This window comes from Triturus cristatus, chromosome 7 (assembly GCF_964204655.1).
Source record: "Triturus cristatus chromosome 7, aTriCri1.1, whole genome shotgun sequence".
Classification (NCBI taxonomy): domain Eukaryota; kingdom Metazoa; phylum Chordata; class Amphibia; order Caudata; family Salamandridae; genus Triturus; species Triturus cristatus.
Window position 1 is genome coordinate 1248970157 of NC_140590.1, and position 72089 is coordinate 1249042245.

The 72089-nt window shown below is 43.8% G+C and overlaps 1 pseudogene; it reads left to right on the forward strand.

Annotated features, from left to right (window-relative positions):
- The first annotated feature begins 11563 nt into the window (after positions 1 to 11563).
- On the forward strand, positions 11564 to 25578 carry LOC146811725 (uncharacterized; annotated as a pseudogene).
- The last annotated feature ends 46511 nt before the right edge of the window (positions 25579 to 72089 follow it).

The window sequence follows — 72089 nt, forward strand, 5'->3', positions numbered from 1 at the left end:
GATAGTGTTAAATTTTGGGCAGTTATAAATCACCCATATTTTGTGGGATTAGATAATCAGAGAGCTGACTGCATTATCCCAGATGAACAGTGGGTGACACATTTTAGCAATATCTATAGTCATACTTATACCACTACAGAATGCGAAACACCTCTTCTAAAACCGTTAACTCACATCTCTCCCTTTACTCAGGAAGAGGTGAAACAAGCAATTAAAGACACACTCTGTAAAAAGGCACCGGGGCCAGATGGGGTCCCTGCAGACTTTTTTAAGAGCGCTCCTGAACTTAGCTCAAAAATTTTAACTAATATTTTTAATGCTACAAGGGAATTTATTTTCCCTTCTAGCTGGGCAAATTCGACCATTGTGCCAATCTTCAAGAAAGGACAGAGGACAGACCCGGCCTGTTATAGGCCAATCTCTCTTATTGACTCGAGTGTTAAAATTTTGGGGAGAGTCCTCTTAGGTAGATTGACCCTGATTTTAGAAAGCAAGGGTATTTTATCTAATGCACAATATGGCTTTAGAGCCAATAGAGGAACCTTAGATCAGTGCCTAAACCTAGAATTAATTTTAAATAAATATGTAATCGCCAAGGGGGGCTCATTGTACATGGCCTTTATGGACCTCTCCTCAGCTTTTGACCTGGTCAACAGGTCAAGGCTGTGGGGGATCCTTTTGGCCATGGGCCTTGACCCCCCTTTGGTCGAATACTTAGCTGAGCTACATAAGGATCTTATGACTTCAGTTAGAGTCACTAGGGAAGGAAGATGTACTTGTCATTTTAGGTCAGAGAGGGGGGTTAGGCAAGGGTGTATACTTGCCCCCTCCTCTTCACCCTATACATTAATGACCTTGAGGCAGTAATGTCAACATCCCATAGTGACATCCCGCGTGCAGGTGAGACAAAGATACCTGTCCTCCTGTACGCGGATGATGCCGTTCTTCTAGCACGCTCTGGAGTTGCGTTGAACAAACTTCTTTTATCTTTTGGAGTTTTTATGTCATCACTGGACTTGAAAATTAATACAGAAAAATCACATGTAATGATTGCTGGACCCGCAGGCAGGAAAAGAAAGTCGCTAACATTTTACTGTGCGGGGAAGGAGGTTAAGAGAGTCCCTTCTTTTCCATACCTAGGTGTGACTTTTGATGAAAGGGGCACTTGGGGCCCTCAGCTTTTGGTCAAAAGCAGCGCTGTTGCTAGAGCGGCCGCAGGGCTGCTAGGTTTTGCTAAAAAACTGGGCGCCCGCCCCATGGAAAGCATCATCAAAGTTTATAAAGCAAAATGTTTGTCAGTCGCCCAGTATGGCTCTGTTATCTGGGGATATACTAGCTCTGCCAAAATACAGAATGTAGAAAATAAATTTTTGAGATCTCTGCTTTCTGTTCCCCAATCAACCCCGACCTTTGCATTGCATACAGAGTTAGGCTTGGGCTATATATCTGACACTTTAAAACTAGCCCCAGTGATTGGTTGGATAAAAACCTGGCTTAACCAGGAGCTTACTCTAAATCATATTATTTTAAAAGATTGTTTAGCCCTGGATAGAGCTCTTAACATCCCATGGGTAAGATATGTGAAAACTCAGCTTATTTTAGCAGGCCGCCCGGAGCTCTTTTCATCTCCAGATGGAATAACTCATGAAGATCTAAAATCAGTCAAAAATATTCTGACAAATTTATATGCCCTGGAGAGGGAAGCAATAGAGCTAAAAAAAACCATGGTAAGGAAACACTGAATGCTTTCCTCTGTTCCAGGAATGGAATCATACCTCCTTTTGGTAACAAATTCTTATCATCGCTTTCTCTTAACGAGATTTCGCTTTGATTTAATTTATTTTATACTGGGCAATTTTAGAACCTGGACTAGACCTGATGATGCTGAACCATGTGACTGTGATCATTTTTCAACACAGGACACGATGCATTTTATTATGTTTTGTGGTCATTATATTGAGATCAGAAAAAGATATTTGTTCCCTATTTTATGTAATCAGGGCTTTATTCAGGTAAAACCAGCCCTGTTGTTTTTGCAACTTCTTCCTAATATGAAAGTAGCTTTTTCTGTCGCTAGTTTTCTAGTTGCAGGAGCACGCTCAAATAAGCATCGCACAAGGTACAGGCACTTTATCTCTGAAAAATGAATTTCCTCTTCTCTCATTTATTTGAATGAGTTGTGTTTTAATAAACCCTTCTTTTTATCTCTTTTTTAAATATTTATGTATGTTTCACTGTAAAATTTAGTGTCTTCTATAATGATTGTTTGTAATATTTTGTGATCTGACGAAATGGTGATATGTATTTTTGCTCGTTCTTTTATGATTTTTAATAATCGAATAAAGATAATTGACTGACTGACTGACTAATTATAACAGCAGGCCCAACCTGTCGGTCACAGAAAGGTTAGCGCTCCAAAAACTCCAAAACACCTGTAATCTAACTACAAAACCCTGTGATAAAGGAGGGGGCATAGTCCTAATGGACACAGAGAAATATGAGGACAAAGTGAATCAAATGCTGGCAGTGGTGGAACATTACAGACCCACGGTCTAGGGGCTATTACTAAATTGAAGGAGCAAATTGACAATACAACAAGCAAGGCGTATGAAGAGGACACCATTTGTGAGAAGGAACACCAGTTTTTGAATAAAACCAATACAGTAATTCCAACACTATATGGTGTGCCCAAAATGCACAAAAACATCAAAGATCCACCTTTACGCCCAATAGTATCTTCCATAAATTCTTCTGCAGAACCTTTGTCAAAGTGCGTTGATGCGTTCCTATGTCCGTTAACCACTAAGTATAAATCATATATTAGAGACACAGGTGATATTATCAATAAATTGGAACATGTACCATATGACCCCAATTGTGAATTCCTGATAACACTGGACATCTAAGCTTTATATACAAACATACCACAACAACAGGCAATAGAAGCAGTAAAGACCCTCTTAGAGAGAACACCGGGAGAGAGGCCTGATGCATTCATGGTGGAATGTTTAGAAATTGTATTGAAAAATAACGACTTTGATTTCAAAGGGAACCTCTACCACCAGGTTAAAGGGACCAGCATGGGGGCATCTTGTGCCCCCAGTGTAGCCAAAATATACACGGGGGAGTACGAATTGAAACACATTTTTAACGAAATGGCACCGTTTATGAAAATGTCCTTAGATGGCACAGATTCATTGATGACATCTTTTTTATCTGGCGAGGAGATGAGAACACATTGATAACATTCATTGACTGGCTTAATGCCAGTGATGAGAATTTGAAATTTACCTGTCACAAAAGTACCATATCAGTGGAATTCTTGAACATAATTATTAAGGGAGAAATGGGTGTAATCACTGTGAATTTTTTCAGAAAACCAACATCCAAGAATACCATTCTGTCGCATGCCAGTTATCATTCCAATTGTTAAAAAGACTCCATCCCCTTTGGAGAGTTTTTGCGAATCAGACGAAATTGCTCAAGCCTTAGGGACTATGACACATATGGGGAAGATTTAAAACAAAGATTATTACAATGTGGATACCCTAAATGACTGATTAAGACAGCTTACAAAAGGGCACGGTATTGCAATCGGGATGTCTTATTAGCAGGTAGCACACATTCCAAAAATGACAGAATGGTTTGTGTTATAAACCATTAAACATTGAACTTCAAAGTTAAAAAGATCTTGGATAAGAATTGGCATATTCTGAATATGAACGAAGAGCAGATCATCCAGAAACCAATTCTTGCATATCGCAGAAATAGGAATCTCAAAGATAACCTAGTTCACATGAGGCATAGACAAAACATATCAAGTAAACAAACTACCATCACAGGACCTCCCATTCTGGGGAACCACAAATGTGCCACATGCATTGCATGTGACAGTGCCATTGTTGCCCAAAATTGGGAATACCATGGTAAGAAAGGGAAACTACGAGATTTTACCAATTGTAGGAGCCACAACCTCATCTATTTTATTCTTTGTCCATGTTCTCTGGGATATGTAGGAGAAACAGGTCACAAGTTTAGAACTCGCTACAGTGAACACAGATCAGCCATTAAGACACGAAAAACATCATGCCCAATGGTCCAACATTGCATTGATCATAAACACAACGAAAGGGAACTTAGGTGGCTAATCCTTGAGGAGGTAAGAGACATACCAGGGAAAAATATAAATGATGTTCGGAAATGCCGAGAAACTTTTTGGATTTATACTCTGGATACGGTAAAGAATGGCCTTAATGAAGAAATCATTTGGTATACAAGATGAGGCTTAGGATCCACAGCACATGAGGAATACAGAATATTATGATCACGAAACAGTGATTACCACACATCATTAATACTATATAAAATCTTGTACTGTACAGAAAGTATCCCAACAGAGAGGGGCCTATTCCTCTTCTTCTTTTTTGCCCTCCTCTAGAGTCACCATATTACCAGTATGTGGAGTCCTTTGTTCTGCCATTTTCAGAATAATCAGCTGTACCAGAAAAGTATGACAGAGGTAGGACTCTGTGATGAGAATTTTCACATTTTTCAATAAGCATCTTAACAGTTCTCATTGGGAACATTTTCATCACAAATTAGTTTGACATTTTTCGATAAATATATCGGTTGTATTTTGGAAACAGTGATACTTATTGTAATACATGATGGGATAATACAAACATTACTCCACGATAGTATCGTTTCATGTGGATACATATCTCTAACTACAACACATCATATATGATGTGAAGGTATCCACAAGGCGCATATAGTATGACATGGTTCAAGGACTTTATCATTACTTAGACACAAATTAATAAGCATGGCCTCTTATTTCATGATGGAGATAGAAATACACACTGCATCCCATTATTGAATACATGTTCTAAGATGGCGCCGGTATTTGCAGATTCTTTACGATAAACAAAAAAGTTTTTTTCGTTATATGATGTGAAAGTATTTGAAAAATACATAAACATATTAAATTGACCATAGGATCTCATCAATTTTGCAAAATACCTTATGGGTATGAGCTTTTTTCCCATGGAGGTGGGATATGCCTAAGGCACACTATTATCAAATACTTGTCTCAAGATGGCGCGTAGATTCGTAGACTCGTTTAAAGGAAAATATATCTAGTGCCGTCGCATGGAGGATGACGACATGGCATCTTGCAGCTGTTTTCAATCACGGAAGACCAGAGAGTTTCGGGTGGCAGGCAGATAAATACGGTGTGAAAATAAACGCATACCTGTACAGATGTGACAACGTGGGGTCATGCCGGATATGTGAATTTCCCGCAAATTAAAGGTAAGATATGCTCGACCTGCACTTGTGTATTGCATTTGCCATTTTACACGTTACACGTGCTAAACTGCATATTGACCTCGATTCCATGTGATGCTCTGGTCTTCCATTTTGTTGTATTGCATTTCCATTTTGTGCTGCTTTGACCTGTAGTTACACTTCAGCAGTAACAAACATGTTTTTCACGTAAACCAGTACGAGCTGGTGCAAGACATACCTCGTGAGGTTATTTTGTGCCTTGAGCTTGTTTTTGTGCATTCTATGCTTATCTCTAGGACATAGGGAGGATGCGCTGTGCAAGGCTCTCCAAGGCCAGAGATAAGGAAAGGAATGTCTTTTGCCTCGGCGCACCCAAGCAGAATCTGGCCAGGTCTGTATGGGTGGGTCTGACGCAGAGATGCGGCCAGCACCTATGATGGATAGATGGGCGGGAACGCCTGCTAGAGGGTTCTCGAACGTGTTGATTTAACTATAAAAAGCGGTGTCCGTGAGGTGGAGCTCAGGAACTCAGTCTTGGAGTGGACGCACTCGCGGGACGACTTTGGTGCCCGGAGAGATTACTTCCTGTGCCCCAGTCTCTACAGGGTTCCCGACTTGGTGTTTTCGGTGCTTGGCCAGGGATGTTGAAGACTCCGGTGCAGACGCATCTGGTGAGGTGTTTTGTACATTAACTGTTTATATATCTATATTCCAGATCTCATATTTGTATATATATGGTGTGGTGTATTCATTATTTCACTTGGTGCCTAAGAACTTACTAGCTTTAGTGACTTATTGCCTTTGTCTACGATACTAATAAAGCTCATTTTACCTCCAGAGGAGTGTCGGAGTTTCTGTGTAAGTAAGTGGTGTGCGTAAGTTTGGATTACGCAAGTGGGCAAGGCAATACATTTTGGCGTAGTCGGTGGCAGGATTCGTAAATTACGCGGGGAGGAACATGTTTAAAAAGACGAAAGGTGGTTTTGGTTCCTTGGCACCAAGTGAAATTCCTTTTGCCCCCATGCAGATTCCTGGATGGGAGGCGACGCCATACTCCGCGCTGGCGCGTGAGTATTCTAAAAGCACAGGATTAAGTGAGAGCTGGTTTGACTGTCTGGGCGAAGCAACGCCAGAAGATGTTTTAAATTGTTTACGGAAAGTTCCTATAGAAAAAGGTAAAGAATTATATACAGTGAGCCGCCGAGGTTGGGCTCTGTTGCATGCCTACCGTCAAGTTTTTGACAAATGCTTATCTCTGCAGCAGGAACAGTTAAGCTTAGAAAAACAACTCGTTGAAGCTAAGAATATGTCTACGATGCTTTCCTGTCAGAATAAGCTATTACAAGACAAATTAGAAACATATCAGACTATAGCAGAACGGGCTGCGGTCCGTGTCGCTGAATACAGATACAAGAAAAGGAGGGGTAGAGTGAGTAAGGGAAAAGTCCATTTAGCGATTGCCAAAGCAGGCTTAGACTTTGATCCATCCACCTGGGACTCTAACATCTGGGAATCATCAGAATTCTCCTCAGAAGGAGAGCAGCCTTTACAGAGAGAAAGGGAGGAGGAGGTCAATAATAGTAAGAGAGTGGAAGTGCAGCCCATCCTAAAACGGAAACTTCAATCAGGTCCACATAACCCGCAGGGAATTATGTTAAATAGTCTGGAGGATTTTACCCAGCAGGAGATTAGTGATGTTTTAGAGAGATTTAGACAGAAGCCTGGCGAGGCACTATTAACTTGGATGGTGCGCCTCTATGATCAAGGCGCTTCTGGGGTCATGTTAGACAGTGGAGATGCTGCCCAATTTTGCACTCTCAGTACTGATCCTACTGTGCAGGGACATTTTCGGAATTACAATAGTGATGACCAAATTACCCTGTTGCAGCTAGCCGCACAGGGATGTACTCATAAGTACCCCACAGATTCAGATTGGCCTGGGAATGAAAATCCATGGTTTACCCTACGAGATGCCTCACAGAGAATTAAGGAGGAGGGAATGAAGCTGGCAATCCTTATAGGTGAGGCGCATGATTTGATGGGTCAGAGAATGACTGTGTCCGTCCGGAACAAAATCATTCGTTTGGCACCCCCTGCATACAAAGCGGTAATAATGACTCTGTTAATCAGTCAAACTGGTAATACCGTAGGAGAAGTGGTCGAGGCAGTCCGTGAGCTGGGGGAGCTTGGGGAATGGAACAAGCCAGACAGGGCTTCGCGCCCAGAGTTCCGCACTGATAACAACCGAGTAACCCGACGTGATATGTTTTTGGCGCTGTTAAAGGATGGGGTGTCGAGGAGTGAAATTGATGGTATCGAGACCAAAAGCATGTGGGAGATGTACCGTAAGCGAGGACTGGATAAAAAGGAGGGGAGTAGGCATGTGAATAGAAAAGATAACAAGAAAGTAAGTCGTAGGGAAGCAGAGCTTGAGGAAAAGCATGACAAGGCAGGTGTGGAGAGAGAGAGGGAATCTCATGTGAGGGTGACAAAAGAGAAAGGTTGGGACCGAGATTGCACAGATTCAGATGGGGACCGGGAAGAGGAGGAGTTGTTACCTAAGGATTACCCGACATTGTATTCAGATCTGCGCCGGGACCTGCGCCGGGCAGATGCAGAGCTGCGCAGGCGAAAGTTAGATTAGGAAATGGGCCAAGCTCCGGTGCAGGGATGGGCTCGCAAGGATAATAGACCACATGTGAGGGTTGAGATCTATTGGAAAAATAGAAACGTTCAGGAGGTGCGAGCTTTAGTAGACACCGAAGCAGAGGCCACATTGATATATGGCAATCCACGAATATTTAAGGGACAGTACTTCACTATCACGGGTTTGGGTGGACAGGAGACACCAGCAGTGCAAACGGTAATTCAGATGAAAATAGGCAGACTTCCCAAGAGAGCATACACTGTCTTGATCGTGCCCATTCCAGAGTACATTATTGGTATTGACATTTTGAAAGGTATGACCCTATATTTAGATGATGGATGCTATCAGTTTGGGTCAAAGCAGTACCTCTCTGTGGCTGCTGTGAGGGTGGGGCGCTTGAAGATTCCCCCAGTGAAGGTGCCCCAAGCAACAAAAGTGGTTCACATGAAGCAGTACAGGATCCCAGGGGGACATGATGAGATTACCGCAACCATACGGGACTTGGTGGAGGCGGGGGTGGTGAGACCGGTGACCACGGCATGGAATAACCCTGTGTGGCCCGTACGCAAACCGGACGGAAGCTGGCGTATGACTGTTGATTACCGCGAGCTGAATAAGCATACGCCCCCATTGACAGCCGCGGTCCCCGACACCATCACTTTGATTGAGAAAATTCAGAAACATAATGGGACATGGTATGCGGCACTTGATATTGCCAATGCTTTTTTCACGATTCCAATTGCCCCCGAGTCCCAGGAGCAATTCTCCTTCTCGTGGTCTGGTAGACAATTCACATTTCAATCTTTGCCTCAAGGGTACTTACATAGCCCTACAATCTGTCACCGGTTGGTGGCAGAGCGTTTGGATGAGGTGTCAGTCATTCCTGGAGTACAACTTTGTCATTATATTGATGACTTGTTGATTCAAGGAGAGTCCCAAGAACAGGTGCAGGCTCAGCTAGACAGAATTGTAGAGCATTTGCAGAGCAAAGGGTGGGTGATTAACCCAGAGAAGGTGCAGGGACCCTCCCAAAGTGTGAAGTTTTGGGGTATTCAGTGGCATCAGGGGCATAGAGAGGTGCTGCCACAAGTAAGGCAAAAGATCAAGGAGTTTGCAGTGCCACGAAACAGGAAGGAGGCGCAGCGCTTCATTGGATTGTTTGGTTTTTGGAGACAGCACATTCCCCATTTGAGTCAGATCTTGGCCCCTCTGTACAAGGTTACACGGAAGAAGCATGAGTTTGAGTGGGGGGAGGCCCAGCAACAGGCATTTGAGTCAGCGAAGGAGGCTATACAGCGTGCCCTGGATCTATGGCCCATACGAGAGGGAAGCATTGATTTGAATGTAACAGTCCAGGATCAGTATGCGACCTGGAGCCTATGGCAAAAACAGGGGAGACAGAAGGTGCCCCTAGGGTTTTGGACAAAGAAACTACCTGATGCTGGAGAGCGGTACACTCCTTTCGAAAAGCAGTTGTTGGCATGTTATTGGGCTCTGGTGGATACCGAGCAATTGACCTTGGGACACAATGTGTTTTTGAGACCTGAAATTCCTATCATGCAATGGGTGATGAGCTCACCCAAGACACACAGGATTGGGCATGCACAGGAGGCTAGCGTCATAAAGTGGAAATGGTACATACAAGACAGGGCACGAGTGGGTCCTAAAGGTACCGCAGTGCTGCATGAGCAAGTGGCGCAAACTCCAGTAGCAGATGCAGAAATGTTGCAAGATGTACTCAAGGTGCGAGAGTCCCCAGTGAAATGGGGCGGGCCATTCTCAGAGTTGTCCGCGGAGGACAAAAAGCATGTGTGGTTTACAAATGGCTCAGCCAGATATGTGGGGACCAAGAGACATTGGAAGGCGGTGTCATACAATCCTGTGACCAAAAAGTTGCTGTCGACTACTGGAGAGGGAAGAAGTAGTCAGTTTGCAGAATTGTACGCAGTTTACCAGGCTTTAAAGCAAGAGCTCCCTGGTACATGTCACATTTATACTGATTCATGGTCCACGGCCAATGGGTTAGCCACTTGGCTTCCCACATGGCATGCTCATTATTGGATGATTCACAATAGGGAGGTTTGGGGAAAGGAGTTGTGGCAGGAGATTTGGGAATTGTTGTCCCAGAGTACAATCACAGTTTCTCATGTTGATGCTCATTGCCCGACTGACTCACTAGAGCGTTGGTGCAATTCCTTTGCAGACCAAGAAGCGAAGATTCATGAAGCTGAGGTGGCGACGCAGGATTCTGACTTGGTGGGCATGGCTAAATGGGTGCATCAGAAAAGCGGACATTTGGGCGAGCGAGCCACTAGCAGGTGGGCAGAAAGTAGATGGATGCATATTCCCCTAGATTTGATTAAAACTGCGATCATTCACTGTCCCGTTTGTCAGCATACCCAACACAGACTGGTTCCACAGGTAGTGAGAGGCCAGCTAGGCAGAGGGAAGTTGCCAGGGCAAATATGGCAAATTGATTTCATCGGGCCAATGCCAATGAGTCGAGGATGTCAGTATGCCTGCACGGTGGTGGATACCTATTCTGGCTATCTCATCGCCTTTCCATGTAAGAGAGCAACCCAGTCTAACACTCTGAAAACTTTGAATTTGTTGATTTTGTATTACGGAATTCCTTTGCAGGTCCAGAGTGACAATGGGTCACACTTTAAAGGAAAGATGGTGCAAGATTTTTGTGTGCAGCATAACATTGAGTGGATCTATCACATACCCTACTACCCACAGGCAGCGGGTTTGATTGAGAGAATGAATGGTTTGTTGAAAGAGCAGTTGAAAAAGTTGTCTGATGGGTCATTGAAGGGGTGGAGGGATCACTTGTCTGATGCATTGCAAATTTTGAATAACCGACCCCTTGCTAATGCAGAAACTCCTTTGATGCGCATGCTGACCCCAGCTTTGCAGATCAAGCCTCATGTGGCCACAAACACGATTCTGTACTGGGAGACAGCTCCCGGAGCTTTAGCTCCATATCGTGCCACGCCAGAAGCTGCTGGTCTTGATTTACATGCCCTGAAAGTCTATCGACTGCAACCACGAGACATTACCTTGATTGAGACAGGAATTGGAGTTCAAATTCCCCCAGAGCATTTCGGACTGATCGCTCCTCGATCTGGGCTTGCCCTTAAAGGCATCCAGGTTTTGGGAGGGGTGGTCGATGCCGATTACCAGGGGGAGATCAAAGTTATTCTGTTGAACAGTGGAGACACTGATCTGATTGTGCAACCCGGTGACCGAGTTGCCCAAATGGTCATCATGCCGGTTTATGGAGGAAATGTCATGAAGGTGACGGCCCCAGCCCTTCTAACTGTGCGAGGAAAGGGCGGGTTCGGATCTACTGACAAGAACCCAGGGGCGAAAGTATGGGTTGAGTCCCCAAACAAACCTCCTGAACCTGCAGAATTAATCGCTAAAGGAAAGGATAATATCCTTGTCATCATGAGACCCGGACAGGAAAAGTGGGAAAATGTACCTGCTGAAAAATGTTATTTACGAGAGTGATTATACCAGTTTGTTTTCTGTTTCTAGATCACAGTATGGCTTGCCGCTGCGATGCTTGCGCTGTGTGGTCTGTGTTTGGGCGTGTCCGGAGGGGTCCGGGAGGGCCCGGGGATGCCGAAGGCGATCAACCGCCCGAGTCGGATGACAGCATTGTTGCAGCAACCAGATAACATCTGGACCTACTTGGCCGAGAATGTGCTGAACACTTCCCACTTCTGTATGAGAAGTACAGCTGATATGATATCCACGTGTCTCGTTGCCGTACCTACCCCTGCACGTGTGCTTCTGCACATCTTCAACCAAACTAACTTTGATGGGGTAGTGGAGGAAACTGATGTTCAAACACATCTGAGTCTTTATGAGTACTGTCGTTTTTGCCCGGAGGTTACAGATAATCTCTGGAGGAACATGGCCAGTATTGTTACCCAAACATCACTACTGGAGACGTTTGCTATCAACTAACTGGTGACCCTGCCAAAATTGGCAAGTGTGCCCAATTGAAACTAGAGAAAAGCACACAATTGACCACTGATCAACAAACATTATGTCAGTCACGACATGATAGCTTTTGCAGTAATGTTACCAATCATATGGTCTGTAATCATACAGTATTAGCCACTAGCCATGTTAACCATGTGAAATTATCTAAGGGATGGCTTTTTTCGTGTGGCAATATTTCATACACTTACATACCAGCTAATATAACTGGAGTACCTTGTGCCTTATCACGATTAAGTCTTATGCTTTTTCCTATGCAGTCTATCACACATATTCGCTCCCCGAGAGCTGCTGTTCAATTACCTGAGGATTGTGATTCTAACATTGACTTGCTTTCCAGGGCAGAGTATACTAGTTTGGCTATTTCCATTGTAGGAGTGCCAGGACTGTCCGTTTATAATGCAAGAACTATTGCTAAGCTTGCCTGTTTAATTGCGAAGAATCTCAATCATACTTCTGCCGCTTTAGCTGATTTGCTATTAGATGTTCAAGGAACGAGAAAAGCTGTTTTGCAGAATAGGGCAGCTGTGGATTATTTGTTGTTGAAACACAACCACGGTTGCGAGGACTTTGATGGACTCTGTTGTTTCAATTTATCTGATCATTCTACATCTATCCATGCACATATTAATGCTTTAAAAGATTTAGTGAAAGGGGTTACCCAAAATGTTGATCAAGGATGGTGGGATTGGTTGTTTGGGTGGCTACCTAATTTTGGACAGCTTCGTTATATCCTGGGTGTTATTGTAGTGATTATTGGTGTTTTTATTTCATTATGCTGTTGTATTCAATGTATTCCTAATCTTCTCTCCCTTCTTCGTCCCGGATCCATAGTATTTAGACCAATGGGATATGATGGGTGAATCGAGGGTCAAGGGGTGGAATGTATTGCATTTGCCATTTTACACGTTACACGTGCTAAACTGCATATTGACCTCGATTCCATGTGATGCTCTGGTCTTCCATTTTGTTGTATTGCATTTCCATTTTGTGCTGCTTTGACCTGTAGTTACACTTCAGCAGTAACAAACATGTTTTTCACGTAAACCAGTACGAGCTGATGCAAGACATACCTCGTGAGGTTATTTTGTGCCTTGAGCTTGTTTTTGTGCATTCTATGCTTATCTCTAGGACATAGGGAGGATGCGCTGTGCAAGGCTCTCCAAGGCCGGAGATAGGGAAAGGAATGTCTATTGCCTCGGCGCACCCAAGCAGAATCTGGCCAGGTCTGTATGGGTGGGTCTGACACAGAGATGCGGCCAGCACCTATGATGGATAGATGGGCGAGAACGCCTGCTAGAGGGTTCTCGAACGTGTTGATTTAACTATAAAAAGCGGTGTCCGTGAGGTGGAGCTCAGGAACTCAGTCTTGGAGTGGACGCACTCGCGGGATGACTTTGGTGCCCGGAGAGATTACTTCCTGTGCCCCAGTCTCTACAGGGTTCCCGACTTGGTGTTTTCGGTGCTTGGCCAGGGATGTTGAAGACTCCGGTGCAGACGCATCTGGTGAGGTGTTTTGTACATTAACTGTTTATATATCTATATTCCAGATCTCATATTTGTATATATATGGTGTGGTGTATTCATTATTTCACTTGGTGCCTAAGAACTTACTAGCTTCAGTGACTTATTGCCTTTGTCTACGATACTAATAAAGCTCATTTTACCTCCAGAGGAGTGTCGGAGTTTCTGTGTAAGTAAGTGGTGTGCGTAAGTTTAGATTACGCAAGTGGGCAAGGCAATACAACTTGTAAAGGGGTTGGTGACTTTGTGTGCTATAAATATATATGCGTTAAGGCCCTTAGACAACTTCGTTGGCCGGACGTAGTACGCCTCACATTAGTCTCGATATGGGGATATGCGGGATGGTTAAAACTGGGTGTGCATGTTATACTTAGGTATAACAGATGAGGTGGCCATTACGTAGTAAGTACATCGGATGTCATAAATAGTATATTTTTCACTGAAAAACACCCCGACCCGCATATGTCAGAACTTTCAGCATTAGTGGCTGGCTGAATATCGAGAAGTCAGGGACGCTGTACATGTCCGGTCATGTGCCGTGTTACGCTCAACACCAACATAGATCCCCTCGGCTAACACAGAGAAACCATTTTGTTCTATTGTCTAAAAGGGTTCTGATACAACAATTATGAATGATGGATAATTGAGAGTATATCGTTTTCTTAAGAACAGAGTGGTCTCGAACACTTTCTCACCCACATAGGGGCATATCTAATGATTAGGTTCACCTCCGTTAATCGATGCCTAGACAAACAACAGATTGTAACCACACTAAAATGGAGTCTTATTGAGTCAGCCCCTTATGGTGCCAGTAACTTAAGACACTTTATATTTTTTATTTTGTATTATATGCAGGGACAGCCGAAGAAGAGCGATTTGAATATTCACACAGCAGTTTTTACGTGTTATGGCCACATTAAAGAGGAAAAGGAAGGTGGAGCCTGAAGGCATTGATGTGGCAAAGTATGTCTACCATATAAGTGCTGTCTGTTTTATGATAAACACAACACCAAATAGTGACTAGTAGTGATAATAATTCTGATGTTGTGTTTATCTTTTTGATCATACAGAGACTGAGTGTTATGGTATTAACTATAGGAGTAATGCTGAAGTGAAGTTCGCTCTTGAAAAGATATTCCCATTAAACCATAGAACAACAGAACAGAACGACAGGTAAATAGGCTGATATGTAGGACTTGAATACTTCATTTTATTAACTCACATGAATATCTGTGAGGGTCTAATTGTTAGATATGTGTCTTCCCTATATCCATATATAGAACAAGAAAGCAGTACTGGATAAATAAAAATAACCACTTACAGACAAATGTGCTAGAAATATCCTCGGATACCCATACAGTACAAGGTAACGGGTAGAAATAGGGCTATGAAGTTTTGGAAACAATGAGGCAAATCTGTCTGGAGTTGAGACACTGGGGCACACTTATCCCTTTTAAGACACTGTATCTCTACCTATACTATCTTTGGTAAATCAAGTAAGACTCTCTTTGATTGTGTTCCACAATCGCCCTATTAAGAATAAGACCTTCTTTAATATGAGGGCATTAAATCCTACCTTAATATAAAGTATAGGTGAGCACATGTGCCCCCTGGCTTTATTTCTTCACTTATCTTTTCATGTTCTTCACGGGTGTGAGTCTATTCCCTTTTTGAAGAGAACCCTTTAGAGTGGCACATTTGCATCTTAAATGTATATATATATAGATATTTTGCTTTGGAGAAAATGTAAGATATCTCCTGTGGGGCCCAATTTAAACAGTAAAATAACACTCTGTATTGTCATTACAGAAAATGTGTTTCTTCCCTTCATCTTGCCCGTTACAAAGTCTCAAAGTGACAGGTCCTGAAGAAGGTGGCATACAAAGCAACATAAGCCATCGAAACGCGCGTCGACCAGCCTGAGTGACACGCCTTAGCTCTCAGCACAGCACTAGAGGGTTGAGTCCTTCACCCCTTATGGTTTCATCTGTGCATGTTGTCTGGCTCTGGCGGTTAGTATGTATGTATAGTGTGATAGTGACATGGATGCGAAGTGTGAAGAGGTATATATGAGTATGGGGGTCTGTGATTTTGGATATTGTAATTAACTGTTAATATCCTTATGTCGGTTCTAATTGATACATATTTCATACCGTGTTTTGAATGATTCTTGTTTCTTTATAAAAAAAGCATATCTGTAAAGTTTGTCACATTTTTGTATGGTTTTGTATACAACAATATATTTAGATAAAAGAGATGAAAAAATATATATTTTTTAAAAATGATGAAAAAGAAATAAAAAATGAAAGAAAGAAACATCATTTTTTTTTTTTTTTTTTTTTTTTTTTAAACCGTTTATTACAATCTCAAATATATACAAGTATGGGCCTACAACCTTCCGGCCGGCCGCTAAAGTGACAGAAATAAATGACATATATACAATAAAGCACTTGGCGTTACAGAGACGCTAAAGCAGGAGGTATCAACAACGTGGGCCACATGACTCTGAGCCCACAATACGGTTTCGTTTTATACAACACAACAACATAAAACCACACCCGCAAGGCAACCCGAGAGCGAAAGTGACAACATATGCTCCTCAAATGGGGGGACCCCAACCATACACTAAAATCGAAGGAGGGGAAGGGGAATAGGTCCGGGACTGGGAAAACACTGTGCCCGGGATTGAGGGAGGGGGTCATCTAGGGGGACGGAGCTGGTGAAGCGGGAGGCAACAATGGCGGCTCGCAAATACCCCCGCGGTAGGCGTTCCAGGGGCCCCACACCTTCAGCCACGCCCCAGGCTTACCCCGCGCCACATACACCACCTTCTCTCGGAACATGCACCAATCCATGTGTTCTTTCCAGGCCGACACTGCCGGGGGCCTCTGGGATCCCCACAGTTGAGCGATGTCACGTTTAGCAATCATATAACCCAGCGTCACCCATCGCGTCTGCGGAACCGAGTAGTCGGTCGGTTCCCACACATTCAGCAGGCATCTCCTCGCTTCAGGCACCAGCACGACATGCGTAACCGCTCGCAGGACCTCATGCACACCACGCCAGAATCGCTCCACCCTCGGACATTCCCACAGAATATGTAAAAAAGTCGCCAATGCACCGCACCCACGCTTACACAGTCCATCCTCGGCATAGCCCATACGCAGAAGCCCTGGCCCCGTCATGTACACCCGGTGAAGTATCTTAAGCTGGACGAAGCGAAGGCGAGCCGGGATGGCCACCTCCTTCGGGGAGGCCACCGCGGAAATCCAGTCCTCGTCGTCCAGCTCCAACCCATCGGCAACCCAAGCCTCGCGGAGCCCAGTCAGTAAGCCCGAGCGGTCATTAATCAACTTCTTGTAGATGAGGGAGATCGTGCTGTCTGGAACGTGGCCATCTAGCACTCTATCCTCCAGTGGGGAGGACTCCGGGATGGCGGCCACGTCTGGGAAGACAGAACCCAGTGCGTGACGGACCTGCAGGTATCGAAAGTATTCACTGCCCTGCAGCTGAAACTCCGCCTGCAGTGTCTCGAATGTTTTGAATCCTCCCCTCGTCCAGAGGTCCCCCACTGTACTAATGCCTATCGTGTCCCACCTATCGAAGCCCTTCGAGGTCCATAGGGAGCCCAACCTCTCAGACGCATACAACGGTGACGCCCGGGTCAAACGGTCCTTCCATCCCATAGCCTCATTGGCCGCGTGCCATACTCGCACCATGACACGCGTGGGTCCCGTCAGGCGGGAATCGGGCACGCTAGTGTAGAGCGCTCGATTGTAATCGCCACCGGGCAGGAGCATCTTGTCCATTTCAAATGCCGGGTTTAGGGCGGGCCCGTAAAGGCCGTGATTAATTGCAGCTAATTGGGAGGCCCAGTAATACCGCTTAATATCCGGGAGGGCAATCCCTCCGTCATACCACGGGAGCGTCAACTTTGCCAGGGCTATACGCGGCCTCCCGTCCCAGAACAGGAGGCGCTGCAAACTCTCCACCTCACGGAAGTAACGCGCCGGGACCAGGTCCATCGAGTTCTGGAGAGCGTACAGAAAGCGCGGTAATGACATCATCTTGAACAATGCCGCCCGGCCGAGCGGCGAAAGCGGCAAGCGCCGCCAGCGCGCGACGTCCTCCTTCAAGCGCTGGAGGGGGGGAAGCAAATTCCGCTCGTAGCGGGCCACCGGGTCCAGCGTAATATAGACGCCCAGGTAACGAAACCCCTGCGAGGCAATCTGGATCGAGCAGCCCCGCGGGAGAACAGGAGCCTCCCCGGAAAGCACATAGACACAGGATTTAGCCCAGTTGATGACAAGACCTGAGTTACGTCCGAAGGAGCGCAGAACATCGACCAGGACAATCAGTGATTTACGCGGGGAGGCTAAGTACAACAGGATGTCGTCGGCGTAGAGGGACACGCGGTCCTCATACTCAGGGGTCCAACGGAGACCACGGATAGAAGGGTGCCACCGCAGCCACTCCGCCAGGGGTTCCAAGGCCAGTGCAAACAGGAGCGGCGACAGGGGGCAACCCTGTCGCGTGCCCCGTCCCTGCACGAATGGGGCCGAGACTCGACCATTCACCACCACCTGCGCCAATGGGTCAGAGTACAACAATTTGACCCAGCTGATGAATCCCGGGCCAAATCCAAATTTCGCCAACATCGCCCAGATGTACGGCCACTCGAGCGTGTCAAACGCCATGGTGGCGTCCAAGGACGCCAAGATGGCCGGCTCCCGCACGAACGGAACACGCGCGAGCACCCCGTGCAAGCGCCGCAGGTTAAGGTCCGTGTTGCGATGGGGAATAAAGCCGGACTGGTCTTGGTGGACCAGATCGCCCACCACGCCGACCAGCCGGTTGGCAAGCACCTTGGCGAGGATTTTAGGCTCCGCATTTAAGAGCGAGATCGGCCGATAGGATGTAACCCGGTCTCGCGGTCTCCCCTCCTTGTGGATAACCACGATGGTAGCTAGACGCTGGTCCGGCGGGAGGGAGCCCCGCGAGTGGGCCGCAAGGAACATCGCGCGGAGGTGAGGTGCCAGTACATCCGGTCGCAGCTTATACAATTCGATAGGAAGGCCATTCGGGCCCATGGCCTTGCCCGAGGCGACCGAGCGTATGGCGAGGGCGATTTCATCCGAGGTGGGAGCGGCATCCAACGAATCCCTGTCCTCCACTGAAAGCGAGGGCAGCGCGATGTCCCGCAGCAGGGCATGGGAATCCTCCTCCGAGCAGGGAGAGACCGGAGAATATACCTCGCGGAAATAATCCGCGAAGCAAGAAACAATGCCGTCCGGCTCAGTAATTCGTACACCATCCATCCTCTCAATCAGCGGGACCACACGACTAGCTCTCTCCTTCTTATCCAACCACGCAATCAGTTTGCCAGCCTTATCACCCACATCGTACAGTCGCCCCTGTTGCTCTCTGCTAAGGCCCCTGGCCGCCTCCGTGACGAGGGCCCTATAGGCCGCCTGTTTAAGGTGTAGAACATGCAGTGCCGCGTCAGTCACCCCACTCCCCAGACCACCCTCCAATTCAGTAATTTCGGCCTCCACCCGGGTCACCTCCTCCTGTGCGCGTCTGCGGGCATGGGAGATAAAGGAGAGGGCCTCCCCTCTGAGAACTGTTTTGAAGGCCTCCCACAGGGAGATAGCCGACGGAACGGACCCCACATTCTCCTCAAAATACCGTTGCAATGATTTAATCAGGTCAGCACGAATAGTGGGGTCACGCAGGTACCAAGCATTGATTGGGGCTACCCTGCCCTCTCCCCTCGGGAAGACACCCAAGTGCAACAGGAGCGGGGAATGATCTGAAATACCCCGCGCCAGATGGCGCACCTCTCCCACCCTCCCAGCATAGGCCGCAGGGACAAGGACATAATCAAGCCGCGAGAGGCTACCATGGGCACTCGAATGGAAGGTGTACTGCAGCTGGGTGGGATGCTTTAAACGCCAGCAGTCCACCAATCCCAGTGTGTCCAAAAGGCCCGCTAACCACGCCTGTGCCCGGGGGAGGTCCCTAGGGGGATGACGATCCATAGTCCCAGAAGCCACCGCATTGAAATCCCCCCCAACCACCAGAAGCCCCCCCGGGAGGTCAAGGAGGAGGCGTCCCAGATCTGCAAAGGTGGTGGACTGTAGCCCCGGTGGGACGTACACAGAGACAAAGACAACTACCTTGCCCTCCATCCTCCCCACCAAGACAGTGTAGCGTCCCCTCTCATCATGGCGCACCTCGTCTATTTCTAGCGGGAGCGAGGTCTTGACCATGATGCCCACCCCCCGCGAGCCTGATGTGAAGCCCGAGTGGGCCACCAAGCGAAAGCCACGGCGATTCATGGCACAAAAGGAGTTACCAATAAGGTGTGTCTCCTGCAGAAAGACCACATCAGGCGAAATCCGTTTCAGATACTGCAGGACCACACCCCGCTTGATCCTATCACCCAGTCCGTTAACATTCCAGGACAACAAAGTCAAATCCCTACCCCCCATCACATAACGAAGCCATCATTTGTCCCCCCCAGAGCATCTCAAAAACAACAATACAATAACGGGTTTGCCTTGCGGTAGAAACGAACCACACCCCACCCCAACCCACCCAACCCAACAGAACTCCCCCCACCCTGCACCCCTGCATGAGCCCAAACAGCCCCCCCAAAGTGCAGTGTGCCTGTCGCCCCATAGATAAGAAAACTAACTAGTCCCCCAGAGGAGGAGGGAGATCCCCCAAGAGACCCCACACGACCTCCACAGGAGGGGAACTTACCCTAACAGTCAATAGTGACAACAACGCAGTCCAGAGCAAGGCCTACCATTAGTCCCTCAGTCCTGATCCGGCGGGCCCTCCCCACCAACCGCACCCCCCCCCACCCCCCCGGCCCCGATCTCCGGGCAAAGTGTCTAGCCAGTCCCCGGCCACCTCGGGTCGATCAAAAAAGTGCGTGTGGCCATCTACCTCCACTCTCAGCTTAGCTGGAAAAAGCATCGCATATTTGAGATTCAGGTCCCTTAGGCGACGTTTAACACCAAGAAAGCTCAGTCTCTGCTTTTGGACTGCCGGAGTGAAGTCAGGATAGAAATTGAGGTCCATATTGTCAAGTTTGACCGGCCCTTGTCGCCTGGAAGTCTGTAGGATAGCGTCTCTGTCCCGAAAATTGAAAATCCGGGCGATGAGAGGCCTCGGAGGGGCTCCAACCTTAGGCCTACCCCCGGGGACCCTGTGGGCACGCTCCACCGCAAAGAATTTACTCAGCCCCCGAGGCTGGAGATGGGTGAGAACCAGGTCCTCAACAAATAGATCCGCCGCCTCCGCCTCGCGTCCCTCCGGGACCCCGATAATGCGGACGTTGTTCCTCCGGGCCCGACCCTCGGAATCCTCCAGCCGACGATTCATCAGGGCGCTCGCCTGGCCAAGCCTGCGCACCTCCTGTTGGAGGGCCGCCACGTCCGATGTGAGGCCCGTGGTAGAGTGGGCCAAAGAGTCGACCCGGTCGTTGGTTTTAGACAAATCAGCCCTCACGAGGCCCACGTCCACGAGGACCGAGTCAATCTTCTGCGCCAGAGTGTCGAAGCGCTGGTCCACCGAGGCCTTCATCTCGGCGATGGCGCCCATGACGTCTCGGAGGGTCAGGTCCGTGGGCAGAGCGGAAGCATCAGTCGGGCCCGTAGGGGACCTACGCGGCGCCTCTGGGGATCCCTTCTGGAGGGTGTAGCGGTCCATACTGTTGGATTGCTGGGCCGCGCCACGGCGGGTCGATTTTATCTTAGCCCGATCGCCATCTTGTTTTGTGGACATGGTTTCAATCCCCAAGACGAGTCAGTCTCCTCAAGAAAGGGGGGGGCCGACAATCCAGTTCAAGGGGTCCAGGGGGGAGCGACCACCGCTCCGCAGGACGGACCGCAGCTGGCGGACCGGCAGGGCACCCCAGCGAGACCACACCACCGCACACCGCCCCGCAACCCAACCTCGCCTGGCAGCAAGGAGGGCGCAAAAGCGAAAGTGAAAGTGTGGAGTACGCGAGTCACCCAGCCTTGCCCGCCGCTGTTGTTCACTTTGTGTCCGGATCGCCCCACAACTCCAGTACGGGGGGCCGGTGTGGAGAAGGCCGCAAACCTCAATCGATGCTCCTGCCGGTGTCCGAGGTCCGATTTAAAAACGGAAAACGGGCGTCACCTCTGCTCGGGCACACAAATACAGTCCCCTCATCTGGGACAGGATTCTGTCAGGATTTATGCAGGAGGTCGCGGAGGTCCTCGGGAGCCTCGCACCTACGCGGCCATCTTGGTTGCGCGCTAGGCTCCTCCCTCGAAAGAAACATCATTAATGTGTACAATAGGAGTGTTTTTTGTGTCCTATATATGAGCTTATAAAAGCCTTATGTAAAGAAATATAGGTCTAGAGGGATACTATTCATTTATAATTTTTGCACTCACTAGTGTGTTCTTACTTCTAAGTTTGTGGGCATCTAGGTTCCAAATGCATTAATGAACTGTATGTACAATATTTACAGGTGCAACAACTTAATGCCCTGACACCTCACGCTTTATTCAAATATTAGTATTTTACTGGATACGTAGCAAATGTCTGTACTGCTAATTATAAACTAAGTAGTGCTCCATAAATCAAGTCGTCCTATGTGAAACGTAGTTCTCCTCGTAGGCCTGTTTCCTTTTATTTCTTTAAAATAATTAATCTGGGTACTCAAGAAGGCAATAGATTTTTTTTCTGACGTAGAAGTGAGAGCACAATAGAATCCAAATAGACAATACAAAAATAAATAATAATAAAGTGATAATTTGCCATCTCTTCTAAAGGGTAGGAAATATGAAAGGGCAGTTGTCATCCCAGAGCCTTTCCAGAAGTGTCTTTACAGCAGTAAACCTCCTAGAAGCAGCTCCTACAGCAACTCAAGAAACTAAACCATGTCTACTGAGTTACTTCTGAATGGACATTAGAAAGATCAAGGAACGGGCTCATTCTGAGTCCTGCGGTAGGTGCCTAACCGATTCCACTACTGTTATATGCCAAAGAAGCGGTGCTTAATGCGAAGTCAGCTAATGGGCTAAAAAATCTTTGGAATAGGTTTGTTTAATTTATGGATAATTAAGATCTAAAAACTAATCTTTCTAAAACATCTTTTAAGACTTATAGACTAATGGTTACAAAACACACAGAAACTACTCTATTAATGAGGAAAAAAGCAATACGGTTAAAACATTTTCTTATCCAGGTTCACCTTTAGGCTAAGATTTTAACTGGAAGATTTGGCTTATTTTGAGGAAAACGCGATTTTGAAGTGTGACAGAAGCAGTATTTAAATTTTCTCTAAGTTAGGTATGACACTGGTGAAGGAGATCATGAACATTTACAAGAATAACTGTTTATCTCTGGCCACTTTTAGTGACGGTATCTGGGGGTATACAGATCTATCAGCCTTACAAAGGAGGAAATGGCTTTTTAAAAATAGGTTGTTGTCTGTGCCTACCCGCTGCTCCGCATACTTATGTCACATACAGAGATTGGCTTCACTTATTTAGAGGGCTATTTAAAACTCTGCACTCTTTTGTTGTGGCTGACTATATGTTCAAAGCCCAAGGCAAATTTCAATCAATTGTTGATTTCTGATTGTTTTCGATTAGATAATGCCCCAGGATACCTCTGATAAATGATATTAAAATATTATGCACAAACTTGAACAAACCAGAGTAATTTTATGACCCAGGTGTAATCGTCCATTCTACTACAGCTATGGTCAAGTTGTAGGTTTCGCAGTGATACTAGGCAGTTCAATGAGTTTATTAGGCCAACTGTTGGAGCATACACTATCATATCTACCTCAGAGCATAGGGAGCCTTAGTTCTCTTTCATTGAGAAAAAACAGAATAGAGGGCCTGATGTACTAACACTAGGAATATTGATTTCCTAATTGTGATTAACTTGGAATCGCAATTATGAAAACGGCATTCCTAATTTATGAAATGCTTTATTCCTAGTATGTCGCAAATCAGCCTACCTCATGAATATAAATGAGGTAGGTCGCAATTTGGGAGCTATTAGGAATCACAGCCATCTCAGGGGTTGTGGCCTGCTGAGGTCAGCAGACTACCATGTCTGTGATTGCTTTTTAATGAAGCAATCGTTTTTCTTTTTTTTTAAATGTAACCTTTTTTCCTTAAAGGAAAATGGGATGTGTTTAAATGGAAAAAAATGAAACTTTGAAGTTTAATTTTCTAAGAGTAGGCAGTGGTCTGTGGGTGCCACTGCCTGAACTTAAAAATATTTTTCCAACATTCTGAAAGGGGTCAAAGGGGGACCACTTCCCATTCGTGTATGGGATACCACCACTTTTAAAATGGTGGTAAAGTACCACTGTTTTGCGTCAGGAATTCAGTCGCAAAACAGTAATATATGCTATACTGATTCGGTATTCGGAAGGGATGCCCAAAGCACGCTCCTTCCAAATACTGAATTGCAAATTGAGATTCGGTAACAAGTTACCGAATTGCATTTTGTACATTAGAAAAAGCATTTTTCCGGTCAGAAACGGTTGTGACTGGAAAAATCCTTTGTATATCTGGCCCACAGATTTTTGCTGGCTCGCTTTACTTTGCCCTGCCCTTGTGATCAACGGTTCTTTCAGTCTGCTTTCTACTTTATTATTTACTGTAACCTGTATTGGGAGCCTAAAAAATGCCATTTAATCCCTCTGCTTGAAAAGCATAAACATTTAAACAGTGTCTGTGTGTCGCTCGTCCCATTTATATTTACAAATGCTTCAATCAGAGTATTTTTGCACAGTCATGACTGATTTTATTCAACGTTGATGATGCAAAAAAGGTTAATGCCATTTTAGTATGTTTATTCCATTTATATTGCATTGCTGTAGATTCTATTAACCCCTTGCGTGCGCATGACGGAACCACGCCGTCCTGAGCCACGGGCGGCGTGTGTTCATGACGGCGTGGTTCCGTCATGCTGCGGCCGCTCTGCCCACGCGTCGCTGATTCCCCGCCTGTGCGGGCGAAATAAAGAGTGGGCGGAGTCGTGACGGAACCACGCCGTCATGAGCACAGCTCGCCCGTGACTCATGACGGCGTGGTTCCGTCATGAGCATGGCGGCGCCGCGCTCACCCCGCACCCCCCCAGCGCCGCGGCGGAATTTGCACCGCGGCGAAGGGGTTAACAATCTGTTTTGTTGCTTTTTAAAGAAAATGGTATGTTTTTAGTGGACTTGAGAGCCATTATGCTGGATAAATAATGATGTTTTTCTCTTTTTGAATCGCATATGAGTATTCAAAAAAATAATGTGATTCTTTTATACCTAAGTATACGTATACCTAATGTAATGTTTTGCAATGTGTGATGTGAAGTTTTTGCTGAAGTTTTGTTTTATGTTGCATATTTTATGGTTGCGATTTTATCAGCTGAATAAAGATTATTGGATTTGATTTGATCTGAGTCCTGCAGTATTTCTGACGATCATTTTACCCGGTTTCAGAATACGTTTTCAGTGAAATTTCCACAAAAATTCAGTGTTTTCCCCACGCAATATCGTCCACTGCGTCCAGCACACTTGCCAACATTTGGAACAGATCAGCAGCAGATTTATGAGAACCGATCAGGGGAATTAAATGTCCCGATTAACTTGCTTTGTAGTGGAGGATGTTTGAAGAAGAAAACAAGATAAAAAAACAAAAAACATTTTGACTAAAAAACAGGAGTGTTATCAGTCTCAGAAAGATGGAAAGCTGTGTTTGCCCTTCTAGGATTCTAACCTTTGACCTGTAGTTCACACAGATCTCTTAATCTGCTGAACATATGGCCTGCTTGATAATAATTTAAATTTCCGGGTGCAATTTTCCATTCTATTAATAATTGACACTGGCATGAGAAGTACATGCATTGAGCAACAAGTCGAATAATCTTGACTTTTGATTTTGTGACAGTTTTTTCTTGTACATCTTGCAGCGGCCATTGGGAAAAAGCCAACAAGAAAAGTAGGTGAGCCTTTGCATTCAACAGAGGTTCCTATGCATCTACGGAAGGAAAACTCAGCTTTGGAAACTGGAAATATTTATCACCGTGTGACTATGATCTTCTAAATGAAGGTGGAGATTGTGAATAGCGATTCCGTAAGTAAAATATGATAGGACAATCTGGACTCATTAATATTATAAACCATTGCAAGAAAATCCTGTTTGAGAATAACTTGCTTTCTCCAATCCCAGAAGAGGCACCATCAGAAAATAACACCACGCAGATTTTACAGTGGATTATTCTTAAAGTAGAAAATAAACGAGCTATTTAATTATCAAATTAAAAAATATGTAGCTCTACCACCTTTGCAAAAAGCACTGAAGCAGGGGGCCTCATTTACTACAAATTGACGCAGCGCAGCGCTGCAAGCCAATTTGCTGCACGCTGCGCCATTTTAAAAGCACACGGATGCGTCGTATTAACAACAATATGCTTCATCTCTGTGCTTTCCCCTGTGCTGGTGCACAATTGGCTGCCATGCGCAAGCGCAGGCGCCGTTGCTTCATGTTGCAAGGGTGCCTGCGTGGCGGGGATGATTGTTTTTGTGCAGGAAGGGACACCTTCCTGAACAAAAACAATCATTGATGGCAATAGAAAGAGGATAAAACGGGGAGAAATAAAAAAAAATCTCCTTGTTGCGCCACTCCTACGCCTCCCCTGGAGAGGCGTAGGATTCTGATGCATTCCTACCTTTACAAAACGTGGTAAATCTGGGAATGTGTCCGTTTCCTTTGATGTTGTGTGGGAACACCCACAGCAACACACATGGAATGCCCCTTTCATACAGAGTAATGCATGAAAGGGGCCCATATTTACAAGGCCATGAAAAGACATGCAGGGTGACTTTACGTCATCTTGTAAAGATAAGGAAGCCAATTGAGCTGCCAGTGCGTCAAAAAAAGTGACGTACAGGTGGCGCAATTGGCTTGTAACTGAAGCCCAACGGGTCTCATTTAGTGTCTGACCAATGCAATACTCCATCACAAATATGAAGGATATCCCTTCTGCCATGTGTCAGGTGCCATAGGATATAATGCACTTATAATAAGATGCTCGGTATATCAGTAACAGAGTATCACATCCACCAAACTCTAAATCACGGCCAAAGCTTTTCAAACAAACTAAGGGCCAGATGTAGGTAAGTTCGAAATACCGAGTCCGTAATAGCGATTTTTACCGAATCGCTATTAAGGACTTGGTATTTCCGATGTAGGTAAAAAAAAATCGGTAATAATCGCTAAAAATTAGCGGTTCCTACAAATCGGTAAAATAATTGCTGATTCCATATTACCGAATTGGTAAAACAGAATCTGTAATACCGATTAGGTAATTAGCGAATTGGTAATCCCAAAAATCCGTAAATTTTGATTCGGCCAAACCCGTGCAACCACATGACCTCACAACCAGGAAGTGGCCACACCCATGCAGGTGCACTGAATCTGTAGCTGTTGGAGAGACAGGGAGCAGGAGCAAGTGCAGAGGAGCTGCACCACCACCACCCAGCTAACACAGAGGAACTGCACCATGGCCTCACAGGAGAAGGGGAAAGATGCTGCCGGAAGGAAAAGGAAGCACAAGTTCAGTGAGGAGGAGTTGGAGGTCCTCATAGAGGAAGTAGTCAAAGACCACGACCAGCTCTTTGGCAAGAGATCACTGAACGTCCCTGAGTCCCAGAAAAGGAGCATTTGGCTGGCAATCCAGGAGAAGATCAACGCTATTGGCGTCACACATCGCACAATTGAGGACTTGAAAAAGCGATGGTACGACCTGAGGGCACGTGCGAAGGAGATGGTGGCTGACCGGCAGAAACAAGCGGGGAAGACAGGCGGGGGAAGCTCCACAGCGCCTGCACCAACTGCCCTAGACCAACTGGTAGAGTCCACCCTCCTGCCAGAGAGCATCAGTGGCATCGGGGATGTGGATAGCTCAGCAACAGCATCCAAGAGACAAGGTAAGATGCATGCACAGCATGCTGTCTTCCCTCCCTAACCCTAAGCCCCCTGCAAAAATCCCACTCCAGAACATGTTTTGTGTAAGATCAGCAATGCATCATGGGAAATGTAGTCCCTAACCACTGGTAGCAAATCAGCCAGCCCCCAATAAGCATAGGCATGTCACACACAACAATAGATGAGATAGCCGAGGACAGACAGCTAGAATGTCAGATGTGAAATTTATTTGCAGACAGATGCTGGCAGAAAAGTGAGTAATAGTACATTCTGTATCCACGGGCGGAACAACGCCCTGGGCTGCAGAAGGGGAGAGTGGCGAGGCCTCCAGGGAGGAACACACAATTGAGGAGGAAGTCATGTCACCTGCAGACAGTCCAGCAACATCCCCACCACCACAACGATCAAAGAGGCACACAGTGGCCACACTCCAGGAGGTAGATGCCACAGAGGAGGACAGGCAGGAAGCCCAACAGACCACATCGGGCGATGACACACAGACATCTGGGGCAAAGTCCCCCATAGAGGCAACCACCACAGGTGCCCATAGACGGCGACAGAGGGAACAGAGTCCTGACGCTGATGGATCCAGTGTCTTCTCTGGACTGGAGGGGCAGATGCTCAATGTGCAGCGCCTGCAGGGGAAGAGAATGAGGGCCATTTAACAGCAGATGGTGGCTAACAACAGGAAGGTCGACGACATGATGGAGGCCATCTACTGCCTCAACAATACTGTGGCAGAGGGATTGAAGGAGGTGTCGGAGGCAGTGACGCAGTTATGTGGCAGGATGGATGGTGAGCGCGCTGCAAGGCGTAGAGACAGGCAGGTACTTGCAGGCTTCACCAAGTCTGTGAACAGGCTGTGCAATGCAACGCATGTGCTCAGTCGCAGATCTGTGGCCATGCAACTCGAAATGGCGAAGTGCAGCCGTGAGATTACTCAGGGCCTGGTCACAGTCACCAGTGCCGTAGAGGTGATGCAGACTCACCAAATTGCTGCCACTGCTACAGGGGATGTGGACGACAGTGCGGAGGCAAGCAGTCACAGCACTGTAACTCCCCCCTTGCCAGAGAGCAGGAGGTGCAGTGTGAGGCATGGGTCTGCTGCAGGACACAGCGCTGGTGAGGACAGTGAGCATGCTGAACGCAGCATGGGTGTGCGGGGGCGCAGGAGATAGGCACGGCCCTCTACTTTCATTCGGTTGTGGCTGACGTAACCCATTGGACACATAGCTGGTGTTACGGTGTGCTGGACAATTGCCTGCTGTAAGGTCTATTAAACACCGTGACACAAATGCATTAACAGGCTTTGTCTCATTACTTACTCAGAAATAATTTTGTGTGATCTCTGACCGTCTCTGTCTCCCATCTGCTGCAGCTGAGCCGCCTGCTGCGCTGTGCTGTGGCTGTGTACCTTCCTCATCCTCATCCTCCTCTTCAGAATCACACATTTCCACAGGTGTCCCCCTCTTAGTGGCAAGGTTATGCAGCATGGCACATACAGCTATGATTTTGCAGCAGACCAGGGGCTGGTACTGCCGTGCACCTCCACTTTTGTGCAGGCAGCCGAACGGGCTTTTGAGGAGTCCAAATGTCCGCTCTACCACATTGCGTGTCGATCTATGTGCAACATTGTCTCGCCTTTCACTTGGGGTCGATGGGTGCAGGTATGGAGTCAGGATGAAAGAGCGCACTGCATAGGCACTGTCACCTGTGTGTGAGAAGTAAGTAAGTAAGTCACAGTCTACAATCGCAGCAACAGGTTATTACTTGAGGGGGTTAAACATGTACTTACCTAGCAGGTAGCCTTCTCCAAATTCCCCTGCAAGGAGATGGGTATAGATCCCACTGCTCTTGAATATGTATGAATCATGGGTGCTCCCTGGGAATTTTGCAACTATGTCGGTGATGATGTAAGATGCATAGCATATGACCTGGACATTAATCAAATGTGCGGATTTGCGATTGCTGTAAATGTACTCAGTCGCAGCAGGGGGGCAGAGTGGTATATGTGTCCCATCAATGCAACCGATGACGTGTGGGAACTGGGCCTTCTGATAAAAGGCCAACTTGGTCTTCAGCAATTCTGCCTGTCTGCTGGGGAATCTGATGTAGTGTGGCATCCTTTGCAACATGGCATCCAGGAATTTCTTGAGAAAACGCGACAGGCAACTCTGTGAGACTCCAGCTGCCACAGCTATTACCCCTTGGTAACTGCCAAATGCCAGGAGGTGCAGGCAACAGAGTACCTGTACATGAGTGGGTATTGCGTGCGCCCTTGGTGTCTTGTGCTCCAGGAGTGGGTGCAGGTCCCGTATCAGGTCCAGGATGGTGTTTGGGTGTAGCCTGTACCTCTCATGGATCTCAGCCTCGGTCAGTTGGAACAGTGTAACGCGCACTCTGTACAAGCACTCCTCCCGTCTCCAGGTCTTCAGTCCTGCTGCTCGCAAACGTAGATGCCTTGCTATCACGTAGAGGTCCGCCATTGTGTTCACCTGTTTCATTTTGGGGCTGTTTATATGCAGTGCACCTGATTACCACCTGCTTTGAGTCAGTGCTAATTACCGATTCTTAAATACCGATTTTAGGCAAATTCGGTATTACCGATTTTTGGTACATGGCATTTGCGATTTTTTACCAATTCCTTATTTTCCGATTCGGTATTTTTGTCTGCAAATCGGTAAATAAGGAATTGGTAACTGGTTTCCCTTATTTGTACCGATTCCTTATTTTCCGATTCGGTATTTTTGTCTGCAAATTGGTAAATAAGGAATCGGTAACTGGTTTCCCTTATTTTTACCGATTCCTTATTACCGATGGCGTTCAGAAATTCCTACATCGCACATGGCTAAATACTGGTCGGTAACGCTGAAATTTACAGAATTTCGGCATTACCGACCGGTATTTAGCCACCTACATCCGTCCCTAAGATCCTCAGCAGATTCTTTCTGGCCTGTTCCCTTTGCATCCTCAACACGATTTTCACCTATTCGGCCAATCTCTCTCGAACCACCACAGAATTGGTCATGAAGTCTGTAGCGCATCAACACCCTGAAGGGTTGGCAGCTGTCGTTACATGATATTCCTTGAGAGGACAGGGAGGTCACAGGGTAGGGCTTGCAGGTTCTTCACAATATGAAATGCATCCTTAAGGATTCAATTCAGTAAGGGAAAGGGTAGTGTCCTAGGCACCAGAGAAGGGCCCATGGTATATAATATACACTAATGAATAGTCAACGGATTGATAATTTCATTTCACGTTACCATGTAGGTACTCCCAGTTTTTCAAAGGTTATACGTCATTAATCATCTATTTCATTCAATATTTCTTGCTAGACAGGCTATCCAAGTTGATGCCCCAACCTAGTATTGAGAACAACTTGATATTAAAACAGAAAGATTGTAAGACTCTAAATGTTATACTAAAACATCCTGCAAGGTAGACCATTACTGAGTACTATCACCATTGGTGCCATATGCTAACACAAGGGATGCCATCTTGAATCTAAATATCCACCAATGTCCCAGAAGCTTTTAATCCCTACTCTTGTGACATCGGAGGCAATTATAAAAACTGGTTGATAACCTTATAGGGGCCTATTATGATATGAGTCGGAAAGCCTTCCACCGCAGGTCGGAGGCTATCTGACACACATCGTACGTTTCAAATCCGACTGCCTTATTCGTACGTTTCAAATCCGACTGCCTTATTATGATAAAGGCTGTCGGATTTGAAACCAACCAGTTGCAGGCCACTCATAATCCACTATGTATGGCGTTTACGCGGTGGGGATTATGATGTTGCTTTCAGGCAGGCTTTTCATGTCAGGCTTTCCGACATGAAAAGCCTGTCGGGAAGCAACTTTGGGAGCCCCAAGCAGGGCCCCCATGACTCCGCAGGCTCCGGTTGGAGGTCTGGGGAGCAACATCCCTGCACTGTGTGGCAAGCACCGTGAGGTGCCTGCCACTTGATGCAGGGATTTACACAGGCTCCCATTTCTCCGAGGGAGCTTGCGCTACGGCCGGTTTACGGCCGCAGCACAAGCTCCCTTAGGGAAATGGAAGTATGCGACCGCACCATGTGCGGTCACATTGTAATGGCGCTGTTGGACCGCCGACCAGAGGTCGGTCGGTCCCGAGACCACAGCAATGTCGGGTGGACATGAGTCCACCCGACATCGTAATCAGGCCCTTAGTGTTTACAATGAGATGAAACCAGATTCAGATTAAACTTTTAAATGCTACAGGAACTGTTCAATGTTTTTTGATTCTACATTTGGGATTATGGTAGGGGAAACATACTTACGGATGTATATGTTTTGAGGATACCTTTGTGTGAAAAAAACAAAACTCAATAAAAATATTTTGAAAAATAAACCTTTCTATCGGAAAGGTTTGTAGGGAATGAAAACTATATTGAATCCAAGAAATAGTTTTCTTCTTCTTTCCCGTGAGGTTGGCTTCTAACAAAGAAGAGTTATCTATGTTGTGGGATTTTAGTCAGTTTAAAAAAGCAATTATTATTTGTTAATTACTCAATCAAGTGAATGTCAATAGACAATATTTTAAAAATAGTGAAGAACTCTGAGCCTTATAAGTATCATGAAGAACTATATACTAGTAAAAAAAATGATTTACCCCTGCAGGAAACTAGAACCCTCTAGATGGAAAATCATTATGACTTCAAACTGAATATATTACGACTACTCCAATCTGCTCCACACATTATTACAAAACCCCAAAAATGCGAACATTTTCTGTTTTTATTTTTATTTTTTTTGTTTTCTGAACATTTTTGGATCCTTATCTTTCTGAAATAGAATCCAAATTATTGTCGTATCTTTTGTTGTCCTAGAAATGTTCCTTTGGCATTCTTTCATGCATCAATGCAACTTCTGAAGCACCACTCCTATGGCTGACAGGCTGTAATTGCTGGACAGCCATTCTTTTTAATGACAGCTGTGCATTGAAGCTTACACCTCTTCCTGTGTAACCCTTTCATGCTCTAGTCTTTCAACACTTTTTCATGAGGCAGTTTCACATTTAGGATCAGGTGAAATTTCAATTATACTTGTGTAATTCACATACTTTCTGACATTTGACATTATGCTTTTACGCAAAATTCTGTGAAATTATGTCCTTACACCACATTGTGTAGTCGCGGGTTGCTCATGTAAACAGAATCCTATCACGGGAGCAATAATGCAATGCAAATTGACGGATCGTGAGTGACAGTGTGTCTTTGCAATAGTTTTAGGGCCCGATTATGAGCCTGGCAGTTCGACGACTGCCAGACTCGTGGTGGTGGCCTAGTGGTCGTGACGCAGTGGGACAGTCAAATCCGCCAGGGAATTGCCATTACCTGGCAGTGCCGTGGCAGTCAAGAGGCAGTCCCACCAAGCATATTACGACTTTCATCACCGCCACGGCTTTCATGGAGGTCTTTCCTTCATGAAAACAGTGGCGGTGAGGAAAGAAAGGGGGCCCTGCAGGTCCCCCTTCTGCCTCACGCCTTGTGGATGCACACAGGGGGGCACAATATATGCACCCCTGTGTGCATGCACAGAAGTTCCAGCATGGCATGGACTTTCGAGTCCCTGCCGTGCTGGAACTTCCTTTGACGTTCCCATTGCGGTCCCTATTTTATAGGCACGGTCGTGGAAACGGCAAAGAAAATGCCTGCCAATGACTAAAAAAATAATTATAGGGTGAGCGGTCCTCACGTGGGTTTGGTGGTGCGGCGGCGGGGCCTTAGTGTCTTTGTGTCCTTGTATCAATTTTGTGGTACAAAATGCTAGATTTGTGCGTTTACATGATTTTCCAAACTTTTGCGTCATTAATCAAAAGGAAATTGGTCTTCAAGAGCACAGTACCTCGTAAAGTCTGATATTTCGAAATCACAAACTTGTCACAGATACATATTTGCATTGGTATTGTTGTGCAAAGGTGCACATTTGGGTGTTTATTACTGTGTGCATTAAAGTGTCACCCAGATTATGATTCCCTTATTCCCTTAACAAACACAATACCTTTCCTTCATAACAACCTGGAATGGAGTGCGACATACTACATATAGATCTTTGACAACATAATCAATAGTGTTGGTGCTTTGATTTGGGGAATCATCGCTGAGTATCTTTTGGAATTGGTAGGGGAAGGTAAAGGTTGAACGAGCAAACAAGGCTGTATCTTTCCACAAGACATGTGAATTTACAGAGACGTGATCAGGGTTGTTTATACAGAGAAAGCCTCCTGTTTCTGATGCCTTTCTGAAGTGGACAACAATAACGTACATTACACTAAAAAGAAAAGCTGTGAAGACCAGTAAGTTGCTCCACTCAGAGGTCGAAGTGGCGTGCCCTTACTTTTTTGATTTTAGGGAAACAGTTCCCCTACGTTTTGTCAAAAGTCAACCGCCCCCCGACGGTTAATGCTGGGAGTTGAAAAGCTTCTGCTGAAGTGTTTGAGTTGTGAAACCGAGGGAGGGACAGACAGCTAAACAAGCCTTCTTGGCAGGGTGCCTGATTGCCTGAAAGGAGTATAGATATGCTGCAATAACAAAAGCAAAAAGAGATTTTGCAGATAAAAATTGCCAGGATCTAGTACTAGCACCCAGTTGTAAAGGTACCCACTCGTTCTGGCACATCCTTGCAAAGGATAGCACAAACACTCCTAGCTGCCATATCGAGCCGGAGATCTGGGTTGAGCACTTTACAACACTATAATGTAGGAACCCGGAAGCTGATTGCACACACAATATAAGAATTGAACAAACCACTTTTAATATTCTCCCTGCTATGCCCATGACTGGCACAGTGCTAGTTTTTAGTTTGGATGAGACTGTGCTAGCTATAAACCGACTTGAGGTAGGAAAGGCACCTGGTCCAGATCAAATACCAGGTGACCTATACAAATCTGAACCTATGGTATGGGCTCTGTACATAAACATCTTAACAAACTATATATCGGCTGGTGGGGCTATTCCTCCAACCTGGAGGGGAGCTGAGATAATCACCATAAATAGGAAGGGCGATACTTCTGTCCCATCCAACTATAGACCAATTAGTTTAATGGATAATTTGCAAAAAATCTTCGCACATCAGTCCTGGACAAACTCCAGAGCTGGATGGACGAGAAGACGATATTGTCCCCCTACCAAGCGGGCTTCCGCTCCAAACTTAGCATGTGCGATCAGGCTTTCAGATTTACTCTACTAACCTGGAAATATGTGCTACTGAATAAACAGAAGCTTTACGTAGAATATGTCGACCTAAGAGCTGCATTCGACTTAGTACCACATAAATTGTTGTGGAAAGTAATGCTTGACCTAGGGACCCCCATTGAACTGGTGGCTTTGATAGCTAGACTCCACGAGGACAACTATGCCCAGGTCAGATGGGGAACAAGTGGTGAATTAACTGACAAAATACCGATAGAGCATGGGGTGGGCCAGGGATGCCCCTACATTATTTTCTCTGTTTATCAACGATGTGGCCAGTAGCCTACTGGACTGTAGGAATGACTCTCCTGTCATGAATGGCATGAAAGTCCCAATCCTGCTCTTTGCAGATGATTCTTTACTTATTTCAACAACCGCAATGGGCTTGCAAATCCTAGTGGATACGTTTTTGGACTTCTGCAGAAGCAAGAGTTTGGAACTTAACGTTTCCAAAACCAAATTTATGGTGTTCGGGAAAGTTAAGGGCAAATCAAGAGAGGTCAGGATCGCTTTGGAACCTTTAGAGCGGGTGAAAAGCTTTGACTACCTGGGGATAAGACTGAGTGATACACTTGGTTGGAACCAACAACTGGAAAAGAGCCTTTTAACCCTCTGCCACAGGTCAAAATCAATACTGAGATATTACAGGCAGTCCCACACTCGATCATTGACCTTGCACTAGAATTGTATCACACAAAAGCTCAGAGTGGTGCTTAGTATGGAGCAGAGCTATGGGGTGCATCAATACAAACAGATTGGCGATATCAGAAAATATCTTTGCTAGATCACTTATCTCAGTACCTCTTACTACCCCTTTAATCCCATTGTTCTTTGACCTAGGGACAAAAGGAATTGGCGATATGGCTTCACTGAAACCTCTAATGTATTTGCTGAGTCTGTGGACATCACCGCAGCTTTCTGATTACTGCAATTCCCTGAAGGAGGTTTTGAAAATTAGTGGCGCAAAAAGTCTACCCTGGTTTAAGCATGTTGCAAGTTGGTTTACAACACTTGGTATGTTAGAATTATGGGAACATCCAGAGAAGGCAAATAGAGAAGATTGTTCAAATCTCAAGACTAGGTACTGGGTGGCTGTGGGAGAGCGCTATGCAACGAGGGCAGCAAATGGCAAATTAACTTCTCAATTTTTATGTGCCAAGCCATGCCCTTCCTTTGAACCCTTCCTGGATCAAATTACACAACCACTTGCTAAAAGTTTATACATCAGATTTAGGTATGGTAACCTTTTACTAAGGTTTCCTAGCAATCTGGCTGCAGGTCTATCGCTAGAACTTTGCCCTGCCTGTGCCAGAATATAAGAGACAGAAGAGCACATCATTTTTTTCTGCATAAAATACCAAATGATCCATAGGAGATGTGTACGACCGATCTGCCAAAACATTGGAGTTAGGCAACATCAGGTTGCCTATAGAATCCTGAAAACTGATACTCCAGGACCAATAGTCTATGCGGTCAGTCGTTTCTTATTCTCGTTCTGGATCAAACGATAGAAGTTTTGCACATAGCTGGCACCGATCGTTATTATTAGAATTAACCTCTGTATTATGAAAGTTGATTACCGGCACAAATGAATTGCGCATTGTATACAAGATTTTATTGCATGCTTCCCAAGTGCTGTGTTTTTTTTAATGCATGATGATTTCTGTGACGATTGTCTGTTTTAACGGTTTTAAAATTTTAGCCATGTCCTTTTTATTATATATCTAAGATTTAATCCAAGAATGTTACCTTATCTAATCGTTTACATTGTGAAGTCTTGAATGTATTTGTACACTTTGATGGTTTTAAGTAAATAGCCGAATAAAGTTATTCAAATTGGATATGCACAATGCTCAATCTGCAAATATAAAGAGAGCCTAGAAGCCGGGATAGGCTTTAACTGATGAAATCGCTTGAAGCTTTCTAGTGACGCACATTTGTTGATTGTTCAGAGGTATTGTAAGGGAGCTACCCGCTAAGATGTGAAGTGTGTGCTTTTAAAAGACAGTTACCCATAAAATTGCTTCTTGATAAAACGGATTCATTCTTCTTGAGGGGTATTGTAAAGGAGCTACAAGCTAAGCTGTGAAGTGTGTGCTTTTATAAGAGAGTTGTAAAAAATAAAAAACTGCACTATGGACAGCCTACAAAAAATCTATATTTTGGAAACACTTTTTATCTTAAACCTTTTTGCGCATTCTGTAGCAGCCAATTTTATACTGTGCTTAATTCAAGTTTAAAATAATGACTTGCACGTTCACAGTGCTGTCTGTCACAGACTGGGACCTTTTAGCACTAAACATACATAAGTCACTATTCTCTATTGCACCAACCAGGATTTGGTGCAGTGCATTAACGAATAGAGGTTTCATAATGTACGATAGTGTATTTCCCACTGATTCAAATATTCATTTTCACATAAGCTTTCTGTTATTTTATATGTAGTTACCAAAAGGTGAAAGACTGAAGAAAGTTACAGAATATTTTATTTTTTGGCCACACCCACACCCTCACTCTCACTCTCCCCGTCCCCTGCCCGCCCCCTTGCCCGCAGCATCACAATTCCCATACTTTTTTTCATGCACTTCGACCACTGGTTCCACTGCAAACCCTCCAGATTTCATCTGTGAGGATCCAATCTAGACAAGTTCTTAGAAGGGTTGTCAATAAAGGAGCATTTTGTCCTAATGAAAGACGTAGATTTTCAGGCACCATTAAAACTGATGAAACATGTCGACCCCTTAGCAGGGTCAGTTTATCCTGACCTTTTTTTGCTTTTAATCTTGCACAAGCCATCCACCTTTTGATTCATTCAAATCCACAGCATTTTAATTCCCATATAACTGTGTTCACCTCCACAAACGTGTTCCAGATGTGCCTCCTTGACTGTAAAAAGGTTGTACTAGTTGTAGGCAGCAGGACAATGCATACTGACTTCATTTAATAAGCAGTAGGAGAAAGGATAAACGTTGCTTCTTTTTTACCCACCTCTAACTCTAGGTTTAAGTCACCCAATCATGAGACCAAAGAGCACTTAGTTTTTGAGGGCTGCATCACAACACATGATACACTAACTCTCTCTCTCAGTTACCATTCCACTATCTATTACATACCCACAAGACATTGTGACTGGGTGGTGTACTTGGTTTGATGAGGACTTACACCTGTATACCTCTGCTGGGGGTGGTTATGCACTATTATTGAGACTGATTATTAACTGATATAATATAGAAAGCACATATCTTTCTTTATTCAGGTTGACTCTAGTGTACATTGACTTCCTTAACCCACTGTGATAAAAACAGAGCCTGGGCTGTATTTGGCCTCACAATCTGTACTGCAGAAATTGACAACCGCTTGGGATGAATTTACCACCAAGTTTTGTTTATTGAGAACTGGAAATTAAGTGATTTGCCCAGAATCACACGATGTTGAGCCAACATTGCCTGGGACTCGAACCTGGTTCCTCAGTTCAAAGTTGGCAGCTCTGGTCGTGCTACATCTACTCCCCACAACTTTGAACTTTGACCACGTGGTGTTCTCCCCTCCGAGCCTGCAATCTACTGTTATGATATCAATTAAGTCATTGAATATGTAATGAGTGATAAAGATATTAGGTCATAAGCAGTGCATGGCAGGTGTGCAATTTATAGTGACCTGGCAAATTTCATTTTCTTTTGTTTAAAATCCTATTTTTATCTGACATTTTCACCTAACTATAATGTCACTATAACCTTTAATTTTTCAGTGAATTTCCAAGGTTTTTTATTCAGTTCAAAAAACTTTATTTCGGCACACATGGCGATAAAAGCATCGTTAAAATAACAGTTTAAAATACAGTAGATTATGTACAATTTAATAGAGGTGAAAAAAGGTAAATTTTCTTATTTCTAAGGCAGCTTTTCCACACATCAACCATGATTATAAACAGGACATAAAGTGCTTGTGCATTGTACTAAATAAGGCTATTTTTGCTCCATAGAGTGTTAGATTATAAAATTGCGATGCACCTAGAGTAATAACAGATGAACACAAGGACAGTGCCTGTGCAAGATATTTGTCAAGATAGTCCTCCTATTTGATTCTTCAAGCTACGAGCTATTTTAAAAATGCTTTTAGAAGAAAATGTTAATCCCCCCAAGAAAAACGACATTTACTCATCCATCATATTTGCCCCACTTGGCAGCATAAAATTTATCTAGTGCTGTAACCTTGAGGGGCCACAATATATATATAGTTTTGTGTGGACGAGAATTATTCATTAAAAAGTGATCAATCATTTTGACATAAACAAGATAAAAGCAATATATGCGAGATTCAACAATAAGGAGATTAAATCAGGAGGTGATCATAAATTATTGCCATTCCTATTAGCAAACTTTTTTTAAATGGCTCTACGGGTGCACCAGATAGTAAATAAAAAGCGTGAAATAGAGAACACAATGGGCATATGTGTATCAGATTTTAGCAGCCTGTACACTTCACTACAGTGTCTAGACCCCAGATTCCTACAAAGTTGAAGGAGCCAACGAGACCTTGCCCTTCTATAGCCCTTGCAAAACAATAGCACATGAAGCTCCGTCTCTTTATTCCACGCTGGACACTCCCCATTGTTAGACCCCTCCCATTTTTTTGTGAATGGGCGCAGCGGAAGGACTCCATGTCTAAATTGTAAATAGAGCTTCTTGGCAAGGAGTGGCTAAATGTCGTCCAACATCGATTCTAGACTATATCTATTTTTCACTTCCAGAAACTCAGCAGTCAATCGACCCACTGTAGGCCTCCTCTCGAGCTGGGTGAGTTTGTGGTCTTTAAAACTCTCTACCAGGGCCTTTCTGGAAGTCATTTGGGAGGTTTCTTCTGCTTTGCTCCTCAGACTACCCCTGCCTAGGCCCTCACATGTGTTCTTAATGTACACCAGCCATGGTAACTTCCCTGCACCTCACAGCCCCATAACTTCAATCAGTTCTTCCCTGTATGGGGCTAGTTCTGGGGTGCTCCACAGGCGGGGCCAATATAATAAGGATCTAAGAGCAACTTCATCTGCAATGGGCCTAATCCCGAGATCCATACAGAGAGGTGTTAGAGGTGTATTAGAAGGGAGACCCATAAGATGTCTAGAGAATGAATTCTCAGTGCGTGCTAATGAGCCAGGTGCACAGTGTCCCCATAATTCTGCTCCATATAGGGCAGCGCTCCTGGCCTGAACTTTATAGATTTCCACCACTGGACTAACCAATTTTCCAGTACAACTCCTGTATAATTTTAGGATACCCCCCCCATTGTCTGAGTTAGTTTCAGACTTGCTTTGTTGATCTAGGCACCCCATTCCATTCTCTCTGTCAGCATAATTCACAAATACTCGAAGATGGTTACCCTTTCCAGGGGTCTTCCATCCAGGCAGGGATTAGGGCGAGTGGTGTTACCTACATTGAATGAATGCCATATACCTTGTTTTTTGGATATTAATCTCCAGTCCCCGGTGTTTGCAGAAGGCACTAAAGTTATCAAGGGTCCTCTGCCTTCCCATAGGGGATTTTGCAAGCAGGAGCGTGTCGTCTGCAAACATCAAGGCTGGTATTTTACTCTTCACCAGCCTGGGGGCATCAATGTTCATCCCGGCATTCAATGAGTCTATTAAGCCATTGATAAAAAGGCAGAAGAGAGTCGGGGCCAGGACGCAGCCTTGACGGACACCTCTCTCTGCAGGCAGATGTGATGAAAGTTCGCCATTTTTGCCATATCTAATTTGGGAAAAATGACCATCGTGTAAGCTTTTTAACTGATAGAAAAGGTACTCTGGGACTCCCATGTCTAATAGAATTGCCCAAAGTTTGTCCCTCTGGACCAGATCGAAAGCCGATTTAAGGTCTATAAATATAAGGTAGAGGGTGCCACCCTCTATACATATGGTTTTCCAATGTATCAGTTGTAGCCTAAAAATTTGATCAGTTGTTGACGTCCTTGCTTTGAACCCGGCTTGAAGGGGGGTAAGGATGTTATATTCCTCCATCCAATTCTGGAGTCGCCCCAATAAGACACGGGCAAATATTTTCTGGCTTACATCTATGAGTCTAATAGGGCATAAGCAGTGCATGATAGGTGTGCAAGTTATAGTGACCTGGAAAATTTCTTTTTTTCTAGTTGGTTTAAAATGCTATTTTTATCTGACATTTTCACCTAACTATAATGTCAATTTAACCTTTCATTTTTCAGTGCATTTCCAAGGTTTTTTATTTACCTAAAGTAAGATTTTATTACCAGACCTAACTATAATGTCACTTTAACCTTTGTTTCTTTCAGTGAATATATATATATATATATGTATGAACACACACACACACATGTAAGGAAAAGGCACATGTAACTTCTTGTGACCTGGGAAATTCCTGATGCACACTTTTCAGTGTCCACTCATCTGTGAATCATGCCTACTCATTCACTGTCCCCAGTGCCCACCCGACTGTGTGGAACACGGCTACAGCAGCCTGGCTACTCTGCACCTATCAGCTTGAGCATCCAAGCACCACTCATCAATATCTCTTCCAGATACCCTCCAGCCCTTAACTCCCACCGTCTTCTGCTTTGGCTGGTTGTCCCAGAGAATTCCACGAAATCTCAATCTTCAGACACCAATGAAAACCTGTCTTTACTCTGGCACCAACACTCACAAAAGGTGCTCCTCCCTTTGTCATCCCAACACTGTCCATAACCCTCTAACTATCTCTGACATCCTGTTCGTAGTCAACTGAGAAAGGCAGGCCCGTATGCCTTCCATCATCTCTATGGCACCCTACAGCCCTCTTACGGGTAACAGGGATCTCACCAATCAGCCACCCCTTTATGCTCTCCCAAAATCTCCCTCCCAGCAAACTACACTTGATTGCTCTGGCACCTGTACAGTGCCCCCAAATTATCAGAGCACATCATAACCGGCTTCCTCTTGACCAGTAACTACACTGTCCCCAGGGTCTCCTCTGTTTAACTGGCATTGTTCAGTTCCTCATGGTACATGACAGACATGTTGCTCAGTCCCCAGAGTAGACAGACCCAAGAAGTAGTAAACTCTCCTCTTTTTTGAGACTCCTTGTTGTTCTAGGCTACATGTGTGAAAACCAGCGCGTTGAGGCAGGTACACGGTTGAACTGACCAATTATGAGTAGCCCTCATGGCTCTTGTTCTATCAGAGGATGATCAGTCCTACCATCTATGGTGACTGTCCACCACCCAGTCCAACAGTGCAATTTGTATTAGTCTACGTTAGCAATGGTGGTGGTTGTAGGAGAGTAGGATCTGCACTTATGTTGCCCCCACTTTTTTTCTGATGTATACACTGGTTTCTGGCTATAGTCTGGCTGGGTCCCTGCTAATCAGGGCCCCAGTCTCTCTGTTCTCTCTAAACGACTTGGTGTGCATATTACATGCACTAGTGATTGGATACTGTGGTACCTTATGAGCCCCTAGTATATGGTACCTTAGGTACCTAGGGCATAGGCACTTCACAGGCCTACCAGGGGCTGCAGCATGTATTATGCCACCCCTGGGAAGCAGACTCAGTCTGACACCACAGGCCTCCTACTGCAGCCTGTGAGAGGTAGTGTTAGCACTCCTCAGTGAGATATAGGTTTCTATATCTCACCATACACACACATATAAACCTATCAGCCACCCCTATGGCAGGCCCTATCATTCCTGATGGCAGGGTGCGTGGTTTACAATGTGAGGGGGTGCCTCTCCATGAGCAGGGCCCCTCTGCAGCTACCAGAGTCTATTCTCTATGGCTGTTTGTGGATGCGGTTAAACCATATACTTTTAAGTGCATTAAAATGCTAACTTTGGAATGACTGCATCAAAACATGTTGTGTTTGGTGTCAAACAACTTGGAATCATACTCCCACATCAGTCCATGATGTGGGAGCATGATCCCACCCTTCTAGAGGGGACGACATGTAAAACGATAGAAATCCTATAGAGCCCTGGCATCACAAAATGGATGCCACCAGCACAGACACTGGGCTGCCCTCCTGCTGCTGACTGAAAATCGCAGTGGAGGAAGCCCAACAAAAGGCATCCTGTCACAGGGAGGTGTCACCACCTTCCAGACAGGATTTAGTGTATTACGGCTGGGTGGGTGCACTCCTAGAGTGCTTTGAAGTCCTGCACTGGGGGAGCAGTAGGCTCCTCTGTGCATATGCCAGCTCAAACCGGTTCAGGGGCTACCTGCCTGTGCTCTGGCGCAAAACTGGACAAAGGGAAGTGGGTGTAACCACCCCCTCCCCTGACCCTCCTAGAGGAGTGGTCCTAGAGCTAGTCCCTCCCCTATCTTCACTATAAGATAGCAAAATTTACCACTGCAAATCAGATAACCCTGGACGCTCTACAAAGAAGAATCCTGGCCCTTCGACGTTCCACTACCTTTCGAAGACAGGAGAATCTCCCTTGGAGTCAGGGAGAGACTCCCCTGCTTGGCAGGCACCAAAAACCTTAAACAACGGTTGCAAACGTTCCCGCTCCCGCCGGAGTTCGAAATCCCTGCTGCCCCGGAAGTAGATTTCCTGACTTCTCGACAGCCATTGTGAGTCCCCAGCAACGCGACCCCACGAGTGACGAGGAACAGCAATATCCAGGGACAGTGCACTATTGTCGAGTGCAAACCCTTCACAACGTTGCACAAACTTGTGCATTGGACCATTTGTGGCCCAAGCCTCCAGCATGTTTTGCAGCAAAAATCAGAGGCCTACCCCATCCCAAGTGACCATGGGCTCCTGTGAAGCATTTCCTGAAGCGGCGTCTTTGCGATCACTTGCCCGCTGGCTAGTGGGTCCCGCGAAGACTTTCCTACCAACTCAAAGGGCTCTGCTGGTTGCTCAAGGCCTGCCCTCACTTACCCTTGCTGGGTGAGTCCCTCAGACCTTGCTGGTCTGCACCATCGACTTTCTTTATTTTACATGAGACTTGTCGTTGCCAAGGCTTGTTGGCTCCAATCCGGTTGCCGACTCCGCAGTCAGCTGCCAACTTTGTGGGACACTCAGAATCCAGCTGCGGGTCATCATCGAGCCCTCCTGGATCTCGTGAGCGAAGAGTCAAAACACCATCGATGACCTGAAATCACCCGACATCCGTAGTCATCCATCTTCCTGGCCACTGGTCACTGGCAAGTGACTTTGAACACTGTCCCTTCAATTTTCAGGTCGTCTCCATCTTGAATCCACCCTTGGATTCCACCGGACACTTCTTCAGTCGACACAAGCAGCAAGTCTTCTTTGGTCTCCATAGAAAACAGCGACGCGACCTGACACCAAAAGACACCTATGCACCCGGCTTCCCTGGGTGAGGTAACTCGTGCACTCCAGTGCCCTAGTGTGTGTTGGCCCTCGAAGTACTTACCTTGTAAGAGGCTTGCTTGTAGACTTCCTCGAAGTACCCTTGAACTTTAAAAATCAAACCGCGACTTGCACCATTGTAATCAATAGGGAACCCGCAGCTGTGTTCACACACTGCAAGCGTCTCCCGTGTGCCTGTTACTTACCTGCTAACACTGCAGAAGTGAAGCCCCAGCGATTCCCCAGGCCCTAGGCCTTGTCATTTTGCAAGTCGACATTCTTATACCATTTTTTTAGCATATGGTCTGGTACGCCCCTAGGGCTCCAGCTATATTTGTGCTTAATTTATTGTGAAACGTTGACATTTGAATGTGTATCTGGCTTCTAATCTCATAAAGAGATTAGTAGAGTGTGTCTAGAAATAAATACATATATATTTGATATATATACCTGTGTGGTGTCCTTTCATTTGATAATTCAAGAGATTATAAGGTAAAACAAGCTGCTTTACATTCTTCTGAGACTTAGCCTGAAGGCTGCTCTCCACAGCTACCACTAGGATAGCTTTCTTTAAAAGGTTGTCTTAAACCTATCTACCATAAGAGTCGAATTGGACTGGTGCAAGGTGGCCACTATAACTAGTGACCAGCATATGCCAGACCAACTTCTCACAGTGGTCTTTCACCCAAAGGTAAGTACAGCTTCAGTAGTTTGCTGAGAATCAGGAACGCAGCTTAGTCAGTGTGATTCAGGGAGTGGGAATCTCAAATTTCCCAACTAAAAAAGCGGTGGGTGGCAGGGTGGAGGGGGGAGATGAATAAGGGTTACAGCACCCATGCATGGTCGGAAACCTGTGGGTTCAGCTTTCTAACTGCTTTTTTAATTAGTCATTTTTATCCAATAAATATTGTTGGAAATTGTGCAGTCAAATAAATTGTTAAGCTCCAAATTTGTTTCAAGTTTTGTTGGAGGTTTAACCCAGACCTTCGTCTAGCGGGCCAGACTGCCTTGCTGTGTTGCACCTAGTCAGTAAAATAAGGGACTGGGATTGAAAAACTTTCAAGGGTTGTTTTCAGCTCACAGTTTAGGTCTGCAATTTTAAGCATACAAATACCAAGAGTGTTGGCCAGTTCTTTTGCTCTGCTGCCCCATCACACTAATCACCTCCAACCCCCCCCCCAGAAAAGACTGCCATTGGTATTTATATTGTGCTCCTCCATCGCTTAATATCTAAAAACAAAAATGTATGGCTATCAAGTATCCACCAAAGGATACCTAGCAGTTACTATTGCATAATTGTGCATCAGAAATGTGTACAATTGTGCCATAGTAAACCCCATGAAAGGATTTGGGAGACTCAACCCAGATCTGCCATGAGAGTTTGTGAATTTCCATAAACTTGTGAGCATTCTCAAATTGTTGTCAGGTGCTTTCCCATCTTGAAAAATGTCAGAGATTTGCACCAGCAAAGCTCTGGTGATAATCCCCTTCCAAGATGGAAAAGGGAACGGTACACCCCAGAATTTTGTGGGGTATTTGGGAAGGGTTTTCTCCACGCAGTAAAACAGCAAAGCAACCTTTCCCAATGAGAAATGTATTATTTGTACAATCTGGGAGATAATAAAAATCCAATAGCACAAACCAAAATGTCACATGACATTGCCAGTATTATGCCTAGAAACCTGAAAGTGGTGCTGCTTTCCAATCATACTAATGCTAATGTTTGTGAAGTCCAAAAATAGTAAATCTGCACCCGTTCATTGGAGTGCTTTTAGGGGTGCAGATTTGCTACTGCCCACTAAATCAACAGAGACTCACTTTTAGAGCTTGGAGCAACCTACTTGCACCTACCCAGGTATGCTCGTAAAAGCTCAAGAAAAGCCTCGGAGTGACTTCTTGTTGACAGACACATCCATTGAACAGTGATAGGAACAGTAGACTTTCACAGCTGACTGTAAACTCTCCAGCATATCCCCCTACTGCTTTGACCTCCAGGAGATTTATTTCATTGACTAGGAGCACCAAATGTGTGTGGTGGATCAATGCATGCAGTTGGCCAGGCCTCCTCCTCTGCTCAGACCGACCAACAGTCAGTTGTCATCCTACACCCAACCCTTCTATTGTCTGTTGTGATTCCTGCAAAGGCTGTGTTGATACCACTTTGTGCCTCATCTCTCCCATAACTCTTTCCATGCTGTAGTGAGTCAGAGGGGCCACAGGTACACATTAGATGGTCCTGTGCTTCGTTCAAAGGGTCACCACTGTGGGCGTAAGTAGATGCGTATATCATGGCTGTAGCTAGGACACCACTCAGTGGTTGAATTACTTCCTGTCTTCATATAAATAATTGTAGCTGCAGGTAGGTTCCCCACCAGTATATGTGTCAGCAACCCATCCTCAAGTGGAGGACATCCACATATTTTTACAAGCATATCCAACATATTGGTATTGTGGCCTCAGTGGTCTTCATTGCTTGCACTTGACTCCTGCAGATCCTATGAAGTAGGCACACAATATGTTGCTTAAGGACCTCCATGGCTCCCTAGATGGAGGACCATGGGAAGGAGTGTGAATTGTAAGTTCTCCTCTGTTGTGTGGTGGCAGGTTTGTGGTAAGACGTCATCAACCATGTCTTCAAGAGTCATCAGTTTTTAAACAGGGTAAGATCAGATAGATTAGTGTGTTCAGGTGCGCGGACTTGTGCACGGTGGTATGTCTCTGCATGCACGTAACATAACAGCCGGCAAGACACAGCCTGTATCCCTTTATAGTTATATAACCCCATAGATGGCATTTTGGGGCTAGCATCATGTCATGATCCATACAACAGCTGTGTGTAAGCAGTGGAGTGTAGGAAGGAAGTACTTATCTAATGAATGTTGAGGCTCATGTATGGCATATTCTTTGCTGTTTTAATAGGCAAAGGGGTGGGTCTTTGCTTGCTATTGGTGTGTGTGGCATTTTGGAATTATTGTATTGGATGAGGGAGAGTGACAGAGAGTGCCACTTGGGGCAATGGAGCCTTTGGCATGCCACATTGCCTTGCCATAAGTGTTTATAACATTTTGAGCATGTCTCCAGGAATTGCCGAGCATACCATCTGAGTGCACTCAACTATTTCTTCTCAGAAGCCATGGCCTCCTGCATCATCTTTTTTATTTTTAAAGTGTTGTTTTATCAAGTACGGAATGACCCTGATGAGATGTTTTTTCAGGTGATACCTCTGGATACATTTACGATCAATGAAGACTGGTGGACTTTTTAGCTGTCTGGATCTTTTTATCTTGTGAGTGTCCCCCCCACCCCACCCCTTTGTCTGGTTAGGATGATGAGGACATGTGCCAGCTGATATTCCCCTTCCATCCAGTGCAGCTCGTTTTGCCAGATTTCATTATTTACATGCCATGATCTTCTACAGCCCGTGCTCTGCTATTGTTATTATTATAAACCCTGTGGTGTGCATGCTGCAGTCTTTATAAATGGGTTACATGAAGCAGCTATGCAAATATAGCAGGCAGGTCTGTTGCTTCCGCTGGTGTGATACTGATATTGCCAGTGTTTTGATTCTGGAGTGGTGATTTGTGACATGTTGGCCATGATGTTTTTCCCATTTTATTGCTGCCATCCATTTTTTTTACTTTCAAAATGTTTTATATGAAACACCTCTGTTCTTTGTGCATTCAAACTCATCTTATATTGGGCAAGGCTGTGGTCCACCCCAGAACTTCTTCATCACAAGTTAGCAGCAGAGGAAGTATTGAAATTGAGTAAGTCTAATCTCCCATCTTGGTTTCAATACGTCAAACTCTATCTCCATGACCTAGGCCTGAGTGATTATTGGAATAACACTTTGTTAATCACCACCAGTACCAAGGCTATTATAAAAAATGCCTACTGGAATAGTAACATCTTTGGTCATCATTATACGGCCAAAACTGGGGGTATGGTGGTTGATTTTCTATCTGTTAAGCCCACACCTGTTAAAGAACTGCATATGGACATGATTCAACCACCCTTTGCTCACACGTTGTTTATTAAATTTAGGTTGGGAACACTATTAGTTAACAAATTCACTATCTGATGGAAAACACTTTGTTTATTCACCAAAATGTGTATTCTGTAACTACAGGATTGAGCATGAGGAACATGTCCTATTTTTCTCTCAATGTAGTCCTTAACCCACTCTGCTTCTCTATTGGTGGCAGACAATATATGGAGGCCTATCAAATTTTACGGTCTGACACCAGCCAGCTATTGGTTATTCGGCATCAACTGATACCGATATGCAATGTGACTACTTAGGAAAAGGCTGGGTGTATTATTTTACACATTATATATATTACTCCAATAAACTTCTTTTATCATTTTTTTCTGTTCATACTGCCTGTGTAATTATATGGAAGCTTTGAGAAATGCGACCAATAATTGGCATTTATTCTAATTATTTGTTCCATCTCATTCTGCTCCTCTCCCTTTTTAAACCGTTTTTTGTAATTTTAACCTTCCATCATATTGTTAGGGTTTTAAAACTTGGTTGTTTTTATGTATAATAGTTATGCTAAAGATACTTAAATATCTGTGTGATGGTTTATAAAATTGTTTGTCTTGTTGTATGGGCTAGTACCTGAAATAAACAGTTTTCTGATTGATTGAGGTGTGACTTGTTGACCATAATGTTTTTTTCTATTTTGCTGCTGGCTTCCATGTTTCTTACATTCAACATGTTTTATTTGAAACATTAATGTTCTTTTTGAATTTGATGTTAATTCCAGACAGGATGTTTGTTTCTAGGTGACCAAAGCAATCAAATGCTTTTGGTTTGATTCATAGTTTGACAATTATCTAATATCCGCATTATCTGATATCCGCAAAAACACTGCAATTGCTTTAATTTCATCATCAACAAAACTTTATTTGTTTTTTACAAAGAAAACCATAGAAGTCAAACAACACAGATAAAAATTAGCATCGAGTGCTAAAAGAGGAGCAGTACAGTATACCTCCCTAGCCCCATAAATACAAAATTAAAAAACAGGAGCTATATCAAAAAAAGAAGCAAAGTCCAAAAATAAAAGGACGTCAGCATTGCCCCATAAAATACAGAGTTAACAGCAAATACTGCATCAAAGACGATAAAACTATCCATCAAGGCCCCATAAAGTGCAAAATAGAAGACAGGGACTTTATTAAAAAGGATCTCGTATCACCACAATGCCCAAGATATGTCTATAAAATTTAATCACAGCTGGAGCTGAGCCTAATTGCAGCCCTTAAAAAGCTGAGAACATATAATACGTAGTTGCTTGAAAGCAGTTGTAAAAAGATAAAAGTGGATCTAACCTGAATAAAACATTCTTTTTTAAGTATAGGAATAATAAAACACTTTATTAGTACCTCATAAAAGCTACAGAACATAAAAAAATGCGTCATGTCCTGTGGAGACTTCCCGTCGCAACCACAAAGTGGGAGGCTCTGCCCTTTATGCACCCATGGGGATGGGCCAAAAGATAATGAAAGAGGTCCAAACGAAATCTAGTCAATAAAAACTATTGTGGTTACTTTTAAACCATAAGAGATAGGGCTCAGTTAATAGCACAGTTTTCAGTATAGAATATCCATGAACACTGGGCTTCCTCAGCTTCACTTCTTCTCTGGCCCATATACGCTTGTTAAGAAAATTCTCCTTCACTCAATACAGGTCTCTCCTGCAGATTTTCTCCGGGTTCTAAAATATATCTGCCCTTCCCAAGCTGAAAAAACTTTCTCTAACATACTTGAGCAAGCAAATACGGTTAAAATGATCAAGAGAAGTACAGTCCCTTAAAATGTCCTGACTGAGGGTAGTTCTCTTCTTAAGCCAGATTTTCATCCACAATGATAAAGGACGATAAGCCAACTCATCTGAAAGAAAGGCCATCCCTAATTCTTCGTGTGCTTCTTCGTGTGCTCCAAAGGATAGTATACCCTGCGGTAAGCGGAGCAACCATCTCAAGAAGGTATTTTCAAAAGTTTGCAATACATCGTGCTTGATGTAGCCCCAGATTTCACTGCCATAATAAACCTTAGAGGTACATTTGGCCCTGTAAGTCTGCAAAAGAGCCCTGATGGGTCTACTACCCAGTTTAGAGGCAAAGTTTAAAACAACGGCAATAGCCCTGACAAAATCCCCTTTTTTTTGACTTATCAAGGAGCCCCAATTCAAGGCTGCATTAAAATTGCTAGGTAAGAAAAAACTTCGGTCCTAGGGACCGGCTGAGCCCCTACCATAAATGTATAGGGCTTAACTGGGGGAAGGTCCACCTGCATTACAAACGATTTACTGTTTTGACCAACCGGTCCAGGTCCTCCATAAAATAAACAAAGAAGTTCAACAAGGAGTGTAAACCAATCGCTGTCCTTGCCATGAAGACAGCATCATCAGCATACAGTAGGACAGGTAAACTTCGCTTTCCCAACTGGGGACAGCCAGTTTTTGATTTTAAGAGGACCTGCTCCAGGTTATTGATATACAGGCTAAAAAGAAAAGGAGCCAGAATGCACCCTTGACGAACCCCTCTCTGGATAATAAACTTGTGAGTGACTTTGAGATTTTTGGAACCGGGAACTACAGCTTTGGTGCCTCTATGAAATTCCCTAAAAAACAGGACAATGTCTTTGTCGATGCTGATAGAAAGCACCATCTACCAAAGCTTGGATCTGCTTACGCGATCAAACGCGAAAGACAGATCCATGTAAGCTAGGTAGATGGTGCCAGAGCAGGAGACAGTGTACTTATTTAAGACCATTTAGAGATTTCAACTTTGGTCCACTGTTGAAAAATCAGGACAGAAACCATATTGGACATCAGCTAGGATATTTTTATCATCTACCCAGCTCGAAAGCCTGTCCAATACCATTCATCCCACCACCTTGACCACTGAATCCAAAAGAGAGATGGGCCTATAGCTGTGAGTGCTATCCCGATCTCACTATTTGAAAAAACACGCCAAATGCGGTGCAGCGCACTCAATGTAATTCTTTTATTTCTTTGTTTATTTACTTAACTCTGTTCAGCCGTATGCCGGAGTTTACTACCCCCACCCTGCCCGACGCCCGCCTCACCGCCCCACAACACTCCCTAATGGAGCCGCCACTGCCTGATAGGTATTTTCCATGTGCAAGCCAGTATGGCGTGCACATCCCACATCTTTGACTCCCTCAAACTTAGGGTCCCCACACAAATGGACATTAAAATCTCCTGCAATAAAAACATTAGAACAGTGCAGCTTGTTATGGGTCATATTTCTAAAAAAAAAAACAAGCTGTGAAATATTACATACTTCAGGCAGAGAGGCTACCGCATTATAAAATTTTTAAAGCAATAACTTCTTTGTCCCACTAGATAACAACAAGGCCTGTAAGATTTAGAATCCAGCGCTGCCAACATCGATACCTTTAACGCGTTAAGCAAAGTCACAAGGTCCGGACTGGGCACATCCATAGAGTCTGAGGGACTGGGGTGTGAGCCAATGCTCTTCCTATGCTTAGCATTATTCCCGATCAAGAGGCACTTCCTCTTTGCTCTTGCTCCCTTTCCCGCTCCAGGGCCCGCACCAGGAGCTACTGACTTTGTCTGAATATCCAGTAGTTGCACACTGCCCTGATGAGAGGTGGTTGAAGAGAATAAACAAATTACCCCATCTTTATTCTGATCCATGAGCATAAGATCGGGAGTGGGAACTTGTTAGGTGATATCTGGACTTAAAACACAGAGGCGCTTTGAGGGGTAAATTACGGGGGATCGAGAAAGACGATGAGTAGCCAACTCAATTTCCTTGTACAGAACGCCTAGAGTGTGCTGCAGGAAGGCATCCACGGTAGAGAGTATTCACTGGCTCCTTGGCAAGAGGCCCCATGAGTCGAGGTTTCATCATTATAACTGACCAAACAATTCAGGGAAATATAACCCCATATGCGTCCTGAAGGCTATACGAGCTGTGCAAGAGATGGTGACCTGAGACAAAGACGCAAAACAATAGCGCCTCTGAAAGGAAATGATATAAACTAACAAGGGGGATCGTCGGTAGAGAAGCAAGGGTGCGTAAACCACTGCTACACCATTCCTTACAGAAGACAAGGGCCTGAAATGCTGCAAACAGATGCCCAAAACCTAAGACCTGGATGTTTAAAAGGAGGGCAATTCACAGTTCAGTCGTAGAAACGGGGATGTAGGTTCTCCTACCTGCGTGAGTGTTCCTGGTCCAAAAATGTAGGTTCTCCTACCTGCATGAGGATTCCTAGTCCAAAAATTCTCAAAGTACAAGTCCTGTTGTAGCCCTCTCCAACTAGCTCAAAAGGTACTCCTGCTTCGGGCTTGCAGTGAAGAAGGGGCAACAAGGCAAGACCTAAACCCTAAAGTCAAAGACATAAGAGGGGGGGTCCAGCCCAGCCTCCTCCTGTCTCTGACGGGCACGGACCGGCCCGCCCTTGGCCCGGGCTTAGCCCGGGTGCAGCCCACGTACGTCCCGCAGGAGATGGTGAGCACTTTTATGTGCACAGCGTGGGAATCTGGCCCCTCCTCCTCAGACCATCACAGCACAGCTTCCTGCGACAGAAAGTTCCAAACACTCCCCAGCCAGCGACAGCAACTCAGCGATATGGGAGTCCCGCGCCACGGGAGATGGTGAGCACCTTTTTTTGTACAGCACAGGAATCTGGCCCCTCCTCCTCAGCCCATCACGGTGACAGCATGGCTTGCTGGGACAGCAAGTCCCAAACACTCCCCAGGCAGCAATGGCAGCAACTTGGTGATATGGGCATGAGCGATATGTGAGTAATTGCTGCTTGGGCATCCATGCCTGTGGTTGCAAATTTCCTTTAGTTTGTTCTTGGCTACACAGTTGTGTTGTATTGGCTTTACTTTACCTTCAATACTGATTGTCACTTATGCCCCTTTGTTCCAGTTTACTTGATTTAATATCCGCAAAAACACTGCGATCGGGCAAATGTATTTTTTGCTGTAAATTACCACTTGTGATTTTTAGACCCCTTTTCCTGACTTTTTGCTTTATATAGATGTTCATTGAATCAAACTTGGTAAAAATTAAAACATTTAATTTAGAAAGGAACAAAATGACAGGGTTCATTTTGTCATAGAAAGTATGGTTAGTGCTGTAGAAAGAAAAGTTAGGACACATTTTAAGTGAGTTCTCAAATATCTTCCTCTTCTATTTCATTAAATTATTCTGACATACAGACTGAAACATGCACTTTCAACACCAATAGCAGACTGACAGTTAACTCCATGGTGATCAGGAGTGTTACTAAAGTGATCTAATGAGCAACTAGAGTGCTAACATTCAGAATTTATGCCAAAAGTGTGGCACATCTGAACGCCATCTTGATGGAATCGAAGTGGAAAACTGAAAGCAGTTTATATTAAGGCTACTGCAGTAAATGAGGAAATTATGGAGTTTCATCACTAGAGAAAAAAGAGCCCAACTATAGCACAAATGTCAACAAAATGTAGCCCAAGTATAGCACAATGACAGATGTGTGCAAAACACTTAATTTGTTTTGTTTTTTTGCTGTGTTATGTAGTGCAGACTTGACCTGAAGGTATTGGAGTGCTTTGCATGAGCATCAGTTACATTACACAAGGACAAATCCATTTTGGTGTAGGCATGGGGAGATTAAGTGATTTGTCCAAAATCACAGGATGTCGGTCTGACGCCGAACTTGAACCTTGTTCCACAGTTGCAAAGTCTGCAGCTCTGGCCGTAAAAGCCATATCCTCTCCCTTAAGTGGAACAATTAATCAAGTGATCAACTGGATAAAAAACATAAAGATAGCAAATTTTCTAAAACGTGCTTTGCCACTATTTGAGAACCCAGAAAATAAGACCTCATTCTACTTGTTTAGAGCACTAACCATAATTTCTATGGGAATAAGATCCTCTCATGAAGGATGGTGCAGAGGCAACAAGTTGACCACCCTGGGCAGGCGGGCAGGGCAGTGGCAGCACAGCAGACTATGGGAATGCAGGGGAAAAGGGGACGGGGCAACAAACCAACCATGCAGTACATGCAAGAGAGGCTGTGGCAATATAAAGACCATTGAGGGCAGAAGGAAGAGGCATTGGCATACAACCATACATGCCAAGAGACCAGATTCAGGCAGAAGTCTTCTGATGTTTTTAGGCCCAAAAGGGCTTTATTTTATGTCACCTGCCTAAAATCTCCTCTTTTTAAAAGTAAGTCAATGGGGAAAATCAATTCCCCAGGTTTATTTTCCAAAATGCTCCCTCTTACCAAATTAAAAATGTTGGCAAGTAAGATATAAATTGAATCACGGAGGCCAGGCAAAATGGGGTAGGGACATGGACTCAGATAACAGGGGGCAGAAGGGAGATGGGCAGGGGTTCCAAATTGACCTTACAGGGCAGGCGTCAGAGGTTGCAGCAGTACAATATACCAGACAGAGCAAGTGGGACGGGAGTGCAGTACAATGGATCACGGAAAGCAACACCGATGGGACAGGGCCATGCATGTGGACTTGGACAACAGACTGCAGAGGGGAAAGGGGAAAGAGGCAAGGGCAGCAAGCTGGCCATACAGGACAGACCGGAGGGACAGTTGCAACATAACGGACCATGAAGGGCAGGAAGGATGGAGGGGGCATGGGCAGGAAAAGAGACCAGACAAGGTAGGAGGGAGGGAATATGGGTCTGCACATGTAAAACAGAGGGCAGGGGGCAAGGGGGAGGGCGGTACGGGCTTCCAGCACAACACACCATGGAGGGCAATAGTGAGATTATAATGGCATACACACAGACATACCCATACAGCCATTTACACACCCATACACACAAGGATACATACAGTACCAGTATACAGCTACTCACTTAAAATATGTTAGAAGTAGTATCACTCAGTAGTAGTGCACCTAGCATACTAATTAGGCCTGCATGGTAAATTCTGTTCCGCTCGCGGAATTTGGGTAATTTCGCGTTCCGCGGAGAATGCGCAATTGCCAAAAATTGGGCGATCTGTGGCTTCATGGAATTCTTTGCTTGTTCGCGCTTTCAAAATGCGTGTTCGCGAGATATTTCCCCCGAGCACGCAAACAGTGTTCGTGAACAGGAAAAAAATATCGTGAACGGGCAGAATAAGCAATTCCACGTGTTTGCGGAACTCTGCATGCTCGCGGAGATTTTTTACCGTTTCGCGGAGCTTTGCGTAGCGCGACTACGCAAATTCCGCCCACCCCTAAATAATGTAACTTTTGTAGTAGGTTAGTATATATGTTTAACATCCATAAACTCTTAAAAACACTTACACTCATTTGAGGATGTCATCAGTGATGCCAATAGTATTGTCATTTGAGAGGTCATGAGTGATGCCACTGACTATGTAATATGTGAGGTCATAAGCAGTGCATTGCAAGGGCATAAGTTATAGCTAGCTCAGGTAACTATAACTGCTGAATTTCACTGGTTTTGTGAGAGTGAAATCTGAGCCTAACTATAACATCCCTGTAACCTTTGGTTTTTTTAAGTGAATTTCTAAGGTTTTTCAAATTCCATTTCCTAACTGTAGCGTCCCTGCAACCTTTGGTTTTTAAGTGAATTTCTATAATTTTTTAACTGGTAGTACTGTTTGCAGAGTAGTGGAGAAAGGAGGCGGGCCTCCGACCAGCTCTCAGGAGTCATGCTGTGTCGTACTCACTGGAGGTAACAAGAGGGCTTCTTGGCCCCCATGAACCCTCAGCATCCAAAAGGACTTCATCCCCCAAACAGCAGTGCACCAGGAGGCGTGTTTGCAGAGTAGTGGAGAAAGGAGGCGTGGCCTCCGAACACCTCTCAGCAATCCCGCTGTGTGGGACTTACTGGAGGTAACAGGAGGGCTTGTTGGCACCCAAGGACCCTGTGGAGACAAAGGGACTTCACCCCCCAATCAGCAGTGTGCCAGGAGGCATGTTTGCAGAGTGGTGGAGAAAGGGGGCATGGCCTCTGAAGTCCTCTCAGCAATTCCACAGTGTGGGACTTACTGGAGGTAGGTGGTGGTCCCCAGGGAATAATAAGCCCCAGGAGGGGGGACCCATACACCCCCTTGTTTATTTGGAAAACACCCCAGGATCTGGCCCACCCAGGGGCCAATCATTAATGAAGCACAGGATCCCGTTTTTTTACAATTTGGGGGATCCCGCTGAAATTTGTTCTAAAAAAAGTTTTTTTTAACCCTGCGAGGTCCCTTTGGGAGCCCCCCAAGAGGCCTATGGGGTCAGGGTATTTCTACCCTGCTCCCTTTTCTTTTTATCTTTTTTCTGGGACTTGGCTCAAACCGAGTCCCAAGATGGTTGCCAACACTTCCTGGTTTGAAGTGTTGGCAGCCAATCAGATCTCAGCACAAGATCAGGTGGTATCGCAGATCCTCTGCATCTCTAAATATACAAATTTGGATTTTCTTTAATATTTCGAAAACTACCAAATGGATCTACACCATTTTACAAGAAGGGCGCTTTCTAGACCAACAGCTACCTTTCTGCCAATTTTGGTGTAATTCCATTCATCAGATCGGGCTGTAGCTGTGTCTAAATTTCTAATGGAAATTAACATGGAAAAATGACGGATCACCCTGAAAATTACAAGACAGCAGCTGAAGTGAGCTTAAACTAGTTTTGAAAATTCGCAAGGATTCATCAAGCAACGCCAAAGTTATTGGCAAATAAAAAAATGCTCTTCCTATGGAATCTTTGGCTCGCAAAACGCAATGTACAACAGTGTCACAGACAGTGTTAGCGATTCCTAGTCGGGTCCCAAATTGCCTGCCTCATTAAAATTTATGAAGCAGGTGCTATTTGCGACCCCATTAGGAATGGCTAGCACTCCCAGGGATTGTGGCCTGCTGGGATTAGCAGACCGCCATGTCTGTGAACTGCTTTTTAAACAAAGCAGTTTTTTTTTAAATGCAGCCCGTTTTCCTTAAAGTAAACCGGGATGCATTTAAAAAAGAAAAATGAAATGTTTCTGTTTAATTTTTTAAGAGAAGGCAGTGGTCCCTGGGACCACTGCCTGCTCTTAAAATATATTTTCGCACACACTCACAAAGAGGAAGGGTTTCCCCAGGGGACCCCTTCCTGTTTGAGAGTGGTTTACCACCTACTTGAAGTAGGTGGTAAACTGCAAGTGTTTTGTGATTGCAAATGCGGTCGCAAAACAATCATACATTGCAGTTAGACTCGCTATTAGGAAGCAACGCCCTTCGCACGTCCCTTCCTAAAAGCGAGTCGCAAACCATATTTAGAGAGTCGGTAATAGGTTACCAACTCACAAAATAGGGTTTGTACATGGGACAGACCAATTTTCTAGGCGTAAACGGGCCGAATTCCTGTTTGCGACCGCAAAAAAAGGTTGGACATCTGCCCCCAAATCCTAACTATAACTACCTACTGGTGACCGCCAGTAGGTAATATATAATACATATATATGTCCTGACAAAAAACAAAGGTTACAGGGGCGTTATAGTTAGGAAATAGAATTCGAAAAATTCTTAGAAATTCACCGGAAAAAATTACGTTACAGGGATGTTATAATTAGGCTCAAATTTCACTTGTACAAAACCAGGAAAAATCAGCAGTTATGGGTACTTGAGCTAACTATAACATACTCCCCAGCAATGCACTGCGTATGAACTCACACATTATATCTCTCATGATATGGTCAGTAACACCATTGATTCCATTGTTTTGGCATGGCAAAAGTCCTGGGGAGGTGGCGGTCCCTGAGGCTGTGGGGATCCTTGCAGCCCCCTGCATTATTTAAAGAGAAAGACCCGGGGAGGTGGGAACCCCTGGGCCTGAAAGAAGGTCCGCAAGGCCTCGGCTTTGTTTATACAGTAAGCCCCAGGGAGGCGGTGGTTCCTAGGGCTGCGGGTGAGGCTATACACGCCCCCCACACTAATTTAATAAATATCCCTCTGCATCAGTTCGCTATCGTTTGCCACGGGGCACGTGGGGTGCAACATGCTCTATTTTATCAATGGCTTCCATTTTTATTATTTGTTCATTTTCCAGCTTTAAAAGTTCTTCATTGAATGTACAACACTCTCGCAGTGTTGGCATGAGGCAGATTATAGATTTATTTTCTGCAATTGTTTTGTATATTTTTGCAGGAACTATATTTTCATTTGGAAACAAGTTGGTAAGTAGCCGACTTTGCAAAGCTTGTTTGCCATGTTCTGTCAATACTCAAATTCTTATATCTTGAAGAATGGTTCCATAATCTTCATCATTTGCTTTTTCTCGCATATTTTTAATGAGTTCTTTGTACTCAAAATATGACCAAATGTTAACGTTTCCAACACTTCTCAAAGACTTTCTGGTGTCTTCGTGCACAAGCGTTTTAAATACTGGTTGCCCTTTTACAGGAGTAAGTTGCAGTAGATCACCAAAAACTATCACATGTTTTCCTCCAAATAAGACATCGTATTCTGTTTTTAAAATTTGAAGCATTCTTAAATGCACAAAGGCAAGCATTAAGTTTAGGACCATGCTCACCTCATCAATAATCAGAAGTTTCATTTTCTTTAGCACTCTTGAAACTTCATAACAAGCTTCTCTAGATAGCTTGTGATATTCCAATTTATTTTTATGTTCCACAGGTAGCATTAGTAAACGATGTAATGTAATTCCTTTAATGTTGTGTGCTGCCAATCCAGTCGGAGCAGTTACAACACAAGACAAATGTGAGTCAGTTATTTTCCGTAGATAAGTGGTCAAAACTTTAATCCAAAAACTCTTTCCTGTACCAGCTTGACCACTGATATACATTCGGATATGTTGAAATGATGTGCATTTGCATTCTTTCTTTTCATGAAGAAAACCATGGTCGATCTGTTCTCTAACTTGCTGATATATTTCTTTCTGTTCAATATTTAGTTGTTCTTCCAAGTTTTCTAAGTCCATAATGTCTTCTTGAGCTTGATGCATTGCTGTTTCCACTTCATACATAGCGATTGCTGCTTCATTATGAAGAATTGGTTGTTCTAGTGGATCTTGACTCAGGGGAGCAGAACTTTGTCTTGAGAACTGTCTCTAGCAATTTCAGCTGCAATAGTAGCTTCTTGATCAATTTCTTCATTCAATATTTTCAGATAATTGGCAAAAACTGGGAATTCAATGCTATCTTTACATGCATTGAAAGAATCTTCATAGCACTGAAAATCTCCAAGTAATTCCAATTCCGTATGCCAAGGCTTGAACAGTTGCAAAAGTGCTAAATAGTAAAATTCTTTACTATCAACAGTATCACAACTCAGTTTCCTGTGATTAATCAGACTCCTTTACTATGTTTCACCAAACAGCCTTCTGAACTAATCACTGCATATTTTCCTTCATTTATGTTTTCTGTAGTTTTTTTCTTAAAACTGTAAAATTGCAGCACTTCATAGAGACATATGTTCTCAAGATGAGGACTTCTATTTGGATAGTATGTATCCAACATGTTTGTTTTGACAATATTCTGTACTTTCCGGTTAATTTACTGCTAAATATTCAATTTCTTGTATAGGTTTAAGTACTTGAGTTCACGTTTCAGCAACACCTAGACTCACCCAAATGATCCCTCTTGACTTTGAATATAAACTTGCAGACGATAACCGATCCAAACATTCGTACTCTTCTCGTGGGAAATTTCTTCCCACATTTCTTTCAACTCCGTCTTTTCTGATTTGTTATATATGATGTTACATACAGAGCAACAGCAATGGAATTGTCCGTAACATACTGGATATCCATATTAGCATTCCACATTGAGAGAATAACTGGATTATAATCATTGATATACTTTGATTATTCACGTCTTCTCAAATTGTACGTATTTTTGGGAGATTTTCTAGTGATGGTATGTCTCACTGCTAACATGAAACGGTTAACTCTTCCTTTGGATATTACTGGACGTGGAAATCCAAAACGGCATTTGGTATAAAATTTTCCTTCGACTTGTATTTCCGTCAACAATATTTGCCACATTGATGACTTTGGAATCGTAACACTTGTTGCCTTAAGGTGTTTTCTTCTTCTCGTTTAGGTATAGCACATGTAACATAATCTTCAATAAAAGATAAAAGAGTGTCATCCGAATCAGTTCCAAATTTGGGTGCATGCTTGATCCATAAAAGCATATGTATATGAGGAGCACCTCTAGCTTGATACTCCTTTCTCCAAAAGAAATCAATAACTTCTCCAAGAGGAGGATTCTTTTTATTGCAGATAAAAGACATAATAGCTTCAAACCTATGGTTGTAATATCTGCATACATTTACAGGATCCAAAAAGCACAATTCTCCAGGTATCTTGTATTCAATATTTTTAATATTTGAATTTGCTTCTTGAAGAAATTCAAGTAAATCATCCCAAGCATATTCAGCACAGCTTAGGGTAACAAACCACGTAGGAGTTACTAAGTTCCTTAGCATGCATTTAAATTCTCCATGACGACGATACCAACACTCATTAGTACCGCGCTGACATGCCGTCAAATTAATCAGTTGAGATTCTAAATTATCATCTCTCTGATGTTCTTTATCCATAAATTCCTTTGCAGAAACATTTTGAAGATGTACTCCTGTTTCTAATATGTGTTTGACTGCATATGAAAGTCCAGACAAGTCACTCTCAAACAAAAGATGAAATATATATGGGATACATTGTCGAAATCTTGGATCTTCTGCAGACAATCTTGTTGTCCGATGTTCTGATGCAGGAATCTGCACTGATCGTTTGTCATATCGACCACCTTTTCCAGTTGGGAACAGCTGCGGAAAATAACGAGCTTCCAAACTTTTTTCCCATGCACTCATGGGAGTCCCCTTCGCTTTCTTCATTTGGAATAATAAAATAGTATTCCCCATCACTTCTTTTGAATGAAGTGGATGTACACTGTAATGTTCATAAATGTCTTCACTTTTGGACATGTCCACTTTCTCAGTTTGACCACTTGACGTTTCACTATCATCTCCTAAAAGTATTTCTTCGTCTTCCACATGCATTTTCTTGTAGTAATCATTGTTTTTTATAAGATATAATGTGGCCATTTGCACTTTCATGACATCCACTAATTGCTACAAGATTTTCTTACTCTTAGTAGGAAAACCATTAACTAGAATAACTAGTGGTTCACTTTCTACATTCTCTACACCAATAGTTTCAATATTTTTCTTTAAATCTAGAGGTAAATATACAACACTACCTTTTAATCCTCTCTGTAAATCTGTAGGAGGCAATTTATCTGTTTTAGGCTTCATACGAACAATAGCCTGAAATGGGTGCACACATTGAATCAGAATAGACTCATATGTGTTTAAATCTATCAGTTCTGGAGGAATAGTCACCAACTCTAGATTACTATGGATAGCTCTAGCAGGCATTTTATTATTGTCTAATTTGTTATAACAATATTTACAAATACGCTGATCAGTTCCCAAATCAAAGTAATCCTCTACCAACAAATAAGTTGCAAATTCCTTCCACTTATCATTATTTTCTGTTTCACTTTTTAAATACAGATCAACAGTCCTAGTCTGATTTTTATAGTGAGTTTGCCGACAACAAATACAAGCATAATTTGGCCTCCCACACGAAATTATCTTAAACTTTGTAATTTGTTCTTCAAACTGCTCTGTACTACTATCTTCCACATTTTCTTCAACACCTACTTCTATCAATGTCTCACTTTGTCCACTCTCTTCTTCAGGACCAACGTAATGAAACTCTATTTCATCACAAACCTTTTTTACATCTGATACTGACCCATGCAAAAGAGCACTGTTAAAATTATAGCTGGACTATTTCCGTAATACAATCTTCTGACTAACTTCCACATTTGAGAATGATGTACTGCTAACATTCTAAAATGATGAAAAACTCTTTGACATACTTTTCTAGAAAGACAAGCCAGAGAATGACCTTGCAAACCAGTATCTTTTCTCATTCTGCAAGGATCTAGTCCTTGCAACATCTTAATCTTTTGTTTAAGACTTAATTTTACTATAGACTCGTCAGAAATTGCTTAAAATATCAATAAATTCTTGTCATATACTACATATACTGCTACAGTCCCATGTATACACTGGAGCTTTAGGACGTCTCCCTAGAACTTCATCAGCTATCACTTCTTCTACATTTCTGGGAACCATCTTCCCTTTCTCAATTGGACAACCATTTCTAACCTCATAAGCTCGACCACAGGTATCAACTGCAAGCAATAATGTATTGGTTTGAAAATAACTCTCTTCATTAAAAAAAGGCTCTGAACTTGAACTGTGTTTCCATTCACCCAAAAAAAAATCGCAAAAGTGACTTCTGTTAATTAGTCTCTTCTTCTTACTTTGGGCCTTCATAAAATGTATTGGCTTATCAAATGATCGAATTCTGTTTAAAACTAAAATGAATAAATTCCTTTTTAATTGAAAAGCCTTCTCCATCATAGTTTCAATCTGTTTCTTCTTGTTATAAAATGCTGATCTTCTTTTATATTACCACACATCTTTCAACGAATTAGACACAACTCTATTGTAAAACATTCTCTTTCTAATTTCTTCATACTGAGTCTTCCTCCTTTTACCATACAATATTTTTTTAGAATGTGATTTCCCATTATTTTTGCATTTTTTTCTTATTTTTTTGTTGTTGTTAAGGCATTCTTTGTAATTTCCACACTGTTTCTAGACTTTGAATTTTTTTTAATAAACTGTTTTGTTCTCTTACCGCAAGATTTTTTCTTTTTCCCCACATGTTCTTGTTCATCTAATTCTTGCTGTTGTCTTTACTTCAAATAATACTCCTTTTTTGTTGTTTCCTCTTTTCTGTTTTTTTAGCCATGGTAAGTTTTTTTAATGATGATGAACAATATCTGTTTTAAAAAAGATATATATAATATTATTAAAATAAACATATAAAATATACTATTGTATGAGTAAACAAACATCTTTTACATAAAAATCATTTAAACACTTTGTTTTAAAATCAGAAACCATTTACTGCAGTATACAGGTACTAATTGAATAATTCTAGGACTGAAGAAGTGAATAAGTAGTGTTTACGTGTTTTGAGGACTGCAACAATATTGGATAGATGATTATAATACTGTATGTATTAGTACCTGGGTCATTGCATGAGTACATAAGTACTGACTGGATAATAACAGTACTGCATGAAAAGAGAATGGAGAAATCGTTAATGCTTGGATTTGGCACAGTGATCAGATAAGGATATGGTACTGGCTGCATAATTAGAAGACTGCACAGAGAGTGACAGTGTGATTATTGCACTTCATGAGTACTTCCTGTATTTTTGCAGGAGTGAATCAGTAGTCTTCAGGGGGTTAGCGGCCTGCATAAATTGTCCACATTTGACTGTAGCACTATGTGTCTTAATGCCTAACTCATTGTATAGGTGCATGGACAGTGACTGGGTAGATAGAGTGCTGGTAGTTGACAGCAGGGTGAGTTTATAAGTGCTTCTGTTTTGGCACAGAGATTAGATAAGGACATAGTTCTGTCAGGAAGATTGCGAGAGTGGACAAAGCCTGATAGTGTGATTTGGGCATTGCATGAGTACTACCTAGATTATTGCAGGAGTGAATCAGTAGTCTGCAGGGGGTTAGGGGCTTGCATAGATTGTGCACATTTGACTGTAGCACAGTGTCTCTTAATGCTTGAATCAGTGTACAAGTGCATAGACATTGACTGAGTAGGTAGAGTGCTGGTAGTTGAAAACAGGGTGAGTTTACAAGTGCTTCTGTTTTGGCACAGAGATTAGTTAAGGACATGGTTCTGTCAGGATAATTGCAAGAGGGGAGAGAGAGTGACAGTGTAATTGGGGCACTGCATGAGTACTACCTAGATTATTACAGGAGTGAATCAGTAGTCTACAGGGGGTTAGGGGCCTGCATAGATTGTGCACATTTGAAAGTAGCACGGTGTCACTTCATGCCTGAGTCATTGTCCAAGTGCATACATAGTGACTGGGTAGATAGCGTGCTGGTAGTTGACAACAGGGTGAGTTTATAAGTGCTTCTGTTTTGGCACAGAGATTAGTTAAGGAAATAGTTCTGTAAGGATGATTGCAAGAGTAGACAAAGACTGGTAATGTGAGTGGGGCACTGCATGAGTACTATCTGGATTACTGCAGGAGTGAATCAGTAGTCTACAAGGGGTTAGAGGCACGCATAGATTGTGCACATTTGACTGTAGCGCTGCGTGTGTTAATGCCTGAGTCATTGTAAAAGTGCATGGACAGTGACTGGGTGGATAGAGTGCTAGTAGTTGAAAGTAGGGTGAGTTTATACATGCTTGAGTTTGGTACAGAGATTAGATAAGGACATAGTTCTGTCAGGATGATTGCAAGAGTGGACAAAGATTAATAGTGTGATTGGGGCACTGCATGAGTACTACCTAGATTATTGCAAGAGTGAATCAGAAGTCTACAGGGGGTTAGGGGCCTGCATACATTGTGCACATTTAACTGTAGCACAGTGTCTCTTCATGCCTGAATCATTGTACAAGTGCATACACAGTGACTGAGTAGATAGAGTGCTGGTAGTAGAGAACAGGGTGAGTTTACAAGTGCTTCTGTTTCGGCACAGAGATTAGTTAAGGACATGCTTCTGTCAGGATATTTGCAAGAGTGGAGAGAGAGTGACAAAGGGATTAGGGCACTGCATGAGTACTACTTAGATTATTACAGGAGTGAATCAGTAGTCTACAGGGGGTTGGGGTGTGCATAGATTGTGAACATTTGACTGTGGCACAGTGTCTCTTCATGCCTGAATCATTGTACAAGTGCATTCATAGTGACTGAATAGGTAGAGTGCTGGTAGTTTACAACAGGGTGAGTTTATAAGTGATTGTGTTTTGGCACAGACATTAGATAAGGACATAGTTCTGTCAGGATGATTACAAGAGTGGACAAAGACTGGTAGTGTGATTGGGGCACTGCATGAGTACTATCTGGATTATTGCAGGAGTGAATCCGTATTTTACAGAGGATTAGGGGCCTGCATAGATTGTGCACATTTGACTGTAGTGCTGCATGTGTTAATGCCTGAGTCATTGTACAAGTGCATACACAGTGACTGAGTAGATAGAGTGCTGGTAGTTGACAGCAGGGTGAGTTTATAAGTGCTTGTGTTTCGGCACAGAGGTTAGATAAGGGCATGGCTCTGTGAGGATGATTGCAAGAGTGGAGAGAGAGTGACAAAGTGATTGGGGAACTGCATGAGTACTGCCTAGATTATTACAGGAGTGAATCAGTAGTCTACAGGGGGTTAGGGGCCTGCACAGATTGTGCACATTTGACTGTAGCACGGTGTCTCTTCATGCCTGAGTCATTGTACAAGTGCATTCATAGTGACTGAATAGGTAGAGTGCTGGTAGTTGACAACAGGGTGAGTTTATCAGTGCTTGTGTTTTGGCACAGACATTAGATAAGGAGATAGTTCTGTAAAGATGATTGCAAGAGTAGACAAAGACTGGGGCAGTGTGATTGGGGCACTGCATGAGTACTTTCTGGATTATTGCAGGAGTGAATCAGTAGTCTATATGGGGTTAGTGGCCTGCATACATTGTGCACATTTAACTGTAGCACAGTGTCTCTTCATGCCTGAATCATTGTACAAGTACATACACAGTGACTGAGTAGATAGAGGGCTGGTAGTTGACAGCGGAGTGAGTTTATAAGTGCTTGTGTTTCGGCACAGAGATTAGATAAGGACATAGTCCTGTCAGGATGATTGCAAGAGTGGACAAAGATTGATAGTGGGATTGGGGTACTGCATGAGTACTACCTGGATTATTGCAAGACTGAATCAGTAGTCTACAGGGGGTTAGGGGCCTGCATACATTGTGCACATTTAACTGTAGCACAGTGTCTCTTCATGCCTGAATCAATGTACAAGTGCATACACAGTGACTGAGTAGGTAGAGTGCCAGCAGGGTGAGTTTATAAGTGCTTGTGTTGAGGCACAGAGATTAGATAAGGGCATGGTTCTGTCAGGATGATATCAAGGGTGGATAGAGAGTGACAGAGTGATTGGGGCACTGCATGAGTACTACTTAGATTATTACAGGCGTGAATCAGTAGTCTACAGGGGGTTAGAGGCCTGCATACATTGTGCACATTTAACCGCAGCACAGTGTCTCTTCATGCCTGAATCATTGTACAAGTGCATACACAGTGATTGAGTAGATAGAGTGCTGGTAGTTGACAGCAGAGTGAGTTTATAAGTGCTTGTGTTTTGGGACAGAGATTAAATAAGGGCATGATTCTGTGAGGATGATTGCAAGAGTGAAGAGAGAGTGACAGAGTGATTGGGGCACTGCATGAGTACTACTTAGATTATTACAGGAGTGAATCAGTATTCTACAGGGGTTTAGGGACCTGCATAGATTGTGTACATTTGACTGTAGCACGGTGTCTCTTCATGCCTGAGTAATTGTCCAAGTGCATAGATAGTGACTGAGTAGGTAAAGAGCTGGTAGTTGACAGCAGGGTGAGTTTATAAGTGCTTGTGTTTTGGCACAGACATTAGATAAGGACATAGTTCTGTCAGGATGATTGCAAGTGTGGACAAAGACTGCTAGTGTGATTGGGGCACTGCATGAGTACTACCTGGATTATTTCAGGAGTGAATCAGTAGTCTACATGGGGTTAGAGGCCTGCATATATTGTACACATTTAACTGTAGCACAGTGTCTCTTCTTGCCTGAATCATTGTACAAATGCATACACAGTGACTGAGTAGATAGAGTGCTGGTAGCTGAGAGCTGAGTGAGTTCATAAGCGCTTGTGTTTCGATACAGAGATTAGAAAAGCACATTATTCTCTCAGGATAATTGCAAGAGTGGACATAGACTGATAGTGTGATTACTGAATTGCATGGCTACTACTTGGATTTTTGAAGGAGTGAATCAGTAGACTGCAGGAAGTTATGGGACCGTAAAGTTTGTGCACATTTACCTACAGACTAACTTTGAAATGAGACATTATAGAACCACAAAAACCCTTCTCATGCACTTATACAATCACATATTCACTACCTTTGCAGTCTTCTAATCTATCAGCTACCTCTCATTAATTCAGTAAATATAGATACAACTATATAAATACAATCTAACCAAATACATGACTCATGACATACTATCTACTTAAGAAGACAACTACTACATACCAGAAAGATGAAAATCTAGTGGTTTTGTTTTGAACTACATGTTGCCAATTAAATGTAGAAATATGCAACATCGTCAAACTGCACCTCTCAACTGACTTAATTAAAAAGAGTAATCAACAACACCTTTTTTATGAGGATGTCTAAAACCACACAAACTGTACAAACTAATAACAGAATTGTAATCATTAACACCGTATATGATCATCTTGCAAACAGCACAGTTGCACCTCATGTTTCCAAACTATCTATAATAGTGCACTTTTATTAAACTATACCTTTTTACTCAAAAACTATGCATGCCTAATAAACTGCATCTTATATAAACATTTTTGAAAATACACATTCTTCATGCATATTTAACCAATTAATAATAAATAAGAAGCATCATTCAACTATACCTTTCAAGACACTTAATAATATATATTAGTACACATACTATTTTTTAAACAAAGTTCAAATACAATAGAAATTATTACAATATATATTTGTACATTTCATAAATTAATTTAACCAGCAGAGTTTCATATAAATGTCAAATCTATATTACATGAATCTCTTAAAAATATAACTCACCTTTTAAATGAATCTGTTGAATGAAAAATCTCACACACTCAGTCAGGATTTTCTTTTTCACACAGAGAATGTAGATGAGCACACTCTCCAATGTAAAACCAGTACCAGTTCCCTCTAATTTTCCATACATATACACATAACCCACAAATGACATTGCCTCCCAGTGTTTTTCAAATTGAAAAACGATTTTCCATTGGTCACAGAGAATAGTACTTTTCAACTGACATCTTCACCCCTTGTCCTTAATATCAGTTTCCATAGCAACAGGTCATGCAACATTCAACTTAGCTGCCAGGTCACAAGTTCACCACACAATGTTTCAAATGACAACAGGAGGTGTGGTTGGCTTTGCACAGCACTCCCTTATCCTTTCTGCTGTACCTTTCAACATTTCAAAATAAAAAATAAGAAACATGCTTTCTAAACAAATTAAAATGCACCCTATATTTGAATGTAGAGTGTTCTTAAACAGCCAATCAAATCTCTTCTTTCTTAAAAATAGCATGTTGTCCACCATTTTAGATAGATTTCATTCTACCACCTGCCTACCTCAGGTACAGACATCTGCTGATTACCTACAGAGATCCCTTCAATATGCTTTCAGTGTGGATTGTTGGGCACAGCTATGTTTTCTGGTGCAAAAGGTATGCTGAAAGCAGAGGTATTGACAAAGACCTAGTTTTGCAAAATGTACATATTAAATGGATTGGACAGAGAGGATTAAAGTGGCACCAATTCATACCATTGGTTAAAACCTTTATGCACTTCCAACCCCCTGTCCTCATGATTGTGCACTGTGGTGGCAATGACCTAGGCACATTGACTGGGGTAGGTCTGGAAATGCTAATGAAAGACACTTTTGCAGAATTTATGTTACTTTTTCCCAAAACAGCCTTTGTGTACTCTAACATATGCCAAAGAGACAAACGGAAGTGGTCCAATCAATTTTGTCCACAGATTGAGAAAGCTAGGAAAAATGTCAATAAAGCTGTTTCTGCTTATCTCAGAGGCCATAGTATGGGGTCCATATACAACAACAATCTGCGTTTTGATATGAATGATATCTACAGGAGTGATGGTGTACACTTCATAGATAAGGGAAACAGAGACTTTCTCAGCAACTTAAGACTCTGCATCAGCACTTACATGTAGCAACAAAAATCTCCCAATAAACACAAGGGCTCTTTTTAGAGCCACCCAAGATGCTAACATATAATATAGCTTTTTAATGAAAGAATCGCACCCAGCGCGATTAGGAGTCGTGCACTCCTCGCGTTCACACCAGGGGGCCGTGCTGGGAGTCGCGCACCCCTCGCATTCACACCAGGTGCTGAGATGGGAGTCATGCACCCCTTGCGTTCACACCAGGGGGCCAGGCTGTGAGTCTCGCACCCCTTGTGTTCACACCAGGGGGCTGCGCTGGGAGCCACGCACTCCTCACATTCACACCAAGGGGGCCATGCTGGGAGTCGCACACCCCTCGCGTTCACACCAGGTGCTGAGATGGGAGTCACGCACCCCTCGCGTTCACACCAGGGGGCCAGGCTGGGAGTCGCGCACCCGTCGCATTCACACCATGGGGCCGCGCTGGGAGTTGCACACCCCTCACGTTCACACCAGAGGGCGGCGCTGAGCGCCACACTGGGGATGCGACTCCAATTCTTTTTTTTAAAATCCGGCTCCTACCACTAATTTTTATTCGCCCCGGGGACCCCATCCCCCAGGGCCTACTCACTTCATTGGGGACCGTGGGGCGAGCCCCAATGCCCCAATGGTCCCGCCGGCTCCCCGCGTCCTGCGAGAGCCAGCATTGCTTTTCCACATGGGGAGCTGCTGACATGCAGCTCCCCATGTGGAAAAGCAATTCTGCTTTGGATTTTGGAAGCAAGAGCAGGTTTCCCTGCTCTCTCTTCCAAAATACAAACCAGAGTTTGCTATGGTAGGGCAGAAGATGTGCTCCTGCCCTACCATAGCAAACAGCAGTGTCCCGGGGGTGGGCACCCTGGGACACTGCAGGAGCCGGCCCTGGGGGGTGATGGTCCCCAGGGCCATGGAAGGCTCCAGGAGTGGGGCCCCATGGCCCCCTCACATCTTTTGCAAAGCCCCGGGGAGGTAGTGGTCCCCGGGGCTCGGGGGTCCAAAATGGAACCCCGCACTTTAACAGTTAGTGCCCCGGGGAGGTGGTGGTCCCTGGGGCATGTGGGGGGGCTGGAGCCCCCTCACACATTTGTTTTTTTATTTTATTTAAAAAAATAGAGCCCCGGGTAGGTGGTGGTCCCCGGGGCTGCGGGGGCCTCCGCGGGCCCCCGATTTACATTTTATAAATCCCCCCGGGACCTGGCCCACCCGAGTGGGGTAAAAATAATGAAGCGAGAAAACCCTTGCTTCTTTTTTTTAAATTGTTTTGCCCGGATCCACGCACGCAGCGCGCATTCCGCGATTTTGTTTTTAAAAAAATGCTTTTTTTTACCCTGGAGGTCGTTTTGGGACCCCCTGAGCAGGACTAGGGGGTCAGAGTGTTTCTACCCTGCCCTCTTTTCTTCTTTGCCACCATTGTTTCCCTGTTTATTTCTGACTCACTTCTACCGAGTCACAAAATGGCTGCCAACACTTCCTGGTTTGGAGTGTTGACAGCCAATTAGAATAAAGCTTGTGGTCGGGAGGGTCCGCGGATCCTCCACAGCCATAGATATAGAAACTTTCATTTTTTGATTTTCTCAGCAACTACTGAACGGATTTACACCATTTAAAAAAAAGTGCACTTTATGAACCAAGCACTATCTTTTTGCCAAATTTGGTGTAATTCTGTTCAGCAGTTTTGGCTGTAACCGTGTCTAAAGTTTCCTATGGGAAATTGATTTGTTGACCTCTATTTTTTGAATTTTTACGCAACTACTGAACAGATTTACACCATTTTAAAAAAGGGTGCTTTCTGAACCAATCACTAACTTTTTGCCAAATTTGGTGTAATTCCGTTAATCAGTTCGGGCTGTAGCCGTGTCTAAAATGTTATATATATATATATATATATATATATATATATATATATATATATATATACAGTTCAACCAGAGGCCAGTCCTTAACCTCCATGCAGCGATAAGGATTGCACGAACTCCTTGTTGTTTGTGCAAATAGTCTTTATTTGTTTTACTCTCAGTTATGTCATGACACATTTCGGCCGGGGAAACCGGCCTTGATCACATAAAGACTGCTTAGCGGTGAGGCATTTTTATATTTTTTTCTCTCTTTCCCAACTGTGTCACGTGTCCCCAAACATAGAGAAAAGACTATAACCACTCATACGCAATGTTTCTAAAAAAACAATACTCCATCTTGTTTTTCATAATTGAACTATCAGCCAACACATAAATAATGTATTCCATAAATACAATATTTTTTCAAACTTGGATCATGACTGCTCACAAAGTCAAAAATAAGACCATAAAGTGCATTTTATCCTCATTGTAAACATAAGTTACCATAGCAAGTTCAATGACTCTATGCTATATATAAATAAACAAATAGATATAAAAATATAACTATATGAATATATCATATAAAATGGTAATCTAAAATCAATACATGAGGTATCTCTTAAAATGCAATACAAAATTATCACAATACTCATTTATTATATCTGCATAAATGGAAGATTGAATACTTAATGATACTGATCATTGTTTTATCACTGTTTTTACAGTATTAAAACACTAATCATTTGTTCGACATGTGTCCAAGTTCCCCTTATCCACATTGGATCTATAATCTGCTGTGAAAGTATAAGATGTATTTTCTCCTTCCAACCTCCTAAAGTGCATAGTGCTATAATAACTTGTTATGTGCAAAGAATGCTAAAAAAAAGTGCATTGTGCTATACAGTAAAATAATAGTGCAAAATTGCTTATATGAAATATACACATCTATAAGATCATTTTTATGGGGATTTTTATATGTAATGTTTTATATATTTTTTAAAGAATTTTCAGAAAATAAAATAATTCTAAGACGGCTGATAATCATGTATCTAAAAGATGCACCCAATTATCTGATTATAAGAAGTTGTGCATGTCCTCCGTATTATTGAGTCCTCTGGGGGCCTTACTGTAAAATTCAATAATCATGCGAGTTTCTCATTACCTCAGCATGCGCTCTCTGTTGCCCGCTTGCGCAGTTTAGGATTTGCATTTATCACATAATATGATAGGCATTCAAGATTATTACCATGCTCCTTCTTGAAATGACGTGCAACCGGGTAAGTACTGTCGTTATTTACAATTGCCCTTAAATGTTGCAGTATGCATA